Raw genomic sequence first — 60948 nt, forward strand, 5'->3', positions numbered from 1 at the left:
CCCCTCCTTTCCCTCGGAGCAGGTGCTTTTATCACTGTTCACCCTTCAAAACGTGAATCACTACGTTTAATGTCCTCACATCGGTAGCAACGTGTGCCAGTTAAAGTCAATAGGAGAGTTACTAGCTGTGTTTCATGCTCTCGTTTTTAACAACATAGGATCAGTGGCGCTTCGGTGGGCTGCTGCCTCGCGCTTTAATTCAGGTGCGCACTTTTAAGGGTAATTTTAAAGAACTTGTAACATCAGGGGCTTCATCTCAGACCTGTCAGTACCCCTGTTCCCTTTCTAGGAGCCCTTTACAGTATTTAGTTATGCATTTTCCCCGCAGCGCACCAACGGGGGTAAAATCTGCCCACCGTACCGCTGCACTGACGAGAGCAATTGAGATTTGTCTGGTCAGCGCGGTGACTGACTGATAAACCTCTCGCTGTGAAAGGTGATGAGAATGTTATAAACTGTAACAGTCTAGAAGTGCAGTGAGCTGAAAGGAGGAAGACATCAGCAGCTGGATCGTGCGTAAAGACGCAGCGCGAACCTCTGTGTGCTTCAGTGTTGCTGCTGAGGGGAAATTGTTGACCATAATCCCCCACGCCCCCAAAATTAGCATAATCTCACTCTTAACTTTTGATAAAAGTTGAGAGGTCTGATTATTACACACCATGCCATATCACATGACACTACTATTTTGGGAATAATTACACACAGAATACATTCAAACAATATTTTATTATACACATGTGTATACACAATTTATGTAGGCAAATGATTTCGTCCTACACCTTTTGTGAAGTCATTCCCAAGAGCCAATAGACAAAAAAAATCAATACATCACACATGTTAAGATACAGCTGGCTGTGATTATACACCTGGCCAGTAGGTGGTTCCGTGTGCACATGAAACTCCAAGAAATGAACCCTTTCTCGAACCAGTGTGCTCAAGTGGTTCAATGCCTCATGAGGCTTCATCTCACCATCACTAGAATCTGGAAAGGGGACCTCAAGCCCAGCTGGGTAACTTCCAGGGAGCAAGAGGGGGAGCACCAGAGCAAAATCTGAGCCTAGTGATTCTTCGGACGGAGCGTCAAGGTAGGTGAGTGCTTACCAGCACCAAAAAACTATGACAAAACAGGAGACTCAAAGTTAGTCAAAAGTTGAGTGTAGAAAAACTCATGAGCAGATTTCCAGGAGCTTGGTCAGAGGCCACGTCGTACCACGACTGGTTTAAGGCTCTGGCATCTTCCATCTGTAAGTGCTCTGCTTAAGAAGCCAGAGGAAGCCGCCTCCAACGAGCTGCAGGTGTGGACCACGCCCCCACAGCCAACTAGACACACCTGAGGAGCAGAGTTAGAGCAAGCAAACACAGGGAACCCTGACAGTATGCTTTTTTGGTAAATATGCGATTTGCATTTTTGTTATATTTGGTCAGCAGTGGGTTTTGCCTTGGGTCTGGTTTTTTTCCAGTCGTTTTCTCATACCTAAATCATGTACCCTGATCTTAACTGAGGCAAGAGAGGCCAGCACTGCTTTTTACATTACTCTGGGCTTTTTTCTGACCTCCTACAGACATAGATCATGAATGCTTTTAAAGTAGTTTTCTTCTGGCAGACCAGTGTTCAATATTTTTGCATCCATAAATATTTTTCTCTTCAAGACTTGGATGGGTGGGGATTGTGTAGGGGTTGGAGTGGGTTGTTACTTTTGCCCCTTTTAAAGTTAATGTGCAACTGTTCCTTTTTTTAGCGTTCGTTTCGATGAGTTTCCGAGCACATTGGCCCGAAAGCATGATGTCAGACTATCAGTTTCTGATTTACTAGGGGATGCAGTCACTGTTTCTGCAACTAGAGTGACTCCAAAACAAGAATCATACCTGCTATATGAAAAAAAAACACACAACAGCCACAGCAGTCACCTAGTATATCATTAGATACTAAAGAAGATAGAAAACACCAAACCAAAACCAAGGTTCAATGCAGGGGTGCACATATTTTTGTGCATTGTGGTTGATGTAAAGTAATTTATGTGTATGACTCGCCGCTGCCTTGCCATGTCGACTCCGCCCACATTGATTTGGTGCTCAGTTGTAATGGAAAACCACTCATGCTGAACTGAATTAAACCGACCTGTGAGCAGATTTCCAGGAGCTTGGTCAGAGGCCATATAAAAAAAACTTTACTTATATTAATGTGCAAAACCACTATAAATGTTCTACTAAATGATCAAAGCAATTTACATCCAGCAATACCGTTGCATCAGACAATATAAATAAAGTGTCCTTAAAGTGTTCCCATTTCAACAATCATTAAGTTTTGAAATAACTGGACTTTTGAGTAAGACAGGTTGCCTACCCCCTACGGGGTGTCGTGGCCGAGTGGTTAGAGCAGCGTGCTTGCAGTCAGAGAAGGTTGCAAGTACCCTGTTCGATCCCCAGTGCCTGCACTCTGGGTCCCTGAGCAAGATCCTTAACCCCAGAACGCTTCCCGGGCGCCGCACAGTGGCAGCCCACTGCTCCCCAAGGGTGATGGGTTAAAAGCAGAAAACAAATTTTGTTGTAATGTATGTTTCAATGACAATAAAGAAGATATTACTATTACTACAACCCTCACTGATTCAGCTCCATCCCAGTGTTCAAGACAAGAATTGGCTCAGGTGGGTTTTTTTCTGATTCTGAGATCAGGCAAGATTGGAGTTATAATATTCTAGCTTGACGTGTTACACTCCCATGGCAAAATACTGAGTACTCTCCAAACCTTTATTGTTCAGAATATACTTATTTGTTTCTCTTCAGCTGCTAAAATCTCCAGCAAAAGGACTCCATTAATTAACACAATCATGTTGTTCAATTGTAAACAAACCTACTTAACAGTATCTAAAAGAAAGTATGTGATTTGAACATGTCTGTGTTATAGCTGAACCTGTTACTCTGACACCAGAAATTAACTCATATTGGCAAAACCAATATAGAAGGGATTTTCAATGCAAAGATTTGTAACATTAAGTCATGTTTAGTAAAACCTGGAATTCAGATTAGGCAGATAAATGACACTGAAAGTCTTATGATCTCTGATGGATTCTGTAAAGAATAAATACTGCAGGCAGCAGGAGATAAAAAACTAATTGGAAAACAGGCACACTGACATGAATGGCAATAGCCAAAAGAGGCCATAGCAATAAATATGAGGAGCTACTGAGTACTTGGATTGGGATTAGTGGAACAGGTGGAACTGGTTTACTTGATGGGAAACAGCAAAGCGGGATCCATGACGTTGAACTATTTCAAGTAAACAAAAGAAAAATGGCACATTAGGAAAACAGAAATAGCGGAAGCCTGAAAATTAAACACCAAAAACAAGAAAACAAAATAATAATCTGACTAAATAAACACATGTTGGCTAAAAAAAATACCACTATGATGCAAAGGAGGCAAAGGACCTCCAGATCAAACCTGGGTCAGCCACATTGAGGTCAAGGCCTCCATACATAGTTCATGCTCGCTACCCCTGCACCATTGGAGCATGCCAGGCGTGGGTTCTCTTAAGTCATATCTGATGTTGCTTCTCCTACCAAAGAAACCATTTCTGGTTCCTACACATCTTGTTTGTCAACATCTTGCCAACAATAACTCCTGAAAGGAGTGGGTTCTCTTAAGTCATAACTGATGTTCTTTCTCCTACAAAAGAAATAATTTCTGGTTCCTACACATCTCATTTGTCTACATCTTGCTAACAACAACCACTGAAACAAAAAGGTGACCCACAGAAACAGCAGTGTGTCTTTAATTTATCATCTCAATATTTCACCATGCAATGCTTCTACTAATGTATAGGATTTATGTAGTATAGGATTAATGCCTCTGTTATGTTGAAAATGGTTGTTACTTTTTGTGAATGTTTTAGCATAGAAATATGCCAAAATATGAATTATTTGCTTATTATGAACTGCTTCTTCAAACAAATAATATTAGCAAAAAGGTCAAAGCTATACTGCCAGGACACATGAGGGCAAGTCCCATTGTGCCATTGTTATGAAAAGCCTCTAGAGCTTATTTCAAATGTGATATTTTCAATAAAAAAAACACATCTACAAATGAAGAACAACAATCTGAGTAGACATTTAGTAAAAGGAAGTTTGTAGAAATCTAGTCTGCATCCAGGCAGCCTTTTGTAAGGTAAAAGGTCTTTCAGATAGAGAATCCTTTAGCCAGCGGAAATATGAAATTCACAACATGGCTCCAAAAGTTGGTCTTCTTAAAGATGACTCAACTTTTCATGAATTTACAGCTTGACTCAACTTTTCATGAATTTACAGCTTGACTCACCCTCTGATGTGCAATACTAAAGCCGGCTTTATGGAACCAAAGACTGACAGCAGAACAGTCAGTCGTGTAAGAAGGCTGCTCGTACTGCCCCCGTTTCTCTTATATTTAGTCAAAAACAACTCTCAGCTGAACTTCCAGAGACGCAGTCAGACTTTAATGTTCAACACAGACGTTGGTTTTCAGAAACTTTCACTGAAAATGAATGACACCCAGGGGGACCGTAGCACCTCCAGGCCCCCAGAGGTCACCTCTACATGACCTTTTCCTGGGTGTCGGCTGTCGGCACAACGCGTCCGCCTATTTAGGGTTGACGCACCGGTCCAAAGCAAGCAGTTTGGTTTCTCATAAGGTTCAAAGATATGTCCCCCCCACCCCATTCTGTTCCCCAGACTCTTCCCTCAGATTCAAGGTGGGTTTCATATTTCAGACGGCAGAACCTTTGGTACAGTCAGCCGTTTGATCAGCCGGTGCTGATTCACTCTCAAGTCCAAAGTCCCCCTCAAGTTGACGCCATAGTCTCTGTTATCTTTTGTTTCTATGCTTAATTATTAGGTTAAAACCAATAAGGGAGATCAGCTGCTAAAATAATTCTGGAATCTGTTAGCAACTCCAAAATAATAAGTTTCAATTAAAAAGTGATGTTTTATCCTTAAAACTGATATTTCTCTCATGTTTAAACCACTTTTATTCCCTGTTAAATGATGCAAAAAGATCACTGATAATAAAACAGGTTCATAAACTGATAGTAATGCTCTCCCTCTAGATGCATTAAGGGTGTGCTTCCTTTTCACACAGCTTTTTTACTATTTTGGCTTCATCTTTGTTAGATTAGGACGTGTTTAACCTGTTGTGATTTTGTTCTGATGTTAGATTTAAATTATTTTACAACCAGCAAAAAAATTTCCCTAGATTCATAAAAGTGAAAGAGTTTTGTTTTGTTGTTTTTTTTTTGCCGTAAATGTGTTATTTGTTCATAATAATGTATGTCACTCCGCCATGTTGTGAAAAAAGTTTAAAACTGTAATAAATATGTGTTAATTTTTCTTCTTCAGCTTTTTATTTGCTGGTCAAAACTATCCTAAGTCAACATTACAGCTAAAAACAGAAATAAATGTGTTTATTAAAAAATATATATATATTTTCTGGAGGCTGCATGAAAGTGGCAAGGTAAATTAAATCTTAGATTTTACTTACAGATCCCAACACAGGTGTTATAAGAACAAGAAGAAGCTTGAGCCCCAGCTTCAAAGTGTTTTGTTGTTGGGGCTTATGACTTTTTTAACCTTACCTGCAAGATGTTGCAGACAAAATCAATTTATATAGAAACAACTATCTTTCAGACAAACTGTTAGAATTATCTTGTCGAACTTGTTTTTTAAGTTTTAGAAGTTTCTGGTTCATGCCGAAAGAGAAAAAAGATGAGATGGAACTAATCTAAATACCATGAAAACATAAATTTAGCGTTTGTGCTTTTTTTTTAACCTCTTTTCATCTCTGACAGAACCCACAAAGGGAATTTACTATGAAATGACAGCTGCTTACTGCTATTTTTTGTTTTGGGTGTTTGTGTTTGAGGGATGGCTCATCTTATTTCCATTGTGGTAGAAAGGTAAAAGCCCAACCAGATGGCTCTACATCTGAACCAATCATATCACTCTAAATCTGTCTCCTCCCAGTTTATGTGGTTACATTTAGGTGAATCATATCTAATAAGATCACATAATAACAACAGTCCTCTGCTGGATTACCAGAAAATGATCCTTATAATTTATTTGCTGTTGACGATGAAAGATGGATGTAAGTTAACCTTTCAGATTTAATCCAGGTGCAATTGTGTAATTCTGTTTCTCATGTTTTTCTACCTGCACTCTGTAACTGATATGTTTGTTGGTTATTCAGGTTGTAAAGATTATCCAACCATTCAAACAAAGACTATTTATGTTGGAGATCCTGTGAAGTTGACATGCTCACGCAGGGATGCTGGAGAGTTTTTGTGGATGAGGACCAGTTCTGGAGATTCTCCCGACATCTTTGGAAAACATGAGAATATGTATTCTCATGTTAAAGTTTCTTTGGGACCTGGAATTGTTGTTTTGCAGATCACGAAAGCAAGGAAAAATGATTCTGGATTGTATTTCTGTCAGAGAGTGTATAAAGGAAGCAAAAGTATTCTGAATGTAACATACCTGTCAGTTGAAAGTAAGTTAATAGAAAAATGCAATTAAATGCCCAAGTATTTATTTATCTTTGTATCAATTCAAGTTTTTTCTTTGCAAATGTTTCTAATATTTTTCTAATGTTTCTTAAAATGTTTTTGATTTTATTCTGTTTGAAACTAGAATCTGCGAACTCCACATCTGCTCCACCCCATCTCCGTGACTCTCTGACTCTGTATTGTTCAGGCCTCCGTGACTCTCAAAATAAATCTTGTCCTGGAGATGAGAGTTTGCTCTGTTTTAGAGCTGAATCAATTCAAACTCTCCCAAGTTTAAACTACACTGACAATGATGAAGATAGACTTAAATTTAACTCTGAAGGATGTGTGTACAGCTATTTCCAGAACTACAGCATGTCTGGTGCTCAGATATATCACTGTGCTATGACAAAGTATGACGAAAGCACATCTGGAGGAAAATCAAACCCCAACACTAAAGGTAATTTACTTTTCAAACAATGAAAGTGAAAAATTACATGACTTTGATTTGTCTTTCCTTGCTTCCTTTTATGGTTTCATTACAGCAGAAAACCAAATAGATTCAAGTAATTACAATACAGTTGTCTTCCTGATGAGTACTGCTTTGGCTATGTGCCTGGTTGTTATAGCCTTCCTCATATATTTAAACATACAAGTTAATAAAAAGTTAAATGAATGTTGCAATGGTAAGTTGTCACTCAGACACCAATATATAAAATAATAAGCTGGGAAAGACTGAAACACATCCTTATTTTAATGTTTTTTTTTTTATTTCCAACTTAGCAACAGTGGCTCGGCAATCACATGAACCAATCAGAGGAAATCAAGAAAGCCAGAAGGTATTACTAAATAAGAAATACACCTGGATATTAAGATGGTTAAATATGTGCTTTTAATGCATTTGGCATCTCATTTTATCTGTGTCCTCAGTCACATGAGGACTTGTATATTTATTCAGCAGTTTCCACAAGAAGAAAAGCCAGCAAGAAAAGGACAGCGGGCACATCATCTGAGGAAACACATGTCATCTACATAGAAGTCAATATTCTTGGGTTCTAAAAAAGCTAAGCAAATTGACATCTTACAACAATTTTCTTAAGACTAAGTTTGAAATTTATTTTATTTTGTTTCATTAGACTAAACCAATTATTTGGAAAAAATGTGTTAATATTTACCATGTCTGTATTTTTGATACTCATTTTATTCTACACCAATTTGCTTAAAAGGAAACTATAGCTCTCTTATGTGTTTCTCAAGTAGATGCATTTAGGCTACATGTAAAGGCTTTTAGTAAAAAAACATCAATAAAAGCAATCGTCATCTGTGTGTAAGCAAGATGAAAAATGCAATGGCGGTCTGACAGTGTTTTTTCCCTACACCATAAAGATGTGTAAATAAACATTTCCTTTGGAAAAGATAAATTCACAAATTGTAACTCTAATAAATAAAAAAAAAATATTCACACAAAAAGTTATTTATTTAGAAGAAGTCTTTTACACTTCATTTTGAGATTAAATATAGAAGAAGTTTTCTTCTACTCCTTTTGTTGGATATGCACACATAGCTTGTGGCCTCTACTTCATTCATTATCGCAAATATGCTCAATTGGCTGAAACCAGGGAGCGCAGCACCTTCACACACAAACAGCGCTGCCCATGGCAATGTGACTCTGAATCGGTAACAAGCACTGATGCGCATATTATGCTCACAAAGCTGCCGCCACCGCTGCTGCTGGTGGGAAAATTGGTGTTAGGCGTGATTTCTTGACTATGCTCATGCACAGAGCTGTAATGCTTTTCATTCTCATTCTGATGAGTGCAGTTCATTTTAAAGATGCAGTTTTAGCACGTATTCAGACATGAACAGGGAAATAGGTGGAGGGTGGTGAGGGGAGCTGAGTTGTGTTGTCATGACCGTGTTTACCAGCTGAATGTAACCGCCGTGAAACAATCAAGATATAACTTTATATTTCTCTGATCAATAAAAGCTTTATTGAAGCCGGCGTTCTGTTAATGTTGTTCTATACCACTCAAAGTGCTCTCTCTCTCTCTCTCTCTCTCTCTCATCATCAGACACAAACCAAATTAAACTTCTTCGTGTTTCTATTTCGTGGCATAAATTGTCAGACTTAAATTTAAAAGCTGGTACATGAAATAAACAAAGTCAGAACATACACACACACACACACACAGGTAGATTATCATAGTTTTTTTCTGTGAATCCACCTGGATGGTCTCTGCTTCAGGGAAGTTTCAGGTTGTCTGTAGAGGTGTGACCGACCTGAGCATCTCTTTCTTTCTCTGGCTCAAGGTTGAGCCACTGAAACACCTGAAAATCCTCAGGATGGTGTTGTGGATGTTGTCTGTAACTTTATTGCAATTTAATGCAAATTATATCTTAATTTCATTTCCATAACCGTTGTTATGATGTTTGTGTTACTGTAATTGCAACTGCAAAAAAATATTTGTTGCGTGTTCTGGTCATTTGAGCTTGATTAAACACGGCGCCTTTAATATGGCTATAAAAAAGCTTGTTGCATTTGCTGTTTTTTTTTTTGTTGTTGTTGTTGTGTTTTGTTTTATTGAAGATTGGGGATGGGTTAACCCGATTGGGACACAGATGGGGTGCTCGGCTAAAAAAGTTTGGGAACCACTGGTCTAATATAAACATCATCCAATTTAAAAAAAAATAAAAAATACAGTTAAACAGTCACAAACCAACATTTTAACCTCAGTGTTCCCTCTAAAAAATGAGTCATAAAAAGGTCTTCTACCTTTCCCCCAGGTGTGAACCCCTTAAAAATTTAAATAAGCAATTAAGAATAAAACTGAAAATTATTATATATATTATTAATATATTATATTACTGAAAAATATTATGAAATTCTGATGTTCATCTATATTTGATCTTCTTTTCCTATCCAAAATTCATGAGAAAGTAGTTGCTAATCAACTATGTGAACATTTACAAAGTAATGACCTACTTGAGGAGTTTCAGTCAGGCTTCAGAGCTCATCATAGCACTGAAACAGCTCTGGTGAAGGTCACCAATGATATTCTCATGGCCTCAGATAATGGACTTGTGTCTATACTTGTCCTGTTAGATCTCAGTGCTGCATTTGATACAGTTGATCACAATATTCTCCAACAAAGACTTAAGGCATACTGTAGGGATTAAGGGAAAAGCATCAGGCTGGTTAAAATGTTATCTGTCAGACAAATTCCAGTTTGTTCATGTTAATAATAAATCTTCTTCAAACTCTAAGGTCACTTGTGGAGTATCACTGAGTTCAGTCCTTGGACCAATTCTCTTTACTATATATATGCTTCCGATCGGCAAAATTATCATACAGCATGGGATTAATTTCCACTGTTATGCTGATGACACTCAGCTATATTTATCCATAAATCCTGATGAATCCAATCAGTTACTTCGGCTGCAGTCATGTCTTGATGACATCAAAAGCTGGATGACTTTAAATTTCCTGCATTTAAATTCTGACAAGACAGAAGTTGTAATCTTTGGGCCAGAGTCCTCAAAAAATAAACTTCTTAATCAATCACTTAATCTGGATGGCATTAACTTGGCCTCTGGTAATAAAGTAAAAAATCTTGGTGTTGTTTTCGACCAAGACATGTCATTTAAATCCCATATTAAACAGGTTTCCAGAGTTTCCTTTTTTCACCTCAGGAATATCGCCAAAATTAGAAACATTCTGTCCAGGGGTGATGCTGAAAAACTAGTCCATGCATTTGTTACTTCAAGGCTGGACTATTGTAATTCTTTACTATTAGGAAGTCCACCAAATGCAGTTCAATGTCTTCAGCTGATCCAAAATGCTGCAGCAAGAGTTCTGATGAAAATCAACAAGAGGGATCATATTTCTCCTATTTTGGCTTCCCTTCATTGGATTCCTGTTAAATCAAGAATATAATTTAAAGTTCTCCTTCTCATGTATGAAGCCCTTGATAATTAAGCTCCATCACTTGTCAGAGCTCTGATTACCCCGTATGTTCCTAATAGAGCACTTCGCTCTCAGACAAGAGTAAGTTGATGGTTGATGGTATCAGATTGCCAGATCCACACAGCAAAAGCCTGAAGGGACGGAGCAAGTCTGAAATGCTGGCCAGGGGTCCGTTCTTCGTACGTCGCTAACTCAGTTAGCAGGATTTCATTGTTGACGATTTGGCATGATCTTGGATCGTTTGGTTCTTCGAAAGACTTCCTGCACTTGTTGTCATAGCAACATGTGCGCCAGCTTAAACCTGCTCGAGAGCAGGCTTATTTCATGTAAACAAGATTAGATCACGGCTGTATAAGCGGAGGAGATAGGGAAGTCTGTCATAGCCATGTCCATTTTTACGACAGCAACCTGTTGCGGAAGCTGCAAGAATAATTTCAGAGTTTTTCGAATTAATCGCATATTGCTTCCAAAAAAAAAGGTAAAAAACAAAGCAACTGGACTTGTTTTCCGTAGTTGAAGACGTTTCGCTTCCTCTCCCGGAAGCTTTCTCAATTCAAAAAGTCTGGAGTAATGATGAGTAACAAGCTTTATACCATACCAAACAAAGGCCTGTAATGGCTTAGATAACATGCAAATTCAACCGAAACAGGACCACCCCTTAGTAATGGGCGGTCGTAAAAACCATTAAGCCAGCGGAATGGGCCGAAACTGGTCCACTCCTCTGTAACGAGGAGTCGTTAGAGTGTTATTGGCTTGGCTTAAAGGAACAATGTTTTAATCACCTGAATGAGGGTGAGAGTTAAGTTGACGATTGGCTGGAATTAATCCTATAGCTGTGTTGTAAGTTTTTGAGAGTTGGAACCTAAGGCCTCCTCCTCTGTTTAAGGTTGGTCTTTCTCTCTTAACGTAGATGGCTTCCTTCACACCCCTTTCAAACCATCTGTCTTCTTTGTCCAAAATGTGAACATTTTGGTCCTCAAAAGAGTGTCCTTTGTCCTTTAGGTGTAAGTGGACAGCAGAGTCTTGACCTGAGGAGGTAGCTCTCCTGTGTTGAGCCATGCGTCTGTGGAGAGGTTGTTTGGTTTCTCCAATATAAAGATCAGAACATTCCTCACTGCACTGAACTGCATACACCACTCCGCTCATCTTAGGTTTGGGGGTTTTGTCCTTGGGATGCACCAGCCTCTGTCTGAGGGTCCTGTTTGGTTTGAAAAGGAAGCCATCTACGTCAAGAGAGAAAGACCAACCTTAAACAGAGGAGGAGGCCTTAGGTTCCAACTCTCAAAAACTTACAACTCAAATTCGGCATAACCTTCCATTAAAAGCTCTTGTTCTGCTTGGGAGAAAAACTGTGGGCGTTGTTTGGCCATGCTGAACAGCCAATAGCAGCGCTGCTGATCATTGTTTCTACTATCGATACATTTCCCCTTTTAAACAAACGCATGAACGCGCAGTTGTCTCAGATAATTCAATCCAGCCATTCTAATCGTAAACAACAGGTGTGTTCGAAGAACCCAATTAGCCGGATCACGATTAGCCGGATGAAATCATCTTGGATGTCTCATTTGATCTCGTACGTACGAAGAACGGACCCCAGGTGTTCCATACGGCAACATGTACAGCTGCCTTATAATCACGGCAGGCCAGTACAGACGAGAGAGCATGAAAGCCATGAAATCACTGGACGGCTACAATTATTTCATATCAGGACATAGGCACCAGCAACCCCCGCAACCCCATGAGGGATTAAGCGGGTCAGAAAATGGATAAATGGATGGATGGATGTTACACGTGAACTGGTCTATAGACCAATTTGTTGTCATTATTTTGATTCGGGTTTTACGCGTATGCACACTGGTAGGCAAAAGGCGAACACAATGGCGGACGAAAACAAAGAAAATGATGAGTTCTTTGCGTATTTTTGTTCTTTAGATAATGTATCACAAGATCGTTTTAAGAGTAAGTTGATGGTTGATGGTATCAGATTGCCAGATCTATACAGCAAAAGCCTGAAGGGACGGAGCGAGTCTGTGAAATGCTGGCCAAGTGTTCCGTACGGTGACATTTACAGCTGCCTTATCAACACGCCAGACCAGTACACACGAGAGAGCATGAAAGCCATGAAATCACTTGACGGCTACAATTATTTCATATCGGCCATTTTCAGACATGTTTGTGTAACATACTGGAGAAGGACACGACTGTGTGCTTTGTGAAAACCAAAGGTATCCCCATCCCAACGGGCCAACGACAAGTCACATGAGCCATGGGTGTGCCTGAACAAGAAGCAGGGATACGTTATAGCTGCACATTGTACATGTGAAGCTGAGTAAGTAAACAACATTTTTTTCCAAATATTTATTCAATCTATATTTTTTCCCATACAATGTTTAAATGTGTTAACATGTAACTAAACATATATAATTTGGTTGAAAAAAAAATATCTTATTTGGCATTGGGCCGACACTTTCCTTAGTTTGACACCATCTTGTTTTGACCGGTTAAAGGCCAGATTTCCAACTAAATAAGCAAAGTGAATGTTTGTACATGTAATAGAATTTATTTACTCTATTTTATTAACAGTGGAATATGTTCCATTTTTGTTTGGCTTTGCATACATGTATGTTGATTTTCTTTCCAGTTTGGGAGAGGCATGCAATCACATTGCTGCTCTCTTGTTCAAAGTTGAAGCAGTGGGCAGATTCGGCCATAACCAGGAATCGAAGACAAGCGTTGCCTGCGCCTGGAAGAACTCTTACAGGAAAAAGGTATTGCAAAGGAACTTGCTCATGCAAATGTTGCAATTCATTATTTGTTGTGTACCAGCAGTTTGATTTCAATATATTATTAATAAGTGTTAATCATAAATTTCCCTTATGTACACAATTATGAAGTTTACATGTTAATTTTTTTAGCCTAATATTAGGTACATGTGAACATTACCTTGGCTCAGTGAAGTATATTGTTCAGTTTTGAGTAAATAGCATATACATGGCAGGATGCTGAAATTTAGAATACATATTTTTATTTATTTATAGCTTGGTTCTCATAAATATGATTTTATTGGTTTCATTACAGGTCACAGCACAGCAAATTGTGGACATTGATTTCACCAAACCGAAATATGGCAAGACCGCCAAGCGTAAGGTCAACAAACAGAGAAGCGTAGAAGTGGCTGGTCTGAATGAGTCAGAGCCTTTGAAGCTCTCCGAATAATCTGTCCCACTGCTTGATGTCTTATGAAAGCGGAGTCGGACACGTACAGCGCCTCAGAAGATGAATGAATGATGGGAGAAACCAAACGCAGGCCAGTACAGATGAGAGAGCATGAAAGCCATGAAACCACTGGACGGCTACAATTATTTTATATCGGGAAAAAGGCTCCAGCAGCCCCCGCGACGCCATGAGGGATTAGGCGGTCAGAAAATGGATGGATGGATGGATGTTGTTCACACATGTTTGTGCAACAGCACAAAGCGGCGTCGGGCACAGGCCGCGTCTCAGCAGAGAGGAAGCCCGGTACGATAAAAAAACAATGTTTACTACGGATTATTTAGGTGTTTTTGTCTTGTTAAAATGGGTGGCGGTGTCGGCGACATTGCAGCGTAAACACAGAAGTACTAGCGCCCGTGAATGGGGGGGTAATAGCAGCAGCGGCTTCTCCGGCCCGTGTAGTGTTTACGCTGCAGCCGCTGGCTTCTGCTGCCGCAGCCTGTGAACGGGCAGAGCAGCCGCTGCCTGCTCCGCCGCCGTTGTCTGGATCAGCAGCGGCTGCTGCTGCTTCAGACAAGGCTGCTGCTGCTGCCGCTTCTCTGGCCCGTGTAGCGATCGCCACCTCCCCTCCGCCGCTATTTAAGTAGAACAATGACTAGAGCAGAATTAAGTTGTATTTACTGGAGATGAAGTGTAGACTGCAAATTCTGTCGTAGTATGATGGCTCCCCCAGTCCATTGGGAGTGTCAGCCTGCGCTCTTTTCATTGAAAATATCCATTTCTTTCTTTGTCCTTCCTCCTTCGGTAAACGACAGAAACGTACATCCGACGATTTGGAATGCCTCTGTGTGCAACCGGGAGCACAGCAAGTCGTAGGCATTGCTTAGATTCCAAAAATAAACAAACTAAAAGTACGCTCTAAATCACCCGTTTTGTCATGTAGTAGACGAGAACAGTACTGTTTGTGCCTACACGCCGGACCTGGACGTAGCGCTGACGTCACGCGGGAACTACCCTATAGTATTGTGTCTATAGAAACATGAATATATGTAAAAAAAATGTAATAAAATGGAAACAATAACCCTAATTTCTGATACTATGCACAGCAAACCAGCTATTCCTTTTTAAAAAGTGTGTGATGTACATGTAAAGTGAATAACTTTTCTATTTCTTTTGGCTGTTGGTGATTAAAATAAATTTACTTGAATATAAACCATAGCAACCATGTTACATAGTGAGTACAAGTAAAATGATTTAAGATTAATGAGATTCATTGATGAGACTCCTGTGTAAAAAAAATACAATAAATAAATAAATTATTTCTGTTGAGAACATTTTCTTAAATGTTTGTCAAGGTCAGTTTTAGGGTCTTGATGTTGGTGGCTTTAGCCAGGTTGAGAATAATGGCATTTTGATAAGACAGCAGCCCAGTTTAGAAATAGTTAAAAATAAAAATAGTGTAGGATATGTTGTACCCGTTTTGATTGAATATAAGTTATTGTGACTCAAACAGAAGGGTTTACAGTAATTTTGTGGTCTTTTAGTAGTTAAAGTGAAAGATGACAAGAAACAGTTTAGAGCTGATGAAAAAACATTTTGCTGAAGGAAATTATGAAATATTTGGTGATATTTAGACAAGCAATCAGAATTTGTGCTCATTCTACATGAAAAAAGTTGTTTATAAACTCAGATAAACTTTGTGTATCTTTTTACCTTTTTTTATTTTACACAGCTAGATGTCCAGGCAGCTAGATGTTTGGTTTTTTTTATTTTTCATTTTACACACTCAAACTAATTCACTCCTGAGGCTCTAAAGTCTTATTTTCTTACATTTTAAATATTGAAACTGGTGTGAACTTGATTTTACTGAATTTTAGTCAAATGGTGAGATCCTAAAAACATGTTTTAATTTTCACGAGAGCTTTCCATACATTTCATTAAATTGATTCTTAAATATTTTCCTTCGTTGATGAACATGTTCTGTTTTAGTGCATCTTTCCAGCCCTTCAGTCCACTTATGAGGAAAATATTTTCATTTGGCCTTTCAAAAATAATAAATAAAACATTTTACAGCACTATCTGTTGTTCTCCACTAATGGCATAGGAGCCAATAGTGTAGCGTTTACTGAAACACGTTTTTATACCTTTTGTATAAAATATAACACAGATGTGTAACGTACTGGAGCTGGACCCAGAATTGAAACCAGGACAGGTCAGCGTCTGGTTGTCTTTTAATAAAAAAGACAAACAGACGCGGGCAATCAAAGTGCGCTGCTCACTCTTGGGCTGGAAATCCCCTGCGGCAGAGACAACAGGTTAGTGATCAGCTGGTGGTGGCGGGTATGTGTCAGGGAGGCTGGATCATTAACCTGGTGGCGGGGTTCCTGAGCCTGGGGAACCAGCTTGAGGTCGCAGACAGGTTTCAGGGATCCGACTTCGAGCTGGGCTTTCGGGGCTGAAGCCGAAAGCCCAAGGCTTTCGGCTTGGGCTTTCGGCAGGCCTTGGCAGGCCTGCCTGCCTGCAAAGGCAGGCAGGCAGGCAGACAGACAGTCCGTTTGGGGCTTTCTAGGGGTGTAATCCTGAGAGCTCTGGGTCCGATAACGTAAAGGCAGAGATCCAGCGGCGGTACAGACAGAGAGATCCGAGAGGAAGGTCCAGGTCCGGTCCAGGTCCGATAACTGGCAGGGTCAGAGATTTCACAAGGATTAGGCATTCTGGTACTCACAGGCAGACAGGGTCGGGTATACAGGCAATCAGCACAGGTCGGGCAGGTAGGCATGTCCAAGGACAGATCAGGTCAGGTTTCCAGGCGGTCAGGCAGAATCAAAACAGGGTCAGGCAGGCTCGGTAACGATAAGGCAGAACAGGTCGGGTAAAAGACAGGCAGGCAGAATCAGGAACACTGGAAAGTTCTTAAGGAGTGGCTTGAAACAATCTGACACTGGTGGCTGGTCAGATGGCAGGTTTTATGCTGGTGAGAACAGGTGGACCTGGTGAGGGATGACTGCATGTGGGGTGGAGCAGGCCAGGTGTGCTGAGTTATGATCAGACCAGCACCAGTGTCACAAGATGTCCATCCTGGATCTTTTTTGAACCCTTATCTTTTTCCAGTAATCAGTATTAATAATTCATAACTGTATACATAAAATGGAATGTATGTTTTACTTTGAGTAAAGCCTTACTAAAATGGTTTAGTTTATACACTATTATATATCACATGTATCACATATGACAACAAAAAATTAAACAATTATTAATACACTTGTAATTAATTACTATGACTTCTTATTAATACTGCCTTTTTAAAATACCCAGAGTTGTCTTACTGCAGATGCACAAGTAGATAGATGTATTACACTTCCCCAGTTTATTGAGTTCTTTGTCAGCATGTATAATTGACTGGCTACACCGATGAGATGCAATGTGATGATCTAAAGGACATTTTAATGTGTTTAGCTACTTCAGGATTAAATGCTTTGTTTTAACTGAACAAAGGACCAGATATGTTTCACACCATGATGTAAATCCAGCTACAGGCTTACAGGGAGAGCTTGTACTGTTTTCTATCTTGACCTTGCCTTTTACCTTGAACTGTATATCAGATGATGATGCTTATTAGCTGTAACCTCCTCCACATGTCTTGTTGGGTGAATAAGTAATTAGCTGTAATCTACAATTAGCCCATTCTGAATCAGCATTTATATTTTACATTCTTACCAGAAACTCTTCTGCATAGCATCTTGATAACATGAATGATGTTACAGTCAGAAATTGTGTAACTGAGATAGCAGAGTCTGGAAAGCAATTTGTATCAAGGCAGATAGTCTTCTGAGCTGAAAACCTGTTGGTCGCCTGCAGGGGGCAACTCTGGCAAGCAAGAAAAGATATACGTAAGACGATTTTTCTATACGTAGGTTCATGCTGTCTTAATTATTGTTCTCAGTCACTCATTTCAGTTGTTCATTTATACAGAATTACATTCATCTAATTATGATTCAAATTAAAAAAAGAAGCTTGTTAACCTAAAAAATTTAATATACTTTATAGTTGCTCGACCTTCTGACTAATGTCAGCATCATTATGACTAGTTTATTTTTTACCCAGACATCACTCAGCCCAGTTGTCCTGCATTTATATTTGCTTGACTTTATAAGCCACAGTCATGGTGCTTTAACGCTTATCCAGATACTTCTGGTTTTGGACAATATCAACACTTTGATAAGGTTAGATATATTTTCTCATCTACCAACAACATTTTTGTTAGTAGTTATTGCCAATAGCCATGTCTTTGTCTATCACAACTTTCCACAGATAATAAATCAATCATTTTATTTTAATAGCTAAATAACAATATCCTAGAATAAAATATATATTTTTTCTCAGATGGATTAAAATCTCTTTTAGAATAGCTTAAGGAGGCTTATCTGTCACAAGAACAAGAAGTGGTACAATACACAGCCCCACTGACAGAAGCTGTGGTTGGCTGTTTCTCCACCCTTTGGTCAACTGCAGAAGGTGTTTACTCATAACAGACCTCTCTAAGAGCAACAACTGAGTATAAACTCTGGGGCTGCAATAGACTTAAGCAGGTTGAATCAGTCAGCTAAAAGTGAAATGATGAGTTTTATCTTTTTATCGTAGGATTTTATTTGTCTCTGCTTTAAAAGACACAACTATATATATCTGCTGTCTTAAATTTTCAAACTTTACACAGGATCTTAAGCTACCATGCTGTCACTGTTTTAAAGTAATATCTCACAATGCTTCTCATCCGCTAGAAACTGCAAGAAACAATGAACTGCAAAATCTTAGTAAATGTTCGTCATATTAGCATAAATTTGGATGAGAGGCCATTTATTTGATCAAATCAGTGTTAAGTATGATATGCTGTCAGTATACTCATCTTTAGGTTACAAAGGACATAAAATAAAGCCTTTTTATTGCCACAACCATGTTGAACACCCACAGTAAAGCTTTTACTTCCATCAGTATCCATGTTAATCACAATCTACTTTACAATTAGAGGCTTCATGCACATAAATAAAAAGGCACAATCTTTTAAATACAGCATTTTTTTTCTTTGACTTGCAAACTGTGGCTGCTAGATTTAGTATATACTTTCTCAGGTAATATTGTTGCAAACAGTCTAAGGTAAAGCACTTTAATTTTTCTATTTTAACTGATTTGTTTATCCTGTTGGTAAATCTTCCCATCTGTAAAACCAGCAGTATTGCCATCAACTTCTCTGAGTTTCAATGACCTTTCAGTCAACAGTCATGGCAGTCATTTTCTCAAGGGTTTAAATGACTTTGGTTGTAACTTTTAGCCATAATTTTCAGATGAGACTTTCCAACACCTCCGTGTGATTGCATTTCTGAAACTGACAGAGCTACTTTTAGGTCATTGGTTTGACCACAAACACCTCCCTAGCTCTCCACCTCATGCCCCTCCTGTTAAAGGGGCGGAGTGGAAAAATAGGCAGACCATCAGTTATGGGGCGGAGCTTGTGAATTTACATGATGCTTGGTTCATCTTTATTGTTTCTGTGAAACATAAAAGCAAAGTACACAAGTCAATCCAGTGTCATTTTAGAGAGAGATGGTTGCAATATTATTGATTGTGATGGTTGCCTAAACAAATTAACCTTCATTACACGACCCCATGTTCATCAAACCCCATCAACATTGGGTACATGCACACAATAAAATAATTTGCAAAGGCAGTATTTTTTTTTATCCTAATGCAATGCTTGCTCGTTTTAAAGCTCACTACTAGTTCACATATTATATTTAATGTATGGTTCAATCTTGTCTTTTTGTTTACATTGATGTGTCTTTGCAATGGAAACAAATTATTTATATAATGGTTCTCATTAACACTTTCTCCAAAATCTATCTGATTTGATAATTAGATATTGCAAACTTGAGAATGTATCATCACATCAACCCTGTCTGACATGTTTCCCTAAGGTATTTTGACAGACAGGAGTTGAGGCAACATGTTTTCAGCCTTTTGACCAACCACAAAAAGTTGTTTACTGTAAAAATATGCATGACACGCATAGTTTGAACAGGAAATAAGGTGAGAAAAAAAGCGCCATCAGGTTAGTTTTACTTAAGGAAAATTATTTTTTTAATTCTAATCACTTGAAAGACAAACTTAAGATGAGTTTCCTGTTTTTATTGATACAGCTATTGTGAATCTGAAGTACTGAAATTTACCCAAATTTTGTTTTCACACCTGTCACTGCATCCTTGTGTTAGAAAACCGACATAGAAACATTATAAAAAAGCCTGACATGCCTTCAAATAGTCAATATTTCAAATTCATTTTCACAAAATGAACAACTACATAAAAGTTTGAAATAAAACAGGAAATGCACCTTTTTTCTTTTCTTTTTTTACAAAGTAGCCGTGAAAAATTCAGCACCACTGAAACATTTGACTGAAATATATTATGACAGCATAATTGTACGTGTGTAGGTGTACTTATTTCTCTGGTTATTTGGTTATAACATTATTGCAATTTGTTTATATTTCTGGTATAAATTGAAGAACAAAAATGTTAAACAATCTTGTATAGTATAGCTACAGTTTGGACAGGAAGGAACGTCTCTTTGTTTTAACACCTTCACCCGAACGAACCACAACCACAGCAGTGCTCAAATTTCCATGCACCATTTTATGATTGCTTTAGAACTGCGGTCTATGCAAGCTGGTCTATGCACATAAATCAAATGTAAAACAGACAATACAATATGCTAAATTAATAATATAGAAATTGTGTATAGTTTTATTTTACTCTTCATTAGATATTGAAATGCATTTTGTGCAAATGTAAGCAAAACTATCAAGGTTTTGTTTTTTAAATAAATAATTGACAGTCATATTTAAAAATTCAGAATCTCTGGCTTTAGGGAGTTTGTTCTGCAATTGGCGGGTTGCCGATTTGATCCCCCGCTCTGACTGCCTCCGTTGTGTCCTTGGGCAAGACACTTCACCCACATTGCCTGCTGGCGATGGTCAGAGGGCCCGGTGGCGCCGGTGTATGGCAGCCTCGCCTCTGTCAGTCTGCCCCAGGGCAGCTGTAGCTACTAACATAGCTCACCACCGTCAGGGTGTGAATGTGTGTGTGAATGACTGAACTGTAGTGTGAAGCGCTTTGGAGGTCGTCAGATTAGATTAGTTAAAGCGCTATACAAGTACAAACCATTTACCACTGTATCACTGTTTTATAAAAGAGGATGCACAAGGCTTGCTAACACATATTTGATATTGTCTTTTTTCTGCCTTTAAACCTAGCTTTGGGTATCAGTCCTGGCTGATTTGAATGCCTTTATATACTTTTGATCCCCTACAGATTTATACATTTCACTGACAAAGCTGTCCTGAAGTGCAAAAAATAGAAGGTGTGCCCACAAATACCTCCCCAACTCTTTGCTCCACCTTCTAAATCGACACTCAAAGTGAGCGGGAGGAGCTTCCTTTTGACAATGTTTTTTTTTTGTGCTAATGCATGATACTTTTCTCATGACTTTTCTCATGCATGACTTTTCCCTTACGTGTAGGCAAATGTCAAACATATACTTTACACTATGGCTTACTATGGCTTATGTGCTCCAAGGAATACTGTAGGCTTGTCTATTAGTCTGCTTATAAATAGGCTATAATCTGAAAATATTTATGCAAAGAGGGGGATTATTCAACATTAAGAAAAGAGCAGGAAAGTTGTTGTTTCTATAAATGTCAAATTGAATTAATGATTTATTTTACATTACAGTTGATATTTATTACACGTAAAAAGCACCTTGAAACATGTAAAGAATGAAATATTTTCACCATCCATTCATTTACATGGACAAAATTGTTTAAGAGGCAACATTTCGGGTTCGTCCCAGACAGAGTCCATTGTCCTGCAATCGATCTAGATTTTACAGCTAACTATATTTATATTTACTAAAACATTTATCATTAATTGAGGGAAACTATTTATTCAGTATATGCTTAGCAGGTAAAATGAAGATAGAACACAGGATTATTTTTTTACTAGATGTCATCAACAACCCAGGTCATCCACATATATCAAGACATTAAGGAAAATTATTCCACAAATATATTTATTATATTCTATATAAAAAGTACAATATTTTGGATAAAATATTGGAATGGCACCTGGTTGTTTTCGACACAACGTCTGGGAAGAATGTTTTTCTCACGGGGTGTCCAACTGCTGTTCTGTGATAGGTCAGGATAGGTGTATTTAAAGATGAAAAAAATAAAAATGGCTCGTGCATCTGCTGAACCAGACCCTGCAGTTGTCCTCTCCAACTCTGGTAGTTTGACATGCTACTTCCGCTCACTTTCAGCTTTTATCCTACTGCTATTTGGAAAGACTTACACAATAGGGGCAGAGGACATTGTGAGCTATTATTTCTGTCTACTCCTCTACTTTCAGCTCTCCACCTGCTCGGCTCCGTCTCTGTGCCATCCTCCATCATCCGCCCTCAAACAATCTTTAGCAATTGCAAATAACAGCAAGGTTCAAACATTTGGTTGTCTACCTCCCTTCTTCCTGCCTCATCTGCATTGTGCTGTTCTCTGTTAAAGTTCCACAATCTTTGTGCGAGTGTGACGTAATGTAATGGGTGGGTGCTTTCTAGGAGTTCAGTAGCTGAGCTTCTCATGAAGTATAAATGTAAAAAGAATGTCAGACATTTTAGCTCAAAGGGTATTTTTTTTGGCCCTCTTTGATGTTTCATACATGTCAAACTTTAACAAACTCCTCCTTGGGATTTGGGGATTTTGGCTTCAAATCTAGTCAGTTTGCCCATAAGGCATGAGAGAATAAAAATGATCAAAGTCATAAGGTTTTAAAAATGCTTAAGTGGTGTGGCCAGGTGGCAAACTTTACCAACTTGCTACAAAATTTAAAAGCTTTAAAAGCTGTAACTTTAACATGGAAAGGCTCAATTAAACCACACTTTGCATGACTGATTCCTTCTGGATGCCCGACGATACTTTGTGGTCAAATTATAATGCTTTCAAGCTTTGAGAACCGAAATTTACATTTTTCAAGGAAAGATCCACCTATGACCCTCTGGATCTGGTCATTGTAAAACTGAGTCAGAAGACAGACAAGTTGGTCTCACTTGCTTTTAAACAGACATTTCTCTGGAGGGTGTGACCCTGGCACCAAGTCAAAGTGTGACATCATGCCATTGTCATGCATTTGGCTCTTGTTTCCCCATATATCATCTGATCTACACTGAAATCAAGATGATTGATCTTAATCCAGGCCGAAGAGATATGTAATAAAATATTTTGTTAGCATGGCCTAATTCCTCCACAGCATCCACTAGTAGCACTAAAATAATCAGCCTGAAGTCATGCTTTGACCGAGGATTATGAAATTCGGTAAACATATTCAGCTAAAAGAAGTCTTTTGGAGAAATGGAGGGTTCAAATCCCGAAATAAGTTGGTCATTTTGGATCAAACCTACCGATTTGTCTCTTTTACACATTTTGCATCTGAGAGAACAATGTTTCACCCACAGATTTCAAAATGACTCAGTGTAGTCTTAAGACTTTAAAAATCAAAAGTTATCAAAAGCTTTTTGCTACACTGAAGTATGTGGGCATCGCCAAGCCTAAAAAATATGACTCCTCATCATAAAAGATGAACCTTTAATAAATTCTACCTTCTGTGTGCAATCTCATACCAGCCCTCATCACATGTTCATGCTCATTTGCTGCATATCAGCCCAGCCCACTTACAACAGAAAGTCAGCTATTCGACTAATGGATGTCTTCATTTTACATTGACAGCTGGAGATAGGGACCAGCACCCCTTCTGACCCCAATAGGGATAAGCGTGTCGGAAAATGGATTGATGTATGGATCTCAAACTCAAATTCTCAATCGCTGTACATTTTAGATGTGTCCCTTTTCCCACACAAATGGCTAAACTACCTCACTAGCATACAGTCAAGCTCTGCAGGGCTTTGGGAATGAGCTCATATTAAAGTCAGGTGTGTAGAGGCATAGAGACATCTAAAAGTTGCGGGACACCAGCCCCTGAGGACTGGAGACCGCTGTTTAAACATTAGTCCCGCTCTAGGCTGTGGAGCAGGAAATATGAATTATAGGAACTAATCTCTGTACAGGCTTTTTACTCACTGAACCTGGGTTACCAACCTCTGATCTGATAACACAGAAAAAAATGTGATGTAGAATCCTATTGTGAACCATGACTGTTGGCTCAACCGGGTGCAGCAAACTTTGACATATGCAAACTTTTGTTTGCATATGTTTGGCTCTAAATCACAAATTTATGATTCAATTTGCTCTAAACTGATCTTTGTCAACCTATAAACACCTCAGATTACATTGTAATTCTGATTAACAGGTATATGTTCCTGATACATTATCAGATTAACACCAAATTTGGTGTGCTTCATCGTGGGCGACTGTTCAACAGGTCGATGTGGCCACTTGATGACATCATTTTAGCCCCGTCCACTGAGAACAAGTAATGGGTATATTTGTTGATTCACCTTCATTGACAAACTGTAGAAGTTTTAAGCTTTCTCTATAATTGCGGGTGATATTTTCAAAACAACAGCATTTCCTACTTAATCTTTCACCACCAAACAGATCGGGACAACGGAACGTTTTACTGGAACAGAATTAGGTCTGGCTGACGGTAATGCTAAGGCTTGCTCATGGTACCTCCATTGGCGTCCAGCAGAAAAGAATGGCAGGTTCACTGGAGGCATGTAGGCGGCGATGCTGAGCTCCTGCCGTTGTTACACAGGCTTAGTGTTAAGCTGCAATGTTCCTTGCACCTTTAGTTTACTAGTTAAGTTTTTCTTTACACTGCAAAAACGGATCTAAAAACAAGTAAAAGGTTCTTAAAGTTAGTCTATTTGTCCTTGATTTGAGCCAGTAAATAAGATTATCTGCCAATGGAATAAGTATCTTTACCCCTAAAATAAGATAATTAGACATCCTGCACTTGAAATGAGATGATGGAGATAAATTGTTCCTATTTTAAGTGGAAAAATCTTATTATATTGGCAAATAGTCTTATTTACCTGCTCAAATCAAGGACAAATACACTCATTTCAAGAAAATGTTACCTATTTTTAGTTCCGTTTTTGCAGTGTATGTTACTTATCCTGTCTTCTATTTTAATTCAGTTGACCACATGTTTATGCTTCTGTATCTTGTTTTATTAATATATTTATCAGTATTTCTGTACAGGCCTGCACATCGTTATCATTGGTTGTTTATGATTATTGTTGAATAGCTTCCATAGACTTGTTGAGTACTTTGGCTGGACTTGGATTTATCATCTATGGTCATGAGCACAGAAAACATAATGTAAAGACATTCCAAGGGCCACAAAACCAGTTGCATCAGTCGGCAAACCCTCTACTCACACTAGTTCCACTCCAGTGTCTTCAGGGAAAACCTGAAGAGAAGTATGAATAAGACTCATCGCATTTATCCCCCAGAAAGAAAACTCTGATGCCTGACCTACCAAAGCCTTCCCACATATCTGCTACATTGCGCTTCCAACCTGGTGCTGCTTTATCATTAGTCCTCTATGCCACCATCCAGACTGTCTGTTCCAACTCTCTGTGTTCCCGCTCACTCTCCTCCCGGCCAGACTCACCAGATAGTAAGAGACTTAAATCACAAACAGGTAATTTCTCCTGTCCACTGCCGGTGGTTAATTCTGTTTATGTTTTTCCATTTACAATCCTCGACCAGAGCCCTCCGAGTTACCCCGATTTCCACTATACACACTTAACAATAAATAATTTAAATAAAATATCTCTCTGCCTCAGTGTTTGGTGTCCTAACCAGAGTCAATAAGAAAACAGCATTGCGACACTTTTGGCCTCACCTCCACACCAGCCCATTGTGTATCTTCTAAGTAACAGCTCACAGGTATTGTGACACACTTTATTATTAGTGTTATTAGTATTATTATTATTAATAATAATAATGATAATAATAATAAAAACAACAATTATAACCCTTTATTTTACTACTTATAACATTTTTGTGAAGCAGTTTCTTAACATGTGTGGACTCATAGATTATGTTTTGTTTTTTGTTACAAAATAAGACATCTTCATTGATGTAATCCAGTGTCTCTTGAGATTGTCTTCGGTTTTATGTTGTCAAACTGCTGTTTTAAGGTACTCCCACTAGGAAGGATATTAGGAAAAAGCTTGCTTTGATATGAATAGGTTAGAAAATATAATTGACATGATTTACATAGATTATACTGTCAACGGCCAATCAGGTTACTTGAAATTGTTCCCTCCCACTTAACATAATTATATTAGTTTTACCCATCCTATAATCTGCTGTACTCTCTGTGCAGTCTCAAAAGGAGTAATGACAAAATGCAGCTGATTGTCTATTTTCTGCTTAGCATCAGTGTTGGATGTAAGTATGAGTGAACCCTATATCAAATAGACCTATTTTGGTAAAACAATGTTTGCAATATGAATTATTTAGCATTTATTATTTCCATCTGTCTGCAAATCATTGACTGCATGATTAACAATTTTGGTTTTGGTTTTCAGGCTGCACAGAACAATTTAAGTTTGAGATAAAGACTATGACTGCTGGAGAAAATGTGACCCTGACATGTCCTCGTCAGACCTCTCCTCTCTACCAAGAAACATTTTACTGGATCCGCCTTGTTTCTGGAAACTGGCCTGAATTTCTTGGAGCAACATTTAACTCTGTGGACAATGAAGCTTCAAAAATTCCTCACATTCAGACAAAACAACAACCAGGGGAATTTCTTCTTTATGTGAATAAAGCTCAGCGAAATGATACTGGACTTTACTACTGTATCAAAGTCAGGCAACTGGACTTTATATTTGTGAATGGAACTTTTGTGAAGATTAAAGGTAAAAGTATGACTTAATGATTTATAACTGCATATTTTTACGTGTGAGTAATTTTCTTCTAGTAGTAAGTGATATGTGATTATTTATTTATCCAGGACAGGAACCCGATGTAACTGTTGTCCTTCAGAAGCTTCCATCTGATCCAGTTTATCCAGAAAACCCAGAGACTCTACAGTGTTCGGTTCTCTCTGGCTCTGATACAAAGACTTGTCCAGCTGATGACCAGGTGTACTGGTTCAGATCCGGATCAAATCATTCTCATCCCCGTCTACTTTATCTACAAGAAACCAGTGAAGATGACTGTGAGAAAAGTCCTGTGGTTCCCTCTACACAGAAATGTTTCTACAACTTCTCTGAGACCTCTGATGATGTGACATATTACTGTGCTGTGGCCGCATGTGGACAGATATTATTTGGAAACGGAGCAAAACTGCACATCAAAGGTAAGTCTTAGACTTTTCTATGTGTTAAAACATTTGCTTCAACTATGGTGATACAGTTAATATTTAGAATTTGCACAAAAATCTTGACTGAACAGGTAAAGATGAAGGTTCTGCATCTGAAAGGCTAGCTAGTGGTAGCTACATGACCCTAAATTGGACAAACACAACCTCATAAATGAAAGTATGCAATACTTTATCCAAAACCCAGAAGTAATTATTTAATATTATTTTCAGTGAACAATAAAGGTCATACAGTGCATGAAGCCAATGCTACCTAAGCTGGTTGTACAGCATAATAAATACATTAATGTTCTTAGTTTCTCAAACAAATTTAAATTAGCAGTTTGGATTGGTTACAGACTATACCAACTTGTTAAATAAGACTATTTTCACACCATTGCTTAATTTTTGCGTCATAAACTTTCTAACTGAATAATATATTCTTCTCAAGAAAAGCTTTTAAAATAAAACAATGTTGAATTCATTGCTAAGTTTCTTCCCTATTGTTTTCATTTCAGAATCCTGGTCACAGCAGGTCAACATTTTCATCTGCTTTTGCTTGGCTATAAGCTTAAGTTTTTTAGCTGTCCTTATGTATGTAATCAAGAAAAACAATGGCAACGGTAATATATGTCATGCAATTCTTAACGTTTTTTTTTTATTTTATTTCAATCTTCATTTTCATCTTAGTTTTTTCTATTTTCTCATTTCAGGTTCAAAAGCCCTGCGTACAAACAGTGTGGCGTCTAAAAGTCGACAGGTGGATGTTTACACTGTTGTCATCTTTACAATAATGAATACTGACAATGGTGGTAAAAAGAAGGCAAACAAAGAGACAACGAAGATGTATGCTAAAGTGGCTTTTTTGCACTGAATGTTTTTTGCTAAATAAAATATTTGCTAAACATGCACTGAATGAATATGGCTATGCTCAGTTTGCAACTAAGCAAAATTATAACATGTAAAAGTAATTCCACAAATTTTTAAATACAGCATATATGAAAGATTTTGTACATTTGAAACATTTCAGTTAGAATTAAAAATCCCACACAACCAGTTAAACCTTTTTCATTTCAATGCATGTATCACCTTTGTGTGTTTTACGTTCAATAGACAAGTGTCACAACTAAGATTGTTTCATTTAAATATCAAACAGAAGATTAAAGGAGCTGTAAGTAATGAAATTTAGTGTTTAAAATCCGAACAACACATACGCAATGCTTTTCATTGAGACCAGCCACTTACTCTATGGTGTGTTGTTGCTGTGTAACACCACTGAATTTTTACTTACATATGATGTATTCTCTTCTACTTCTGGTCAGCTTCTCTTACTGCCTTCCATGTTTGGAGGCTGCTGCTCCTTTTGCTAAAATAAAATACCAAATGCTGTCCTGTGTTTTTGGGAACTCTGGGAACTGTCATGAGATTAGCTCAGGAACCAGGAAGTAGACACAGACTACACTGAAACGAAGTAGTCACGGGTTTTTATGAAGTATTCATATTAAAATTCTATTAAAATAGTTGCCATGTGGCTGAAAAGTCAAAAGTCTTGTAAATTTCAATAAAATGCTCTTTCCCTTGTATTTTCTTTTTATTATTTTTGAAACATTTTGAATCTTCCTGATGCCCATACATGCATAGTGTCATGATTTGGGTTTGGTGTTAGTTCAGTTTTGCACTTTTCTTTATTTTACTTCTTTATCAGTCAGGGTTCTGCAAGTGTTTAGTTCAGTTCTGTTTACCTGCCAGCCCACTTATCTGTCTTCACCAAATCAGTTTGGGTCACTCCCCTGTCAGTCACTTCCCTTCCTTTGATTAGTTCCACCTGTTTTCTGTAATAAGTCTCTACTCTGTTCACCTGCTCACTCCCCTATTTATACCTGCTTCACTCTTCCGCTCTCTGCCAGATCAATTCGAGCCTTTTGGCAAGTCTTATCCAGCGGTCTTTTCTGATTGCCTGTTGATGCCGACCCGATTGCCTCTAGTTATCTGAGCCAGCCTGATCCCTCCATCTGACTTTCCTGCCTGTTTCTGCCTGCTGACTTGTGTACCGGATTTATTCTGTTTCTAGATTATCTGAGCTTGCCTTGATCCCCGTCTGTTCTTCCTGCTTGCCTGTGTACCAATCTGGATTATTTATCTGACCACCGAGCCTGCCTGTCCTCGTCCAGCCTGTCAGCTTGTTTGTGTACCGACCTGGAGTTTGCTATCTGACCACCGAGCCTGCCTGATCCTGTCTAGCCAGACTGCTTATCTGTTGACCTGTTTTCACCCACATTCTGTCCTTAATAAACCTTCTTTAATCATATCCACTTGTCTGGTTCGAATACTGTGTCCGTCTGTCCTCGTTCATGACACATGATATTGATTTAGCAAACTAAAAAACACGGGTGGTTCTCTAATAGGAATAACAATGGAAGGTACCTTAATGATTTGGGACTCCAAAAGTTGTTTTATTGAATTTAGATGCCTAAAAAACTTAATACTAAGGATTAGGAAAACATTTTCATGGCCCCACCCATCTCCACTGCTCAGAAACATATTGTTCTTGCAAATGTGGCACCGTTTACATGGAAGTTTAAAAGTGTTTGATATGTATGAGCTGAACATTCACAGTGGTATAATTAAGGCAGTTATTGCAGTTCACAAGTACAGGCAGTGGTGGGCACAGTCCCACTAATCCGCAAACATCTAATTGCAAAACTAACTTTCCATTCAGCAGATTAGCATGCCCGCTAAATTTGGAAACTGTTAGCAGAGCAGTTAGCTTCCACTCTATTGGATTCTGATAACCTTAAATCTGCTAACAACATTTCTAGGAGGTAGCAGCAGCCAGATAAAGGCATGTTACTGGCTTACTATGCATGAAGACGTGTCACGATTTCATAGTTGACATCATCATCATGATAAAAAAAAAACAGCTGGGCACAGAGGAATAGAATATTCTCAAAGGCTTCCACTGATGTGTTAAATTTTAAAGTAATATTTCCTGAACTAAAACAACCATCCCCTCAAACAGGGATTGCTGTACATGTTCATCATGCGCTCTGTGTGGCTGGGATCGGTTGTTGGGATCTGGGGACGGCTCCCCGTCTGTGCGTGCCACTGCTCCCGCAGTTGATTAGCAGGGAAGCTGCGGCTCGCAGGTGTTCGTCACTTCGGGCTCCTCAGGAGGTGCTTGAAAGGAGACTGCTGCCAGCACTTCATCGCCAGAGTGTTAACCCATGTGGTAGGACTCAGCCATCTCCGTTCCTTGACAACCTGAGCTTCTCGTGAATCCAATTCTGCGTATCTTCTTCCCACGTCCCGCCCGAGTGTTGAACCCTCGTTCCCAGGACTAAGCACAGATTGTCCAAGCCTCTCTTCAGTTCCACCGTATAAACCCGTCCTCTGAGTTTCCAGCTGGCAGTTTGCCGACTCCGCTCCTCCTGAGCCTTCTCCCCCGATCGAGACTCGCTCACCCTCCACCGACTCTCCATCCAGCCTCCCTGCGTCACCACCACTTCAACACAGACCCTCCCGGAGAGGATTTCCAGCTCACAACCACAGCACCTCACCTGCAGTAGCCCTGTCCCTCAGATGCCGCTCACCTTCCCCTGGCGGTAAACCTAACATCCCTCAGGAAGCTGTCATCCCTGTTCAAACTTTTATCCTATTAAGTTATTTTCTCCTCTAACCACATCTTACTGTCTTCCATCATAGTGTTGCCCTTTTGTTACTCATTAATTTATTATGATTATTGTTTCCTTCCTGTAATGTTAATTTGCTCTTTTGACAATCTCTTTATATGATCTGGTAGTGTTTATCCAACTGTCTTGAACTGCAGGAGCATTTTTTTTTACTACATTGTATTTTTTTTTTAACTCAGCATAGTACAGTACTCTTCATGCTACAGAAAAATAAATAAAAAACAGACGCAGGACTGGTACCATCAACACAGTAAGTATTTGATGTAGTAAAGTTATGTATGTTACAATAAAAATACCAAAATGTGCTGAAATAACATTTTTCTTACTGGATGTACCCTCTGGGATAATAAAAACCAGAGAAACACGAGCAGTGTAGCACCATGAGATGCGATAGGCCATCTCCTGCCCTTTGACCAAGAATTGAGGCTGTTTACTCAAAGCAGACCTGAATGTCAAGTTTAACTACACATGAAGAGAAACAAAGCTGCGAGAGGTACCAATAAATCTATTTATTTTAACAAAGTTAATTGTTTCAGTTTTTAATGACAGAATCGTCAATGGCACTATCCAACCTATGGGGAGAAAATAGCAAAATATTTATAGTCTTGCTTTCACTGAAACTAAATCAATCATAAGTTAAAAAAATACCACTTACTGATCACAATAAATAACAATTACAGGTCATGTTAACAAGACAGACTGCCTTGTCTCAGTGATCTTCAACACTCACACACGGACAGCAATGTGTTGGCATGTCTGCAGTTCTGCTATATGCAAAAACTGGGATGGATAAAAAAAAGATCAACAGGATCAGAATCAATAAGATGTTCCTGCTACTTTGTTTGTAGATGGGATTTTCTGAAATTCCCCAGTGCAGTCGTTGGCTTCTCAAAGAAAATGATATGCATGGTTTTGCAGGCCAAAATCACATCAGTTCATTAATGTTTGTGTTAAGATATTGCTTTCAGAAGGTGGTCTAGCTATTTTTATGAAAGTAACCTATCTATTTACATCTCCAACCCACTGATAAAGAGACTTCTGCTGGTGGAAAGAGGAGATGTCCTCAGAGGTCTACTAATTCAGTAAAACTCAATACAGTATGCATGACTATGTTAAAATATCTACAAGGTCATACAAAAAAGTCAAAATGTACCACGTCTCTTATATTGTATACTGAAAAAAAATGTACAACTACAGTATAAAAATACACTTACTTTTATAGACATATAAAAGGGTGGAAAAATTACATCACCTAATTATGTACTTCTAGAATAACTCTTTCAAAGGAATAGGTCATATTAATCACAGCTTTACCACACTGTAAAGATTATCCAGATTCTCTGAAATCAACACAAAATCTTGATGAAAGCCGTGTCAAGATCACAGCAACTCATACATTCTCTGTTAGCGACAGAAACCCAGCGTGAAAGACAAAACAAAGTGTGTTGTTTGTGTTTAGGCTGGAAAGTTTGTTGATATTATTTCCATTGTGGTTGCAGAGAAAAATGGCAAAGTCACAAATAGCCAATCAAATTGTCTTAAATCTGTCACCACCCCCTTTATAAGGTTACATTAAATTGAATCGTTGAACGATGCTGATAACAATGTGATCTCACATAAAGGAAACTAACTGATTAATGAAAAGATGCTGATCATTTTTTATGTTCTGCTGACTGTTGGAGTTGGACGTAAGTGTATAAATTCAGTTTATTTCTAAATCTTCTACACATAATTTTTCCCTTTGTAATATTTTGATTAGTCTTTCATTGCTTGAGTTATTTTCTTTTTCTTTTTAAGGATGCAAAGATGGTTTGACAATAGAAACAAAAACTGTTTCTGCTGGAGCTGATGTGAACCTAACCTGTCCACGCCTGAAGTCTGAAAATAATGCAAAATTATTCTGGATCAGATTTATCCCTGGAAAATGGCCTGAATTCCTGGGAAGAACATTTTCCTTTGATATTGAGAATAATGATGAAGAGACCCGCATCAACCGTATTAGTGCAATGCAAGAACTTGGAACCTTTGTTCTGCATATTAGCAAAGTTAAGCCAAGTGATGCTGGCCTTTATTACTGTATAAAAGTCCATCGTCTCAACCTGACATTCATGACAGGAGAGTTTTTAAGAATTAAAGGTAAAGAAAATATTTTTTCAAATTACTTATTCATTGAAGAAATAATAAATAACATTTTTACAGTAATTTCTGTTTTACAGAAAAAGAACCAAACATTACTGCCATCATCCAACACCCTCTACCAGGTCAAGTCCATCCAGGAGATCCAGTCTCTCTACAGTGTTCAGTCCTCTTTAACTCTGAAGATGAAACTTGTTCAACAGATCATAGGGTGTACTGGTTCCAAACTGGATCAAGCAAATCTCTTCCCAGTTTCATTTATGCTCATGGGAACCATGGAAATGAATGTGAGAACAGTACTGAGGATCATTCTGGACAAAGGTGTATCTACAGCTTCTCAGTGAATGTCTCTTCTTCTGATGTTGGGACTTATTACTGTGCTGTAGCCTCATGTGGAGTGATAATGTACAGCAAGGGAATAAAACTGGACACAGAAGGTAAATTAAACGTATTAAATATATGTGAAGAATGAGGACGTAGTATCTGGATGAATTCATAATACAATCTTTTAGTTTTACTTTTTATAATAAACATTTAATATTATTGTTTTTTTCCAGAACCTAACGCGTGGGATTTGCAGAAGACAAATATTGCTTTTATTCTGTTATGTGCTGTTTTGACTGCGAGTGTGGTTGTTATATTCATCCTCACCTACATCGTCAGGAAGAAAACCTGTCACTGTTCCAATGGTAACTCATGCATCAGTATATCAACCATATAAAAATTGTTTTTCACTTTTAAAATCTCTTTTCAAATTTAACAGATCGTGTAAGCGGCCATGATGATCAGCAACTTCATCAGGTAAAATGCAACAGATGCTTAAGCATCGTTTTTAATCTTTTAATGTGTGACTTTTCACCAAACCCTTTCATAAATGTAATTTTTCCTCAGAGAGATGGAGAATCCTTGATTTACACTGCGCCCACATTCACCAGAGGGAAAGCTGCAGGAACGGCGAGAAGAAACAAAGTAACACCAGAGGCAATCTACAGTGGTGTCAGAGGATAAGGGAATGATTATTAATTCATTAAATTCTGTTGTTGGAAATGTTAGGCAGTTTAGTTTTTTCGGCCTTTTGTTCAAAACATTCAAGTAGGATTTGAGGCAGGTTTTACTTTGCGCATGTAGAAATGTATTTAGATAAACAACTACGTCCTCTGTAAATGCAGCTACATATTTTTATTTCTTTCATTACTGAGCACAAACAAACCTTTTCAAAAGGTATTTTTTTACAGTTCTGTCTAGAAAAACGTCTGTATAAATTTGAATCAATAAAAACAGTAACTCTAACTGCTGCATAGTGAATCAGTAATTCCATTTTGAAAAGGTGTGTGATGTAAATATAAAGTGACCTTTTTTTTATTAAAATAAATCTACATAAAAATAAACCAAAGCAGCCAACTTACATAGTAACTACAAGAAAACTATGTAAGATTAATGGGATTTAATGATGAGACTTCTGTTTAAATAAAAACTTTTTGGTCTTGATGGAATTGTATGAAATGTTTATCAAGGTCATTTTTAGGGTCTTTAGTTGTTGCCGGCTTTCAGTTGGCCCAAGATAATGACATTTTCAAAGTAATAACAAATTAAAATTATATGGGATATGTTGCAGCAGTTCCCTGCCTTTGATAGTTTTGATTGAATGGAAATTATTGTGAATCAAACAGAAGGGTTTACAGTCATTTTACTTGGTGTCAGTTTTTATTTAATGGTTAAAGTGAAGGATGATGAGAAACATGTTCAGGACCGGTAAAAAAGACATTTCCTAAAAAAAATGACAAATTTATTGATATTTAGAAAAAAACAATCTGAATTTCTGCTGATTTTGTAAGAAAAGAAGTTGTTCAGAGAAGCTATGTTTACAATGAGTCAAATTAATGTACTTAATTTCTCATCTATGTAAATTACCTTTTTTAAATTTTACTCACTCAAAGTGAATCACTCCTGTGGCTCCAAAGTCTTAATTCCTTACATGTCAAAAAAGACCACTGTTATATACTTGATTTTTTTAAACGTTAGTCAAATGGGGCGATTCTAAAAAACACATTTGTTCATTTTAAATTCTATGGAAGCGGTTCAAACATTTTACCAAAATGATCAAGTTACTCCAAGACCCCTGCAATGATTCACCTTAATTCTTAAATATTGGGTCCTTTCAGTTTGTATCGTAGCACTGGCCAGGGATGCCCTTTGATTCCCATGCTCTTTGATCAGGCAATAGAAACCCTGACCATAGCACTCTTTAGCTGTAAAGATATATCTGGTATATGGAGACAAAATGTGCATCATATGGTCTCCCTTTATGGAGATGGCCTTCTACTCTGTGTCTCTAACCCAATTGAATTTATCTGGGATTTACAATTACTAAAAAGTATAAAGATCTATTCAAAGAAAACCAAAAAAAGCAGTTGCTATCACACTGGTCACTGGTCATATTTCTATTATTGGGCGTCCAACCTGAGAAGTCTTGTGCATTTTTACTATAACCACCCTGACTGTCCTGATTGGGTTGCACTATAGCTTTGCCTACATAATACTTTCTCTCGTTTGGCCTTTGCTGGCTCAGCTTGGCCTTTGCGTTCTATTACATCAGTTAACAACCCTGTGATTAAACATTCACTGAAGATATGGGCTCAATTTAGGAGGCAGTTTGGCATTGGGAGTTTTTTTTCCATTTGGAGTATTTTTGCCAAAAATCACCTTCTTAAACCAGCTATTATTTATTCAAGATTCCAGCTGTGGCACTGGGGTGATACTGTCCACTTTAAATATCTACTTATTGATGATACCATGGCTTCATTTGCACAGTTGAAAGACAAATTTGGCCTTTTAAATTTTGATTTATTTCATCATCTTGAGATAAGGCACTTTTTCGCATCACAACTGTTCAAATTTTCAGCTACCAAAGAGACAGAAATAATTGACAAAATTTTGTCACAGAATCCATTATCTCTAGATTGTACAACATATGTTGGATCTTAAAAAAACCCTTGGTGGATAAATTCAAGAGGAGGAGGACAAAGGGGTCTCCATATCTGACAAGACCTGGGTTTCTGTCTTTGTTGTGGCTAACACATCTTTATTTTGTGCTTGTCACCAGTTAATGCAGTTTAAGGTGGTACACCAGGCCCATATTTTGAAGACCAAACTATCTATGTATTATATAGCCTACAGTCAGCCCACTATGTGCAACATGTAATCTTACAGTGGCCTTTCTCAACCATATATTCTTTTCATGCTCACATTTGAGCAACTACTGGAAGTAAATTTTTGGCCCACTGTCCTGTATTTTCAATATTAAACTGGAACCAAATCCAATGGCCTATTTGGGTTCCTTGAGGGTAAAGCCAAGTATTGCTGGAAAACATTCTTAACCTTTGCCTTTCTCTAGACGCATCATTCAATCCTACTCAAATGGAAAGATGCTTCCCCTCCATCTCACTAACAGTGGCTGCAAGATGTTATGTCTTCTCTAAGTCTAGAAAAAAATCATGTTTTAAACAATCTTCTGAAACATTTGGGGGCCCTTGTTGAGAATATTTCCACCTCTCTGATAGTTTAAACCTGCTACAGCTTAGCTGCATGAAATTTTGCATAATGTGGACCTGGATGTGGTAGTTTGATGACGCTGTCTTGGCAATGTGGGATGGGAGCGATTGAGTAAATTATTTTTTTTGTTTTGTTTTACTCATGTACCTGTTTTTTTTTTTTGTTTTTTTGTTGTTGTTTTTTTTTGCTGTTTCCCTGAAGCTTTCATACCACAGACTTCTGGTGAGCAGGTGCCATTTACTTCCAGTTTATAACTGGCTGTTACAATAATCATTGGCTTTTACAAGCCAACTTTGTAGCACATTAGAATGTGTTTTGTACCCTTTTGAAACTCAATAAAAATATCTATATAAAAAACAAGCTCACAGAGATGGTTTGTACTGACTATCTTTGCCATGCCTTTTAACTTGAACTGCAGCCCAGGTGATCATGCTTATTAGAGTAAATCTCCACCTCGTGTCTTGCTGGGTGAACAAGTAATTTTCTGTAACCTACAACCAGCCTATTCTGAGTCAGCATTCACATTTTACTACTAACTTCAGCCACTATGCTTCTTCCTGTTCCAGTGAGTACACACGCACCAGGCTCCATTTTGGGGTTGACGCTGCAATGAATACACACTCATACGTACACAAGTGTGTGTATAGCTAGCCAGACAGACAGACAGAAATGAGGCAGCCTCCTCATCAGCTATTGGAGGCCCAACAACAGCATACAATATTTAGAAGTATTTTCTTTCTATAAGTGAAATTTCTGTTTATCTTTATGATCCATATATTCCCCTTTTTATATGTCCCTGTGCTGGATTTAGGCTGGTGTCATCTAGAATGATTCAGTTAAATGTCTAAATTGTATGTATTTGTTTCAACTTGCTAAAGTGACTACATTCCAACCAAAAACTCTTCTACTTAGCATTTTGACACCCCAACAGTGATGCTACATTCATAAAAATGATTTAAGTAAGATGCCAGAGTCTGAAAAGCACTTTGTATCAAGGCAGATACTCTGAAAACCTGTTGGTGGCCTGCAGGGGGCAACTTTGTCAAGCAAGAAAAGACGTCAGTAAGCTGATTCTTTTTTTCTGTACATAGGGTTCATGCTGTCTTAATTTATGTTCTTAATCACTAATTTATATTGTTCTTTTATACAGAATTACATTATTTTAAATATTATTCAAATTATTTAAGAAGTTTGTTAAACTAAAAAAAGAAAATTGACCTGCTCAACCTTTTGACTGTCAGCATCTTTTCTCCCAGTCACCACTCAGCATATATTATTTATTTATTTTTACTTGCACTGCTTTCTTACCCAGCTATGTCTGATTTTAGATCATTTTGACATGTTGACTTTTCCCTACATCAAAAGGAGACATTTTTTTTTTAATCTCCTTTTGATTTTTGCTAGTAGTTCCAGCCAGCAGACATTTCTTTGTCCATCATATCTTTCCACAGATAATAAAAGCGAGTATTTTAAGTTAATAGTAAAAATAAACAAAAATATCCTTAAAGAAAAAACAGTGGTTAAATTAAATAAAATACATATTAGTGTAGCTTTAGGAGGCTTATCTGTTACAAGAACAATAAGCGGTACAATACACAGCCCCAGTGACAGAAGCTGTGGTTGACTGTTTCTCCACCCTTTGGTCAACTGCAGAAGGTGTTTACTCAGAACAGACCTCTCTAAGAGCAACAACCGGATATAAACTCTGAGGGCTACAATAGACTTAAGGAGGTTGAATCAGGTCAGCTAAAAGTGAAATCATGAGTTTTATACAATAATTAAATGTGAATAGCCTTTTATTGCCACACCTTTGTTGAATCGCCACAGCAAGGCTTTAATTTTCATCAAGTATTCGTGTTAAGCACACTCTACTTTACAATTGGAGGCTTCATAAGGCTTTATGCACATACATAAAAGACACAATCTTTTAAATAAAGCATTTTTTTCTTTGACTTTGAAATAGTACAACTAAATTTCAATTTGACCAAATAGTCTTTATTTAATGATCATTAGAAAACACTTTTCCTGTCACTCTCTTCATTTTATTTTTGTATTTTCAATGTTCCTTTTAAGAGTAAGAGACTGTGATGCTAGATTTAGTATATTCCTTTTGAGGTTGTTTTGTTGCAAAACATCTAAGGCAAAGTACTTTAATTTATTTGTTTTAACTAATTTGTTTATCTTTATTTGTACATTTTCCATTCTGTAAAACCAGCAGTGTTGTCACATCAAACCCTTCTCTGAGTTCCAGTGACCATCCAGTTCACAGTCCTGGCAGGCGTTCATAAAATCATCTTCTCTGGGGTTTAAATGAATTTGCTTGAAACTTTTAGCTATAATTTTCAGATGAGAATTTCCAACACCTCCATGTGATTGCATTTCTGAAACTGACAGAGCTACTTTTAGGTCATTGGTGTGACCACAAACACCTCCCTAGCTCTCCACCTCATGCCCCTCCTGCTAAAGGGACGGACTGGAAAAATAGGCGGACCATCAGTTATGGGGCGGAGCTTTTGAATTTACATGTTTGCTTCATCTTTATTGTTTCTATAAAACTAAAAAGCAAAGAATAAAAGTCGAAACAGTGCCATTTTAAAGAGATGTGGTAGAACAAATTAATCCTTGTTATATAATATTAGAAATCTACATTTGAAGAGAACTAGAGTTCTGGTGCAATTTTTATATTCTTTTTATTTGTGGTTTTAAAAGATAAGCAACTTTACTGTATATTTATTGTGACAGAACATAATTATCAATGATAGTGAAACCTAAAAATCTGTAGCATTCACAGCAGGAACAGGAATGCATTTAAATGGCTTCTTAAACAAATCACAATCGCAATTCTTTGCTTCTATTGGTGTTATATGTAAAAAAATAAAAATAAAAAATCATTTCCAAAATGTTTTTCATTATTGCTTTCTCCAAAATGTAACCAATTTGTTATATAGATATTGCAGACTATAGAATTCATCATCTTATAAACCCTCTTTGACATGTTTCTTTCAGCTTTTCTGACAGACCAGAATTGTAGCGGCATGTTTTCAGGCATTTGACCAACCACAAAAGTTGTTTGCTGTGACAACGTGCATCACACGCTTAGTTTAAACAGGAAATGAGGTGAGAAAAAAAGTATAAAACACATCAGGAAATGCTTTTTTTTAAACAAAGTAGCAGTGAAACGTTCAGCACCACTGAAACATTTGAAATATTTTATGAGAGCATAATTGTGCACATACCAAAGTGTGCTTATTTCTCTTGTTAATCAGTCAAGTTTGCTTGTATTTCTTGTATACGTTAAGGAAGCAAAAAATGAGCAGTTTTTTGTAGTGAAGCTGCAGTTTGGATAGGAAAGAAAACCTCTTTGTTTTAACACTCACAAACCACAACCACAGCAGTGCTTACATTTCCTTGCACCATTTTATGATTGATTTAGAACTAGGGTTCAAGCTGGTATATGAACATAAAGCAAATGTAAAACAGGCAATAAAACACTAAATACAAAAAGATTATGTATATACTATATATATTACTGTTCATTTAAATGTGAAATGCATTTTGTGCAAATGAATGCAAAACTGTCTAGGTTTTGCTTTTTAAATGAATCATTGACAGTGATGTTTTAAAATTAAAAACCTCTGGCTCTGGAGTAAATTTGCACTGCAGCCATAGGCAACCGTTCTTAGAAAACAAACACATTGTTAATATTGTCTTTTTTATGTCTTTACTTTAAAACTTAGTTTAAAGACATTCTTTCAGTTTTTTAACTGAAAGAATGTCTTTAAACTAAGTTTTAGATACCAGTCCTGGCCTTATTCTAGAGCTTTTATCTACTTTTCAAACGCTAAAGAGTTATACATTTCACTGACAATGTTTCCTGAAGTGCAGAAGATAGAAGGTGTCCCCACAAGCACCTCCCCAGCTCTGTGCTCCACCTACTGAAGTGACAGGCACAGCAGGAGGAGCTTTCTTTAGAAGGTGGAGCTTTTTAGTTCTCACTGCATTCAGCTTGACAATGTTTTTGTTGTGCTAATGTGTCCTTAATGTACAGGCAAATGTCAAACAGATTGTAGTCCAGACCATGCGGCAGAGTTGTGTATTAGCTTTTAAATATAATAAATACATGTATGTATAAACAGAGGGACAGTACAGGACTTTTTAGATTATTGTTTTGTGCTTTGGATTAAGTTGTTTTGTGCTTGCTTTAAATAAACTTAAAACCAAAATGAATGGTTTATTTTACATTACAGTTCATGTTAGATGTGAAAACCACTTTTAAACATCTGATGACTCAAAATTTTCATCACGGTCCATTCATTTTCAAGATAAAATGATTTAATAGGGAACAGTTTGGGTTCATCCTGAACAGGGTATCTTTTGCTCTGTGTCCTAGGTCCTAGGTTTAGCAGATAAACAGACATTTCTGTGTCTGTTAACAATAAAGTTAAGATTTTCCAAAGAGAAACCAACTATTCACCGTATGCACAGTGGTTAAAATAACTTATAGAGAAAGTATTGACCTTTTCTTTTAACATGGAATTAAAACAAGATATCATCAACTATACACATAGATAGATAGATAGATAGATAGATAGATAGATAGAGAGAGAGAGAGAGAGAGAGAGAGAGAGAGAGAGAGAGAGAGAGAGAGAGAGAGAGAGAGAGAGAGAGAGAGAGAGAGAGAGAGAGAGAGAGATTTGGATAAACTATTGGAATGACACCGGCTATAGGTAACTGACATTGCATAAATGTATGAAATACTTTCAGGTAAAAGTATTTTTGTTGAAGATGGAATTTGAAATGGGGAAATTTGTCATTTGTTATATTCAGGTTTGATTTTCACCTGTTATTTCACACTGTGTCCAAATATTGGTTCTGATAAGGTTCAGGGAGTCAATTCTTTTAATTCTTGCCTTCAGCTCTTTTAGATTTCTAGATTTTTATTTGGAGTCAGCTGACTGACTTGGCCCCTCTAGAAGTTTTACTTTCTTTCCCCAAGAAAGAATGCATGAACATCCACAGTTGTATAAAATTTAGATTTTTTTTTTTAATAAAACATGTTTGAATACATTTCTCCAATCACCCTTCGTTAGTTATATGAATTATTCCAGTACTATTGTAAGATAACCCTCACCACTATATCCCGACCTGGAAGTTTCCCTTTTGTCATGGTGTTTTTTGGGTGATGTGCATAACAACTATTTCTTAGAAGCCTTATGAGTTATGTTGTTGCCAAATTTATTGTAAAATAATATCATTTCCACTTCCTGATTATGGTTCCGAAGCCACACGCTGCAGCATAGAGGTCTAGAAATATAGCTGTTTCCCTTGTCAATTGTGGCTATGTTTGAAGGATTTTTTTTTTGCATTGACCAAGTTGCAGACAGAATAGAGGATGAAGGGTTTAATGAATGAAATAAACGAACTTGCAACAAAAAACAAGAAAGGTAGGATGTGAACCAAAAGCATGGAGCAGGAAAATGGAGGTAGCGCAACAGAGGAACCAACAAAGAAACAATGACAAACTGGAGCTGAAATAATGGGGAACACAGGTGAGTGGCATGAGGCTAAATGAGGAGACACAGGTGATCATGATCTGATTGATTACAGGGCAGACAGGGAGAAAATATATATATTTTGCTAAGTTAGTGTCTTCGATTTGGCCGTTTCTTAGCTAAATTTGCTGAAATGTCATCCACTTTGAGTTTAAGCTTTATTTCCACTATTATTTTATTGATTACATTTTATCATACACATACTGTATTTTATTCTATTTTCAATTTAGTTGACCATACTTTTATGGTTCTGTTCTTTGTACAATACTTTGTGTGGGTCTGCACTAACCTGTTCATTGTTAACATTGGTTGTTATGAGTGTTGTTGAATAGCCTTTATTGAGTTATTAAACACCTTAACGTGACTTAGCTCAATAATTACAGCTTAATTAATACTTGAGCATACATAAAATTAAATAAGGGCACTCCTGGTGCCCTACAACCAATCAGGGTCCTTCACTTTAAAATCTCACCATAGCAACTGCTTTTTTATTGCATTTACATTTTTGTAAAGATGTTTTGTCATCCGCATCAAAGCAAAGTCAGTGTTCTGGTAAAATTGATAAATACCCAAATAAAAAAAAAGCAGGATGAGAAGTTATGAATCTAAAATTCTGATCCTACTTTAGATGAGCACTGGAAACAGAATTGGTGCTCTATGTCAGTGGTCCTCAATTCTGGTCCTCGCAAGCCAGTGTCCAGCAAATTTAATTTGTTACTCTGCTTCAACACACCTGAATCAAATAATCAGGTTATTAGCAGGACTCTAGAGAACCTGATTGCATAATGAGGAGGTAATTCAGCCAGTTGACACAAATGTGTTGTATCAGGGACACATCTAAAAGCTGCAGGACACCGGCCCTCGAGGACTGGAATTGAGGTCCACTGCTCTGAGTTATCAAGTTTTACTGTATATTTCAACAATGGAGGTTCAATTGGCATCACCTCCACACTAGCCTTAGACTTAGACAACTTTATTTGTCATTTTGTATGCACAGAGTGCGTACAGAACGAAATTTCGTTACAGTCAGCTCTCTTTTTGCTAAGCTGCAGCATGCAGGCCTAACTCTATATTTTACCAGGTACATGTTTGAGAACCAGTTTGTAGGCATGTGTGGATTTATAGATTAAGTTGTATCTTCTGTTGCAATATAAACCATCTTCATTGATGTATCCCCACTGTGTATTTTGACATTCAATTGAGTTTTCTGTTGTCAAAGAGAGCTGTTTTGAGTTAATCCTACTGGGAAGCAAATATAAAAGGATTTGCTGAGATGCGTATAGGTAAGAAAATATATATGACAAGATTACATAGATCACAATCACTGTCAATGGCCAATCAGGTTACATGAAATTGTTCCCTCCCACTTAACATAATTATATTAGGTTGACCCATCCTATAATCTGCTGTACTCTATGTGCAGTCTGAAGAGGAGTAATGACAAAATGCAGCTGATTGTCTATTTTCTGCTTATGATCAGTGTTGGGTGTAAGTATGAGTGAACCTTGCACCAACTACACCTGTTTTGGTGCAACAAAGATTGTGATGTTGATTATTATTTTAGCACGATTTTTTCAGCTGCCTGCACAACATTGATTGTCCAACTAATCATTTTGTTTTTGTTTTTCAGACTGCACAGAAGAATTTAAGTTTGAGGTGAAGACCATGACTGTGGGACAAAATGTTACCCTGACATGTCCTCGCAAGACCTCTCCTCTCTACAAAGAAACTTTGTACTGGATCCGCCTTATTTCTGGAAACTGGCCTGAATTTCTTGGAGCAACATTTAACTTTAAGTATGATGATGTTTCCAAGATTCCTCGCATTCAGACAAAACAAGAGCCAGGAGAATTTCTTCTACATATTAATGAAGCTCAGCAAAATGATACTGGACTTTACTACTGTATCAAAGTCAGACAGCTTGACTTCATATTTATGAATGGAACTTTTCTACAAATAAAAGGTAAAAGCATCAGTGAGCTATTTACAATCTCATATTCTTAATTCAGTCATTTTCTTCTGGTTCTGTGAGTAAAACATGTTTTTTTCCAGGATTGGAATCAGACGTAACTGTTGTCGTTAAGAAGCCTCCGTTTGATCCAGCTCATTCAGAAAACCCAGAGACTCTACAGTGTTCGGTTCTCTCTGGTTCTGACAGGAAAACTTGTCCTGCAGATAACCAGGTGTACTGGTTCAAAGCTGGATCTGATCATTCTCATCCCAGTTTACTTTATCTACAAGGAAGCAGTGGAGATGAATGTGAGAAAAGTCCAGAGGTTCCCTCGACAGAGAAATGTTTCTACAACTTCTCTGAGACCTCTGATGATGGGACTTATTACTGTGCTGTGGCTGCATGTGGACAGATATTATTTGGAAACGGAGCAAAACGGCATATCAAAGGTAAGTCGTAGAAGCTAGAAGTAATGATGATTAAAATTCTTTGCTTCAAATATGCTGATACAGTAAATAGCGAGAGTATTTGTGCAGAAATCTTGGCTGAACAGGTAAAGAAACAGATTCGGTGTCTGCAAGGAAAGTAATGCTTTAACATGCTTTTCAGTGAACAATAAGGTCACACAGTGCATGAAGCCATTGCTGCCTAAACTGGTTGTACGGCATAATAAATACATTAATCTTCTTAGTTTCTCATAAATTTAAAATAGCATTTTAGATTAGATATAAAAGATGACCCAGTAATAATTGTGTTCCTGTACATCAGAGGTTTGAATCATCTTGTTTAAATACCTACGGAGCATACTATTTTTCTATGTTTGATCCATCAAATAAAACAGATGGGGTTAAATAGGACTATCTGAACAACATTGTTTATTTCTTCCCCAAGCTTTATAACTAAATTATTTATCCAACCTGAAAAGAAAGTTTTACTATAACTGACACATAATACTACTTTTAAAATTTATATTATAAATATAGTGTTGAATTTATTTCTTATTTTTCTTTCTATAGATTTCATTCCAGAAACCTGGTCGCAGAAAGCAAACATTTTCATCTGTTTTGGTTTGGGTGTAATCTTGTTCAGCTTTTTAATTGGCCTTTTTTATATTGTCAAGAAAAGCGATGGCAACGGTAATCTAAGTTAAGCATTTTTTTTCTACAAAAAAAAATCTAATATAATTTTTTTTATTCTGATCTCTATTTTTCTCTTCTTTCCCCTTTCAGCTTCAACAGTCCTGCATGCAAACAGTGCGGCATGCAAAAATTGGCAAGTGAATGTTTACACTGCTGCTGTCTTCACAGTAATGAATGCTGACTGTGGTGGAAAAAATATGGCAAACACACAAACAAAGAAGATCTATGCTGCTGTTACGACTTTTGTGTCCGAATACAGGCCATACACCCAATGAATCTGGTTATGTGTATATTGCAACTTAGCAAATTCATAAAAAATAAAACTAACCATTCCGTTATTTTTTGAAACTTGAGTTGATTTGTTTAGTTTTTGCTTTTTAGTTAGCATAAAAATTCTATATTTTACCTCAATTTTAATAAATGTATCAGCTTTGAGTGGTTTTTTTTTAATTCAACCATCAAGTCTATCCAACAGTCAAAACAGAGATTTTTCTTGTAAGTATTAAAGACAGCAACCTGGCCAGCCATATCAATAATGTGTAGCACTCTCCGTTCTGCACATTATCAATCTGCAACTGATTCCATTGGTTAAGGAGCAGAACTTTCCAAGCTGATTGGGGCAAAGCGACACAAAGTGCCCGCCTACCAAAGGCTGGTTTTAGCAAATCACGGTGTCAAGTGAAAAAGCAGCACCGTAATGTGAAAAAACAAGAAGCTAAGCTAGTCAAGGTACTTCTTGCTGTTGTTCTTTCAAAGATGAAATTGTGGATTCTGACAAGACAGATGTGATAGCAGTGCTTATGCGTGTGTCATCCTGCGCTGCCATGTTTATATTGGTTCGGCTGTGGGGTCGGCAGCTCTTGCTTTTGTCGCACCATTATGTCCCGCTTTAAACCACAATACCACCACGTGATTGGCCCAAACCGTTTTTGGTTCGGACACAAACGGTTGAAGCCAGAGTGGTAAAAAATGGATTCTCATGCATTCTTGGTACAGAAGAATAAATTACAGTAGCATTAACAGATGCTACCAATTTAGATTCACTATTTGACATATTCTCTATTTTTTACTAATTTTGAGATTGCAGGTAGAGTCTGCAAACTCGTCACAGAAACTCCAGATATGCTAATTTATCTTACTTCAATGTTTGAGAAGATTTGATGCAGGGTGTGCATACTGTTGATGCACTAAGCTCAAGAAATGTGGTACAATTCTTTGAAGGTTTTTTGAACATTTGAAGACTGAGGTACATGATTGAAAATTGTTATACTCATAAAGACATATGTTAATCTGTCATATGTTTTTCACACAGCTATACTAAAAATAATTTAAACATATTATTAGTAAAGAAAAACTGAAAGCACTGTCATGTTGTCTTGAATGCTGTAGTGCAAACTATTAAACACTGACGTTTTGAGTCTGTCACAGCCTAAATGTTAATGAAACCTTGTAACTTCACTTCTTTCATTATATTTAGTATTTTAAACGTTCTCTAATGTGAATAAAAATGTAAACCACCTGATTGATTTGGGAGTCCAAAAGCTTCTTTATTGAACTTAGATAAATATTAACACTCAATACTTAGGATTAGGTCAGGTTGTCATGGCCACACCCATCTCCACTGCTCAAACTGCGAATACATTTTTCTTGTAAATGTAGCACCATTTAAGAGGAAGTAAACAGGCATCCTAACATAGTTAAATGTATCTCCAACAACCAGTTTTGCTGCAAATAAATAATCAACCATGTCCCCATGTTTTTGCTAAGCATTTAAAACTGTCTATTTTTGCTGCAATACCAGAGTTAATAAACATGTTTCTTATTTAACTGATGCAATATAGATGGCATTTGTAATGTTTGTTATTAATGAGCTTAATGTGAATAATGGAATAACTATTGCAGTTAATGGGCACAGGCAGTGTTGGGTGTAGTCCCGCTAATCCGCAAACATCTAATAGTGAAACAAAATTTTGTTCGGCAGTTAATAGTCTCCTTAAGTTGGGAAAGTGTTAGCAGACCAGTTAGTTTCCACTATACTGGGTTTCAATAACTTTAAATCTGCTAACTATGTTCACAAGACGCAGCAGGCAGATTGGCTTATAATGCATGTACATGTGTCACAACTTTGTCATTGATGTCATCATCATGCCAAAAACAGAAGAAGACGTCACTGGGCACAGAGAGATAGAATATTCTCAAATGTTTCACCTGAGTTTAATACATGTGTTACATTTTAAAATCATTTATCCTAAACCAAAACAATTATCCCCAAAAACAGGCATTGCTGGCCATGTTTGTCAAGTGCTGTGTGTGTGTGTGTGTGTGTGTGTGTGTGTGTGTGTGTGTGTGTGTGTGTGTGTGTGTGTGTGTGTGCGTGTGTGTGTGTGTGCGTGTGTGCGGGGGGGGGGGGTCTTTTGTCTGAAAACGGGTGACAGTTGTCGGTTAACGTTAACTTTTGCTAATGTCCTTATTAGTTCCAGTTGTGGTTTCTCTCATTAATTATCTGTGAAGCAGACAGAGATAAAGACTTGTCAAATACCATTGTTTTTTACATAGCTACTGTGTTGTGTGTTTTTTATTTTTTATCACTTTTTGTTGTATTTAATTTTACTTTTGTAAACCTAGGCCAGTCTTGCTTCATGCCTCATTTTCCTCCACAACTATGTCCAGCTCATCACCTCTCATTCATGTATCATTACACTTCCCTCGTAGTGTGTTTTTGTTACTTATTAATTTATTAGGAGTGGTTCTTGAATTCTTTGCTTCCTTTACTTTTAATTTATAGTTCTGACAATCTCTGTAAGTGACCTGGTAGTGTACATCTGATTGTCTAGTACTGCAGGAGCATTTATTATTACATTGTATTTTTTTTAGCTCAGCATGATACAAAAAGATAAATAAAAAACAGATGCAGGATTAGTAAAAACCCCAAAGCAAGTCTTTGGTGTTGCAAAACAATATATGTTACACTCCCAAAATGAAAAATCTGTAATATTCTGAGTTCTGTTATGGTTTATGTTAGTTTTAGTTTTCCTTCTCTTTCCTGTCTTTTATTATCTGGCTGTTTTGAGTTCTGTCTAGTCTGGATTCTTGTTTAGGTTCGTGCTTACTGTTTTAGTTATGTCTTCAGATGCTTCTTAGTTTAGGTTTTGAATTTGTGATCTGTTCCTGTTTTGAGCCTCAGCACTGATGTCTGGTCTAATTACTTACTCTGCACACCTGCCTAACTCCACCCCTGCTGCAATCACCTCTCACCGGTTTCACCATATAAACTGCTGAGACCAGACATCAGTGCCAGGTTGTCCTGTTGAGTATGGGTGAGTCTCCTCCTGCAAATTCGGTATGTTGGTTTGCTTTTTGGATTTTTGACCCCTGTTTCTCCAGAAACCTGAGCCACTCGTCCTGTCTGTTCCTGCTTTGTCTGCTCTGCTCATCTGTTTATTTTTTTGTGCCATCTTTTTGTTCAACAGTCTGTTTGGATTTTTCCCCTGTTTTTGAGTTGGTGATTAAAGAGCGTTTTTTAAAAGAAACCTCTGCTGGTCTGGCTGAATTCTGGGTCCTTTTCCTCTGATCATCACAAAATCTACTCAAATGAATTTTTTTCTTGCTGGACATACTGCTCTGACATAATGAAAAAACACAGAAACATGAGCAGGGTAGCAGCGGATACTCTGTAAGTCAAGAGATATGATAGGCCACTTCCCGCCCTTTCACCAACTTCTGAAGTTGTTTACTCAGAGCAAATCAGGGCCCAGTTTCACAAAGAACAGTCTACCTACACTGAGTAGAAAGCAACTACTCTGAAAAGCTCTATATCACCTGTTTTAGAACAGGCGATATCAATCAGGTAACTAAACTCAGCATCCAATCAACTCTGATTTAAGCTCGAGCTTGAGCATGAAAGAAGCCCTCATCAATGGAACGCAGGTAACACGATTCATCATGGCAATGGCAGGAAATAGGAAACCTTAAAGTGTGCATTGCTCTTCACTCGAATTAGAAATCTTTAATGACACCATTTGGAAAAAATCAAGACATAATTAACAAAAAGAAACAATGCTGTTGCTGCTGAAAAGAAAATGAGAGATAGTGACAGAGTATTGCATAACAAGTCAATGTGTCAGTGTTATTTGATGGAGAATTAAAGCTATATTCTCAAAATACACTAATTAAACATCCAGAAAACATGGATGGCTGGATAGGCCTTACTCTGCTGACTCTGGGAGCTACAGATGCCCACCAAGCTGTGAACAATGCTAAAAAAAGCTCAGCAGAAGGCAAAGCTTAAACTGGGCTCTGAATAGACAGTGCATTGAACAGGTCATTCACAGGAACTGAAAATATGTGTATTTTATGCTCATCGTGTCATGATTCAGCCTGTCTGCTGCACCATGCACAGACTCAGACACTTTCCACCTTCCATAAAGCTCCAGTCTCGGGTTCAGTAATCCTCCACACCTGTCAGCTACTAATTAGCCAGTATTCAGCACACCTGTCAGCCTCACTATTTAAGCTCACTGCATTCTGTCGTTCCTCGTCGGTTCGTTCTGTTTTCCTGTTTACCTTTGTTTCTGCTGCTCACCTCATCCAGTCTCGTCCAGTCCGAAGTTCCTCCATTCTCCGCCAGTCTGCTGTAGCCTGGTTCCAAGTCTCCATTCTGTCGTGCTGTGAGTCCAACCCGGTTCCAAGTCTCCATTCTGCTGTGCTTCTGGTTCTGCTGCCTCCATGCTCTGGTTCCGTCCCGCTTGCCAGTTCCTGCCTTCACCATCCTCCTGCTTCAGCTCAGCACAGACTCTTGGTTCCTTCCTCCACTATCCACAAACTTCAATAAACTGTTAAAACTTTACTCTGTTGTGGTTGTGTTCAGGTTCAATAACAAAACATGACGCATCGTTTTAGACTTGAGAGCAGTGTGCATGCATACTGTCTAAAAGCCGTCACAACTAATAATCTTTCAAGATTGCCGAGAATAAATATTTCCTAATAATAAAAGATGAGGTTCAACTATTGCTTCAGGTAACTTTGAATTATGTCTTTGCCTAGCTGTGGTTGTATTCAAAAGAGTCAGAAAGCCAAAGCAGTACTCTGCAATCTGCATTTTTTTCTTCTGTGGGTTTTATGATTTGAGGCAGCCCTATTGTTGTTACCTGACTCCGCCAGATGGATTTGCTCCGCATATCCATCTGGAAACTTTCCGTTGAAGTAATTTTGGGAAGGGGTGAAAATACTGGTTAGCTGATTGGCCTATGTTGGTGATAGACGGGCCAAATAAACCAATCAGATTCACAACAGTGAATTCAAAACACAACCACAAGCCAAGCTACTCTTGCTGCTGCAGGTAAAGGCTCGTTAGCTCAGCAAAGAAACACTCTGTAATTCCGATAAAACTTGCTCGATAGCCACGCTAACGCTAGTTTCATCGGCTGAAGCCGCCATGTTCTTTAGACTGAACTGTCGCGCTTCTCGTTGCGTCACACTTCAACCCGCCTCAAAGCCAACGCTGATTGGACGTTTGTTTGGTGAACGGCTCCAAATTTTCTTTAACGGAAAGTAGCCAGACTGATCTGCGAGTGAAACCTTGAAAGCTCGCAAGATCAGGATGGTCTCACGAGGCTACTATTGTTGTGCTTGTGCATTGATTTCAGCCAATCTCTGTCATGCTGCTCATGAACCAGAGCTTCCCTGAAAGAAAAGTTAATTTTACTTGTTTACACAACAACAGAAAGCCAGATGTTGTCCAACCTTTACACTCTGAAACCATTTTTAAACTGGGCCATTTTAAGACATAACATTTGGCATTGTGTAAACAAACAGTACAACTGCAACCACATTGTGCCATTCACACCAGAAAATGTTGGCCTGCGTTTTGTTTTATATCTTTGCCAGGTGTTGCTACAAAGGTGAGGATCTATATTTACATTTATAAAAGTCAAACAAATTACTTACTGCAGTTGCTTACAGGTAAACACTCCTTAATTCTAATGATGGTAGATTTCAGAAGAAACAGGAATACTACCAATAGTATTACCATACTGAGAGAAGAAGAGGAGGTTGTTGAAGTGTATAAATACCTTGGTGTTTACCTGGACAACAGACTGGCCTGGAGATGTAACTGTGAAGCTGTCTACAAGAAGGGACAGAGCAAACTGTACTTCCTGAGCAAGCTTAGGTCCTTCAGGGCTTACGGCAAGAAGTTACAGATCTTCTATAAGTCTGTTGTTGAGAGTGCCATCTCCTCTACCATCATCAGTTTGGGTAGCAGTACCAGAGCAACTGACTTAAAGAAGCTCAACAAGCCTATAAAGAAAGCAGGCTCTGTTCTAGTGAGCCTTAAAGAAACCTCTACAGATGACTTTGCAAAGAAGGATTCTTCATAAAATTAAGAACAATATGGACAACCCTGAGCATCCTCTTCATCAGACAACAGTGTCTCCAAGCAGTCGTTTCCAGCTCTGCTGTAAGACAAACTGATACAGGATGTTTTATGTTGTGAAATAAAGTAAATGGACTGTTTTGACTAAGTGTTCTGATTAACACTATCACCAGTATGGTGATTGTCACATTGTAATTTGGAGAAGCATTTGAGGGAGTTAAGTCAACAGCTGGCCAGAGTGAAGCCTGCTGTAGAGAGAATTTCCTCCTTATGTAATAACCACAGGGCACCACCCAATGTAGGAACACAGTTCACTGCAGACAATTGTCTTGTGCAATGCAAAGTGAAAATCATCCAAAAAGCTATCCAGAAAAAACTAATTTTAGTGCAAGACTACATAACTTTCTGTGGTATGAATTGTATTTCATTAATAACAAGTGGTTTGGTAACAATTTTGTGTACCTTATTACAAAGTGTTACCAGTGGTTTATTTTTGGAATGCTTTTCTATTTAAGATTCACTGCAGCAATGTCCCCAGTCTGTGTAGGTTTACTCCTCTGTGAGACATTCTCCTCAGGTGTAAAACAGCAAAATGCAGGAAATACCAATGTTTACAGACAGAAATTTAACAAATATTTTACAATTCAAGGTACATAGAAAGTTAGTATGGAAATTAAAATGAAGTGTCATATTGTCTGGATAAAAAAAAAATCATCTTGTATCAATAAGACTTTCTCACTTTTACTTTTTCATATAGGTGGAAAAGATTAAGGGATTCTCCAGTGCATTGTTTGGCTTCTGAAAGAAAATTGTGAGCGTAGTAGTGAAGGCCCAATTCATATATGTTAGTTAATGTTGGCGTTAAGATACTGCTTTCAGAAGGTGGTCTGGCTATTTCTGTTGGTTATCAGTCAAATAACTTCTCCAGCACAAGGAGAAGGAGACGTTTGCCGCAGGACAGACGAGACGTCCTGAGAGATCTACCGATACAGTCAACCTCAACTAGCGCATGAGCATCCTGAACAATGATTATCTACTAGGTCACAAAAGATACAAAATGCACCTCATCTCTTGTATTGTATAGTGAAAAAAATACAACTACAGAATAAAAGTACATTTGTTTTTATATAACATACAAAATACATACAACTGTGAAAAATATATCACATCAGGTGTGTAATACTATAATTACTTGGTCCTCTTAAGGAGTAGGTTTTATTAATTATAGCTTTACCACACTGGTAAAAAGTATCCAAATTCTTTAAATTCAAGACAAAATCCAGGTGAAGGTTGTGTCAAAATTACCGCAACTCATACATCATCTGCTTGCGACGAAAACCCAGCGTGAAAGACAAAACAAAGTGTGTTGTTTGTGTTTTGTGTTCAGGGTGGAAAGTTTGTTGATATTATTTCCACTGTGGTTGCAGAGAAAATGGCAAAGTCACAAATAGCCAATCAAATTATCTTAAATCTGTCCCCGCCCTCTTTATATGGTTACATTAAATTGAATTGTTGAACGATGCTGACGACAATGTGTTCTCACATAAAGGAAGCTTCATGTTGATTAATGAGAAGATGCTGATCATTATTTATGTTCTGCTGACTGTTGGAGTTGGACGTAAGTGTATAAATTCAGTTTATTTCAAGGTCTTCTGCAAAGAATTTTCCCTTTGGTATATTCAGATTTGTGTTTTATTGTTTGAGTTAACTTTTTTTTCCTTTTTAAGGATGCAAAGATGGTTTGACAATAGAAACAAAAACTGTTTCTGTTGGAGCTGATGTGACCCTAACCTGTCCACGCCTGAAGACTGAGATTAATGCAAACCTATTCTGGATCAGATTTATCCCTGGAAAATGGCCTGAACTCCTTGGAGGAGCATATTCCTTTGATTTTGCTAATAATGATGAAGAAACCCATATCACCCATATTAAAGCAATACAAGAACCGGAAACATTTGTTTTGCAAATTAGTAAATTTAAGCCAAGTGATGCTGGCCTTTATTACTGTATTAAAGTCCATCGTCTCAACCTGACATTCATGACAGGAGACTTTTTAAGAATTAAAGGTAAACTAAATATTTTTTTACATTATTTATTCATTGAAGAAATAATAAATATATTTTTTACAGTTTTTACATTTTTCTGTTTTACAGGAAAAGAACCAAACATTACTGCCATCATCCAACACCCTCTACCAGATCGCGTCCATCCCGGAGAACCAGTCTTTCTACAGTGTTCAGTCCTCTTTAACTCTGAAGATGAAACTTGTTCAACAGATCATAGGGTGTACTGGTTCCAAACTGGATCAAGTAAATCTCTTCCCAGTTTAATTTATGCTCATGGGAACCGTGGCAATGAATGTGAGAACAATGCTGAGGATCATTCTGGACAAAGGTGTAGCTACAGCTTCTCAGTGAATGTCTCTTCTTCTGATGTTGGGACTTATTACTGTGCTGTGGCCTCATGTGGAATGATAATGTACAGCAAGGGAATAAAACTTGACACAGAAGGTAAATGAAAAGTTTAAAATATATGTAAAGAATGACGATCTGGATGAATTCATAATAGTTTTTCAATTTTACTTTTTGTAATAAATAATAATTGTTTTATTTTTTTTTCTAGAACCTAACGAGTGGGATTTTCAGAAGACAAATATTGCTTTTATTCTGTTAAGTGCGCTTTTGACTGTGAGCGTGGTTGTTATATTCATCCTCACCTGCATCATTAGGAAGAAAACCTGTCACTGTTCCAATGGTAACTTGTGCATCAGCATATAAACCATATAAAAATTGTTTTTCGTATTTTTTTCTAAAATCTCTTTTGCAACTTTAATAGATGCTGTAAGTGGCCCTGATGATCAGCAACTTCATCAGGTAAAATGCAATAGATGTTTAAGCATTATTTTTAGCTTTCATTGTGACGTTTCATCAAACTCTTTCATAAATGTAATTTTTCCTCAGAGAGATGGAGTCTCCTTGATTTACACTGCGCCCACATTCACCAGAGGGAAAGCTGCCGGAATGGAGAGAAGAAACAAAGAAACAACAGAGGCAATCTACAGTGGTGTCAGAGGATAAGGGAATAAATTATTCACTAAATGTCATTGATTTGGGAAATGTTAGGTAATGTTGTTTTTTTCTTCTTCTTTTTATTCAAGACATTGAAATAGCATTTGGACCAGATTTTAATTTGCCTATGTGAAAATATATGTAGGGTAAAAACTTTAAGTACTGTAAATATAGCTGTGTGGAATTTTTCATTTCTCATTGCTTAGCACAGCGGATGTTTTTAAAAGGTATTTTTTTTTTAATTTTCATGTGTATAAAAATTTTAATCAGTAAAAACAGTAACCCTATCTATTGATGCAATGCATAGTGAACCAGTTATTCCAATAAAATAATAAATAAATAATTTTTTTTACTGTTGGTGATTAAAATACATTTACATGAAAATCAACAGATTTAATAATGAGAGTAATAAGTAAAAATGCAAAAAAAATGTTTTGGTTTCGACTGAATTTTCTTATATGTGTGCATATTGCACAAAGAATTTGTTTTCATAGAGGGAGTATTTATATGGTATATTGCGACTAAAATTCTTACTGTCTTATCTTGACATCTCAATCCTTCCATAGCTAAACATAAGGTCATATTCAATAGATTAGAATATGCATTCTGTTTTGGCTTGGAAGGCAAGTTTGTACATCACAGTTAAGTACAAGGACAACGCAAAGTGCTTTACATGATTAAAACATAGGACAATAAAGACGCAATAAAGGCAAGTACAAACCAGTTAGAATAAAACATAGGAAAATGGAAACTAAAAGTAAATACTAAAAACAGTTGGACTACAAACTTAATCTAATGATGTTTCAGTTAAAAATTTAACTAGAACAATCATAGGCAATCCTAAACAAATTGTTTTTCAATCTTGAAAAGAACTCAGGATTTCAGCACTTTTACAGTCTTTGGAAGTTTGTTCGAGATAAGTGGAGCTAAATGCTGGTTCTCTGTGTTTGGTTCTGGTTCTGGGTAGAGTGGGGTCAGAGGACCTTAGCTGAGTTTTTAGACAGACCTGTAAGGGCACCAACGCAGTAATCAATTCAACTAAATATCAACATGGATTCGTTTTTCAACATCCTTCTGGGACATTAGTCCTTTAATCCTGGAAATATTTTTCAGGTTATAGGAGGCCGACTTAGTAATTCTCTTTATGTGTCTCTGAAGGTTAAGGTCTAAATCCATCATGATACCAAGATCTTGGCTCTGATCTATGGTTTCTAGCTGTAAGAACTGAAGCTGTGTGCAAATTCTTGACCGATCCTCCATTGGACCAAAAATTATTATTTCAGCTTTATTTTTATTCAGGTGAAGAAAACTATGGAACATCAATGTATTGATTTGTTCTATGCATTTAGCCAGTGCTCCAGTAGGTTTATGGTCATCTGGTGACATTGTAATGTAAAGCTGTGTGTATGGACACTGATGTTGTTTTTTGTTATGATCTGAGCTAAGAGGAGCTCATAGATATTGAATGCCTATACTAAAAAAGTACTTTCAATAATATAGTATGATATAATCTAATGTAATTCAATTTATTCAAGTCTTTAAAGTACATGACATGTATAAATTTAGGTTAAATAAAAGTTGAAAACATTACTATAATGAGACGAAAAATGTAGTGAGGCAGCCTCCTCAGATGTTGGAGGCCTGACAAAAAAATTAAATATTTAGAATTTCTTATTTCTCTAAAGATATGTGAAATATATTTATAATCCTTACGTTCTCTATGTTTCCTTTTTATATGTCTCCTTGGGGCAGCACAGTGGTACAGTGGGTAACACTGTTGCCTTGCAGCAAGATGATTCTGGGTTCAAATCTAACTCTGGGTCTTTTTGCATGGAGTTTGCATGTTCTCCCTGTGCATGCATGGGTTCTCTCCAGGTACTCCAGCTTCCTCCCATAATCCAAAAAACATGACTGTTAGGTTAATTGGCCTCTCTAAATTGTCCTTAGGTGTGAGTGTGTCCGTGAATGCTTGTTTGTTCCGTCTATGTGTTGCCCTTTATTATAACCCATTGTGATGGACAAAAAATAATAATTCTTGGCTGTAACCACTGATGACAACAGACCTGTTGGTAGATTAAAATATATTTTAATGTAATAACAAATCAAAGTGTCAAAATTATGTAAAACCAGGAATATCTAGGTAAGAAAGCATTGTATGTGTTGCCGTCTGCGACAGACTGGAAACCTGTCCAGGGTTTACCCCGCCTCTCGCCCAGTGGCCGCTGGAGATAGGCACCAGCAACCCCAGTGACCCCATGAGGGATTAAGCGGTTCAGAAAATGGATGGATGGATGTCTCCTTGGTATCTTGGTTTAGAGTTGTGTCATCTTGACTAGTTCAGTCTGATCCTTTCATATAATTTTGACAAACTTGTTTTAATCTGAAAACTGATTACATTCTTATCAGAAACTCTTCTGCTTAGCATTTTGACACCCCTCACTAATGCCCCCCATCATACAAATTCTATAACTAAGATACCAGAGTCAGGTAAGCAGTTTATATCTGTCTCTATAAGCAAATGCTTAGTCCTTTGAGTTGACAAACCTTTTGGTCGCCAGCAGGTGGCAACTCTGATTAGCAAGAAAATAAAGGAGCCTTTTTTTTTTAGAACATAAATTCAAGCTGGCTTAATTAATTTATATTCTTAGTCACACAATTGAATTGTTCTTTTATACAGAATCACATTAAATGTACTATGATTCAAATTATTAAAGAAGCTCATTAACCTAAAGAAAAGTAACATGCTTTAGACTTATTTGACCTTTTGACTAATGTGCGTGGCTAGTTTTATTTTCACCCAGTCACCACTCAGCCCCGTTGTCCTATATTTATAATAGCTTAACTTTCTAAGCCACATAGCCACACTAACAATGCTTTCTTACCTAGATATTTCTGGTTTTATATAATTTTGACAATTTGATTTATTATTACATTCTACCAACAGGTATGTTGTCAACAGTGGTTACAGCCAAGAAAAGTTTTTTTTTTTTTTTTTTTTTTTTTTTTGTCCGTCACAATGGGTTATAATAAAGTAATGTAATTATTATTTCAGATGAATTAAAATCTCTATTGCTGTAGCTTATATAGGCTCATCTTTGATACTAACAAGCAGTAGCACAATACACAGCAACACTGAGAGTCAAAGCTTGTGGTTGGCTGTTTCTCCTCCCTTTGGCCATCTGCTGTAGGCGGTTACGCAGAGCATACCTCTCTGTGAGCAACAACCGGATATAAACTCTGAGGGATGCAATAGATTTAAGCAGGTTGAATGAGGTTAAGCAAAGGGGGATTATGAGTTTTATATGTTAATTAAATGTGATTATACAAATATCCCTTTTTTTAAAGCACAACTTTCAACCATAACAGTTTGAAATATTAAATAGTACATTGCTGATTTTTACCTTTATTTAGTTTATTTTTCAAAGTAATTAAGCATTAAGTATTTCAAAGTAATGTATTGTTTCATATTCAGGTATGTTGCAAGTCCATCAGTGTAACAGCTGTAGCGCATATTGCAAAAACCACAGGAGAGAATGAGCTTGTGTCCATCCTTTTGTAGGCACAACTGCTTTGTGATGTTTACTGATGTAACCATACTTAAGAGTAATTGAAGTGTATATTTGTTTTTCTTTAATCTTAAAAAAGCGCAGCCTAAGGTCTGCTTTTTGAGATGAAAGCGGGAAATGAGACAGGAAGAAAAGCCCCTCTGTTTCTCACCCCTGTTTGAGAGCCAAACCACAGCAGCACATAACTTTCCGTGCGTCATTTGTTTCGAACCCCTAAGTGTCAATTTGTTTGTCTGTCATGTCCTGTCTAAGCGAGATAAAAAAAAAAACTCTTAAGGTATGGCGGCAAAAACAAAGACTCATACTTAATAAACGTAGTTTGATCTTTTCTTTCAAGAAACATCTTGCTGTGCATCACACACATTTTCACATAACAGCTGGGTATACTGTGTTATCTGGGGTATAGTTTATTTATAGTCGGTGGAGAGAGCATTGTAACAACTTTTAATGTCTGATTTGCCCTGGGAAACATAACCAAGCACAAAAGCAACACTGGGTTGAAAGATCGGTATCTTGCAAAGCACAACTCTTCAGCTGCTGTCACACAATGGAAGTATCGGTTTCATGCAGATAAGTTCCTCTTTTGACAGACCAAAATATCTTTAGCTTGTGGTCAACAATTTCTTGACCCAGTTGATGGCCACAAACCAAAATGTTCCAGACAAGAACTGTATTGTAAATCTTAAAGAGTGCGTATATGTTATTGGTCTTCATGTATTATTCATGCAGACTTGTTACAACTGTAGCATTAAGCCCAACTCTGTTACAAAGCTGTAATATACAAAGTATTAGGTTAGGATTTTGTGATCCAACATCGGCCTCCATCGTTGCATTTTAACTGATGCCCCTGATGAAAGTCTAATTAGGATTGCGCTGTTGGTCATCTGTCTGTAATGTTTGTCCGCTGCATTGCAACCAAGCCGTCCAGTGTTTTTTTTTTTTTTTTTGCAAAGCCGATTTGTTACATCCACTTGCTAATTTCATGTGTTCAACTCTAGTATACACCTGTATTTTATGCCAAGCAGATTATTATATTAAAACTAACAAATCATTGGGTTGAAAAACTAATTATTTTCCTCCCTTTACAACGACCTTCATACTGAAAGAGAGAGTTATTGACTGATGTGGTTCTTGCTGTGACTGTGTCATATGACCTATTCTTCACTGAGCTAGAATTTCCCGGAATGCTATTAATGAATCAAGAGAATTTTGTTGAGACACCGGTTGAGAATTCACACATTAGTTCTAAACATAAATCAAGAAATAAATTTCAAATTGAATGCACCGACAACACCTCTTGAGAAGCCAAAGTATGCAGATAGACCTTAGCAGCTGAAACTATTTAAACGTTTGAGTCAAAAATAAAGATAGGAAGTACGATGTCAAACACTGTGCGATTCCATGAAAGTGTTCAAATAGTCATTAGCAAAAATTGAAATGTTCAAGTTAATTGATGTTCAAGTTAAAATATCGAGTGCAGTCAGTTTACAGGATGACGTAAATTACTTTGCAATTGCATTGCACAACCCTTCCCAGAGAACTTAAAAGTGTGCAAATTTTTAAATCTTCAAGTGCAAGAAAGAGAGCTGTGTGTGCAATGATCAACTGAAAAACAACCAATTACAATACATAAATGTTACATTTATCAAGTTGGAGAGAAACCTTGTCATGATTTGTCTTTGGATGAACCCGGACACAGCACGCACACACAGAGCTAGTTCTTGAAGTGAGTTTTATTGCACAGAATGATGAGTGAATGACGAGAGGAACCAGAGTCTTTATGGACGGAGGTGAAGGGTGCGGAAGCTGGCTGGCAGGAGGAGCACGGGAGACTGACCCGGAGGAGACTCGGGAGCGGAGGACTTGAAGGCTTGAGCTGAGTAGCCTGACTGGAGAGCGTAGAACTGAAGAGCTGAAGACCGTGGAGCAGAGTTGCAGAGCTGAAGACCGTGGAGCGGAGTTGCTGAACTGAAGATCGTGGAGCGGAGTTGCTGAACTGAAGATCGTGGAGCGGAGTTGCTGAGCTGAAGACTGTGGAACTGAGCTGAGCCGAAGACCGTGGAGCTGAGTGGATTCTTGGAGGTGCAGAAAGGCGCGGGCGCAGGAACTCTGGCAACCAGACGTGGGAAAATCTCTGGTTGCTGAAGATGTTTCTGTGCAGCCGAGAGGATTCTTGGAGGTGCAGACAGGCGCGGGCGCTGGAACTCTGGCAACCAGACGTGGGAAAGTCTCTGGTTGCCGAAGACGTCACCGTGCAGCCGAGAGGATTCTTGGAGGTGAGGGCGCAGGAACTCTGGCAACCAGACGTGGGAAAGTCTCTGGTTGCCGAAGACGTCACCGTGCAGCCGAAAGGATTCTTGGAGGTGAGGGCGCAGGAGCTCTGGCAACCAGACGTGGGAGGATCTCTGGACAGAGGCGCAACAGAGGATGAAACAGACAGAGACTGAACGGGAGTGAACACTACGGGCCGGCAACGAGAGCAGAGAGAGGTATGTTTAAATAGGGGTGGGACCAGGTGGAGGCAGTTGCGGGTTAATTGCAGCCTGACAGGTGGAACCCATCAGGCTGCGCATTAACGAGAGAGAGGGAGAGAGGCTCAGCATGCAGCCCTCACGCTGCATCCTGACAGTACCCCCCCCCCAAGGCCGGACACCGGACGGCCCAGAATCTCCACGCTGGGTGGGTGGAGGGGGCCTAGGAAGGCGGGCAAGAGTCAAACTGAGAGACCAAAGAGCCAGCAAGCACCAAAGGGACCAGAGAACACTAGGGGACCCAAAGGGGTCAGAGAACACTAGGGGACCCAAAGGGGTCAGAGAACACTAGGGAAACTAAAGGGGACAGAGAACACTAGGGGAACCAA

General features: G+C 37.8%; 2 protein-coding genes across 2 annotated transcripts; both read left to right on the top strand.

Moving 5' to 3' along the window:
- The first annotated feature begins 24389 nt into the window (after positions 1-24389).
- On the top strand, positions 24390-27936 carry LOC118557499. Its single transcript, XM_036127628.1, has 5 exons — positions 24390-24459; positions 26287-26619; positions 26715-27062; positions 27581-27685; positions 27776-27936. The coding sequence occupies exons 1-5, from the start codon at positions 24390-24392 to the stop codon at positions 27934-27936; spliced, it is 1017 nt and encodes a 338-aa protein (XP_035983521.1).
- Positions 27937-32396: 4460 nt separating this feature from the next.
- LOC105925122 lies at positions 32397-54631 on the top strand. Its single transcript, XM_036127629.1, has 6 exons — positions 32397-32439; positions 32549-32887; positions 32968-33324; positions 33445-33576; positions 54290-54327; positions 54415-54631. The coding sequence occupies exons 1-6, from the start codon at positions 32397-32399 to the stop codon at positions 54529-54531; spliced, it is 1026 nt and encodes a 341-aa protein (XP_035983522.1). The 3' UTR covers positions 54532-54631.
- The last annotated feature ends 6317 nt before the right edge of the window (positions 54632-60948 follow it).

The sequence above is a fragment of the Fundulus heteroclitus genome, chromosome 23, assembly GCF_011125445.2.
Source record: "Fundulus heteroclitus isolate FHET01 chromosome 23, MU-UCD_Fhet_4.1, whole genome shotgun sequence".
NCBI classification, from domain to species: Eukaryota; Metazoa; Chordata; class Actinopteri; order Cyprinodontiformes; family Fundulidae; genus Fundulus; species Fundulus heteroclitus.

Coding starts and splice junctions, on each gene's coding strand:
- LOC118557499 (XM_036127628.1), top strand. CDS start 24,390: ATGCTAAGGCTTGCTCATGGTACCTCCATTGGCGTCCAGCAGAAAAGA. Junction 27,063..27,580: donor AGCAAAACTGCACATCAAAG/GTAAGTCTTAGA, acceptor TTTTCATTTCAG/AATCCTGGTCACAGCAGGTC. Junction 27,686..27,775: donor CAAGAAAAACAATGGCAACG/GTAATATATGTC, acceptor TTCTCATTTCAG/GTTCAAAAGCCCTGCGTACA.
- LOC105925122 (XM_036127629.1), top strand. CDS start 32,397: ATGCTGATCATTTTTTATGTTCTGCTGACTGTTGGAGTTGGAC. Junction 32,440..32,548: donor GCTGACTGTTGGAGTTGGAC/GTAAGTGTATAA, acceptor TTTCTTTTTAAG/GATGCAAAGATGGTTTGACA. Junction 54,328..54,414: donor ATGATCAGCAACTTCATCAG/GTAAAATGCAAT, acceptor ATTTTTCCTCAG/AGAGATGGAGTCTCCTTGAT.